This window comes from Lactuca virosa, chromosome 5, assembly GCF_052849685.1.
Source record: "Lactuca virosa cultivar CGN04683 chromosome 5, Lactuca_virosa_CGN04683_v6, whole genome shotgun sequence".
NCBI classification, from domain to species: Eukaryota; Viridiplantae; Streptophyta; class Magnoliopsida; order Asterales; family Asteraceae; genus Lactuca; species Lactuca virosa.
The window spans coordinates 446,382,524-446,454,612 of record NC_136430.1 but is presented as its reverse complement, the minus strand read 5'-3'; the positions used below and the strand labels follow the sequence as shown (position 1 = coordinate 446,454,612).

Sequence of the window (72,089 nt, the reverse complement as noted above, 5' to 3'; positions counted from 1 at the left end):
AATAATGCGTTTTATAACATCAAGTTACTGATGCGTTTTCGCATTATCAATGTATAATCAACTAGCAAACAATAACCATATCTCTAGGTTTAAAGATTATATGATATTATCATCTTGCGGTCACTTGTGATAACATTCATGAAGTGATACCAACAAGTGTGGGTCTATTCCAATGCTCAATACAAATTTCATAAGCACTCATAAACTTTGCAGCAAACCTTTGCTATGTCTAAAACTTTTCAGACAATCTACAAACAAATTTATGACAATCTTCCTTCATATCTACTTCCAACATATGAACGATTGTGGACTGTTCGAATAATCTTATTATTCAGGAAGTCAAAACATGCAAAATTGAAACAATAGATAAATAATCAACACAAGATAGAAACTTTCTTATAAATAACACACCTTTATTTAATCATCAAATGTTGAATACATGATCATCCATTACAAGTTTCCTACCTATCTAATCTAAACTAATATCGTCCTTCAGCCCTACGCTCCTAGCGTGCTGCAAATGCTTAACCCTACTCAGTCCCTTCGTGAGGGGATCTGCTGGGTTATCTTCTGACGATACCCTCTTCACAACGAGGAGTCCCTCTTCTACTCGATGTCTAATAAAATGATATTTCCTGTCGATATGTCGAGATCTGCCATGATCCCTTGGTTCCTTGGTTAAGGCAACCGCTCTTTCATTATCACGGAAAATTTCCATGGGCTCTTTTATGGATGGCACAACTCCAAGGTCTCCAATGAAGTTCTTCAACCATATAGCCTCCTTTGACGCCTCGCTCGCCGCAATGTACTCTGATTCGCACGTTGAATCAGCTACGGTTTCTTGCTTGGAACTTTTCCAAGTCATTGCTCCTCCATTCAGGGTAAAGACCCAGCCCGACTGTGATCGGTAATTATCCCGATCTGTCTGGAAACTAGCGTCACTGTACCCTCGCACCCTTAAGTCATCACTCCCACCGAGGACTAGAAACCATTCCTTGGTCCTTCGTAGGTACTTAAGAATATTCTTGACAGCAATCCAATGTGCCCTACCAGGGTTCCCTTGATATCTGCTGACCATGCTCAAAGCGAAAGCCACATCAGGGCGAGTACAAGTCATAGCGTACATAATCGAGCCAACTGCGGAAGCGTAAGGTACTCGGCTCATATCAGCTATCTCTGCCTCTGTACTCGGGCTCTGAGTCTTACTCAGTTTGGTATTGCATTGGATTGGTAACTCCCCTTTCTTGGAATTTTCCATACTAAAACGTTTTAGTACCTTCTCCAAGTATGTATCCTGACTGAGTCCTATCAGTCTCTTGCTTCTGTCTCTTACTATCCTTATTCCCAGAATATATGCAGCCTCTCCGAGGTCCTTCATAGCGAAACACTTCCCAAGCCAGGACTTGACCTCCTGCAATGTTGGGATGTCGTTTCCTATGAGTAGTATGTCATCGACATACAATACGAGGAAGCTTACTATACTCCCACTGGCCTTGACATATACACATGACTCATCTTCATTTCGCAGAAAACCAAACTCTTTGACCTTCTCGTCAAAACAAAGATTCCACCTGTGAGATGCTTGCTTTAATCCATAAATGGATTTCTCAAGCTTGCACACTCTATTTGGATGCTTCGCATTAACAAAACCCTCTGGCTGATTCATGTAAACATCCTCAGCCAGCTTCCCATTTAGGAAAGCGGTTTTTACGTCCATCTGCCAGATTTCATAATCATGAAACGCAGCTATTGCAAGCATTACCCTAATAGACTTTATTTTCGCAACTGGTGAGAAGGTCTCATCATAGTCAACTCCAGGAGTTTGAGTAAAGCCCTTCGCGACCAATCGTGCTTTATAAGTGTGCACTTTCCCATCCATGTCTGTCTTCTTCTTGAAGATCCACTTGCACCCGACTGTCTTACGACCTGGTACATTATCAACCAAATTCCAAACTTGGTTGTCATACATGGACTGAATCTCGCTGTCCATTGCCTCTTTCCATTTAGCAGACTCTGGGCCTGCCATGGCTTCCTTGTAGCTGTTAGGTTCGTCCAGATTTACTAGTGTACTATCACTAATAAACGTATCCCCGTCAGTGGTAATATGGAAACCATAAAACTGGGGTGGAACAATAACTCTACTTGAACGTCTAAGAGGTAAGGACTGGTGAATTGGTTCAACAGGAGTTTCCTCCTCATCTTGAACGCCAGTGTCAGAGGTTCCTTCTTCTCCTGACTCTTGAAGCTCTTCAAGGTCAATCTGACTCCCACTGTCTCCTTGGCTTATGAGTTCTCTTTCTCTGAAAACCCCTCTCCTAGCAACAAAGACAACATTGTCATTTGGTCTATAGAAGAGATAACCAAAAGACTTATGTGGATAGCCAATGAAGTAACACTTCTCACTACGAGGTTCTAGCTTGTCGTGAGTCTCTCGTCTTACGAAAGCTTCACAACCCCAAACCTTGACATGTGCTAACGAGGGAGCTTTCCCTGTCCACATCTCGTGAGGTGTTTTGGTAACCTTCTTGGTGGGAACTAAGTTAAGGATATGGGCGGCAGTCTCCAAGGCATACCCCCAGAATGAGATTGGTAACGAAGCACGACTCATCATAGAGCGAACCATGTCCAGCAAGGTTCGATTACGTCTCTCAGCCACACCATTCAATTGTGGCGTTCTAGGAGGCGTCAATTGTGAAACTATTCCACACTCTTTCAGATAGTCGTGAAACTCAAGACTTAGGTACTCTCCCCCTCGATCAGATCGAAGCATCTTGATTTTCCTACCCAACTGATTCTCTACTTCATTCTTGAACTCTTTGAACATTTCAAAGGTTTCTGACTTCTGCTTGATTAAGTAGATATATCCATATCTGCTATAATCATCTGTAAAAGTCACGTAGAAGCGACAAGCGTCCCTTGTGGTGGATCTAAAGGGTCCACATACATCTGTATGTATGAGATCCAATACACCCTCACCCCTTTCACATGTGCCAGTAAAGGGTGACTTGGTCATCTTCCCAAGCAAACAAGACTCACACACGTCATCGTCCCTAAGGTCGAATGACTCCAATACTCCATCCTTTTGGAGTTGGGCTATGCGTTTCTTGTTAACATGGCCAAGGCGACAATGCCACAAGCATGCTTTGTCCAAACTTGTGGACGAATCAATATTCAAAACATCATTTCCTAAATTGTCAATAACTAACACAGATTCATAAATCCCATTACAAGGTAATGCATTGAAATAAAAGACACCATTCAAATAAGCATTAATAGAACCATTACTATTATCAAATGAATATCTGAAACCTTGTCTAAACAAACCATGAAAAGAAATGATATTCCTTGCCATATCTGGCGAATAGCAACAATTATTTAAATCTAGTCCTAACCCATTACTCAACACTAAGGAATAAACTCCGATCTTGGTTACTGGTGAAGACTTCTTGTTTCCCATGATCAAGCTTATCCTTCCATGCTCCACTTCCCTACTTCTTTTTAGGCCCTGCATATCAGAACAAATGTGGTAACCACACCCTGTATCAAGAACCCATGAAGTAGCAAATGATGAGTTATTAGATTTAATTAAATACATACCTGCAAAGGTGGGCTTTATCTTCCCATCCTTAATATCTTGCAGATATTTAGGGCAGCTTCGTTTCCAGTGGCCCTTCCGGTGGCAATAGAAGCACTCTGCTTCCTTGGGGTCAGAAGAGGGCTTAATAGAACCTGCTTTGGTTCCACTAGAAGAGGAACCATCTTGGGTCTTACCCTTATGGTGGCTCTTGGAAGGAGCCTTCCTCTTCTTTCCCTTTCCTTGGCCAATTGCCAACACAGGAGCAGTTACAGTAGAGGATGATGCAATAGATTTGTCCTTGAGGTTGCTCTCAGCTGTCCTCAGGAGCCCTTGAAGCTTACTTAGGGTGACCTCTTCCTTATTCATGTGGTAGGTCATTCTGAACTGGCTGTAGCAGGAAGGCAAGGAGTGGAGGATGATGTCGATAGCCAAATCCTCATCAAACTTAACATTAAGTTTGAGAAGACGATCAACATATCTTTGCATTCTTTGCAAATGAGCAGTTAGGGATTCTCCACTCCCCATATTAGCGGTGATCATGTTGGTGATGATCTCATAGCGCTCTTGCCTCGCGCTCTGGTGGTACCTGTCCAGCAAATCTTGGTGCATCTCATATGGATACATGTCCTCATAGGACTTTTGGAGTTCGAGGTTCATGGTGGCCAACATGATGCAATGAACTTTCGTTGCATCACGCTCGTAGGCCTCAAAGGCGGCCATCTCTTCAGGAGTAGCCTCTTCTGGGTTGATCCTTTCAAGTTTCTCGTCTAGGACATATTCTTTGTCCTCATAACGAGTTATCATGCGAATGTATCTCATCCACTCGTTGAAGTTCGAGCCATCAAATGTCACTTTTTGACACAGGTTCATCAACGAGAATGACCCAGAAGTGTTGTTGTTTGCGTTTGCGTTTGACATCTGAAATAGAAAGGAACAAAGTTTGATTAGAATGAATCCCTAATTAAACACCCACATGAGAAATTAGGGCTAGGATCCAACAACATTATTTACAACTTAGAAAAGGGATGTCGTAATCTAAAAGTAAATAATTTGAAGGTAAGTGAATGACGATTCACTAATTTTCACCATGAAAAACGAAAGAGGTTAAGTTTTAAATGTATTCGAAAATTCCTAGATTTCTTTTGAGATTCATTGAACATTTCAATGGCATGTTTAAATCTCGATATGCACTTCAAATTTGCGACTGGGATGCCGAGGATCGCAAACAAGTTTGTGAATAACCATGCGAATCATCATGGTGCACTCAATGTCTTCATCACCTAATCAATGTGCTGGTTAGCCACGCACGCTCCATTGATCTATGATAAGACATCGAGCCACCCTTTGTCACCAATGTCAATCCCAAATTAGTGTGCTGGTTAACCACGCACGCTCCACTAACGTTTGACAGGGGTACAAAGTGTAATTCCATGGAATAGCATCATTTTCACATTTTACCCTAAAGTAACTAAGAGTGGGAATTTGTAAAACAATGTAGTTACTTTAATATTTCCATTATACTTATAATGAGGAATTAAGTGCCATATCCTATCCGTTCGGCTAACGACCCTCCACCAGTCAAGCAAGCGGTAGATGTGAGTGTACATCCATTAAACGTCATTTTATAGGCAGCAACCTTATACCCACCTTATAGACTGGCTTCGTGAATGAGGCCTACTAGCGATAAGACTAGCTTATTCTTATACATATATATAATAATTTATCTTATAATATCATAAGTGTATAAGGGTGTATTTTAAAACATTTTAAAATACTAGTGTCTCTGTTGCATTTAAAATTTTCGAAAATTAGACAATTTAATTTAAAATTTTAAACACCAAAAATCTTTGATTTATCCTAATCCTTTTTACCCCCTAGATTTCGAAATTTATGGAAAGGATAATTCAAGATCTTCAATTATCTAGTTTAAACAATTAAGTTGATAATCACAAAGATGGCATTATCCAAATCCCTAAAATTTTGGGATCTTGTCTTGGGGGGCAAGGGATTTTCGAAATCCCTAGGGTTTCATAACCCTAATTTCGAAATTTGGAGGCTAGGCAAAAAGGGTTTAAGAACCCTACAAAAAATCGCCAACTAGGGTTTCTTAACCCTATTTTCGAAAAACACCAAGCCTTAGGGTTTACTTGCCATAAACCCTAATTTGTCAAATTCATAATATGTATCAAATCAAATTGAAAACAAAAACCAAAGGCTCTGATACCACTGATAGGTTTTATACAAACAATCATGTGTGTGCATGCAACCCTAATTGGATCTATGTTTTCACTATAAGACATACAACTATATGAACACAAAATAAACCCTAGCATGCTTCTATAATTTTCGAAAATCATATAGAAGTGTAGAAGACATACCTTTGTTGTTATATTGCAATAACAACTAGTTTCCTTGATCTCTTGAACTCTTGAAAGCAAGCACCACAATTGTAGTGCCTCTAATGGCTCACAAACACCTTGAAGCAAGAAGGCAATTAAGAGAGAGAGGGGAAGGATGCTAATTTCGGCCCTAGGGTTTCCCTTGAAATCAAGTGGCCTAAAATTGAAGCATAGGGCATCTATTTATACTGTAGGGTGCTAGGGTTTCAGTCTAAACCCTAATGGATAGCTTAGCCACCAAGCAGCCCAAGGAACCTTCTGGAATGAGGCCCTTGGACGAAAATATGATGATCCCTCATCATAATTTCGTTCCCCCTTAGTCCATTAGGTTTCCCAGCCCAAAACTCAACTATCACACATTTGACAGTTTATACCCCTTTATTTAATTAATCTCTTTTAGTCACCAAATTAATTCCTAATTAATTTATGACTAATACTAGTTAAATAAATATGATTTCTCCTTTAATATATTATTCTTATAATATATTAATAAAACATAATATCTTCTCTCTCATATCAAATTACCTTGTCAAGTTGCTTTGGTGAAGGCAACCCAAAAGGACTATGCACACTCGGGTCAAGTACATACCAAATATAGTTACGGACTTAGTCTCTATTAGTGTGTTGGTTAACCACACAAGCTCCACTAACGACTCATCAAGCGTAATGTCAAATTTCATGGGTTAACATAAATTCACATTTTTCTAAAGTAACTAAGATTGAGATTTTTAATAAAAAAAGGTTTAGTTACTTTTAATAGCATTATACTTTTAATGAGAATTAATTGTCATGTCAAACCCGTTCGGTTAATGACTCTCCACTGATCAAGGAAGTGGTGGGTGAGAGTGGACACCCATTCAACTACCGTTTTATAGGCAGTTTCCTTATACCTTCCTTATAGACTAGCTTCGTGAATGAGGCGTACTAGCGATTCGACTGACTTAGTCTTATACATATAGTAATTATTAAACTTTTAATTTTACATATAGTATAAGGTGTATTTTAAAACTTTTCAAAAATAATTGGTTTATAATTAAATTTCAAAAATTAAATAATTAATTTAAATTTAAAAATAAACCAAATGATTTAATAATTATCTATTAACATTTAATTAATTATATTAAATCAAATAAGGATTATCTAATTAAATCAATGAAATAATTTAATCTTAATCCTTACCCTCTAAATTTTCGAAAAATTGGTATAGGATTTATCCAATTTCATAATTATTCCTTTTAATCAGATAAACTAATAATTATCAAAAATTAGGAAACCCTAACCACATATGCAATTTTCGAAACTTGGGGAGGAGGGTTAGGGTCTCAAAATCCTAACCCTAATTTTGAAACTTAGGGGGCAAGAAACCCTAATCCATTTTCGAAATTTGAGGCCTTTTAGGGTTTAATTTCCATAAACCCTAATTTGATCAAATTCAACAATTATAGCAAATTCAATTGAAAACAAACCAAACGCTCTGATACCACTGTTAGGTTTTAGGCATAACAAAACAAACATAAAACTCTTAAGTGTGCATGCAACCTAAAACAAGACTATGTTTTCACTATTAAACCTATAACTATCAACATCAAAATAAGAACCCTAGAAACCTTAGGTAATTTTCGAAATTACTAAAGTGAAGGATTAGGGTTACATAGGGATGTGCATTTGGACCGAACACCCGAACCGCAACCGAAACCCGGACCGGACCGACCGAATTAGGACCGAATAAGTTATTTGGGTCGGTTCTCGGGTATTTATTTTTTCCCAATTCGGGTTTCAGGTTTCCAGTTTCCATTGTTCCCTAGTCGATCATTGTTTCACCCTTGTTGTCATCGATCGTTCCCAGTTTCCACTAACTCTTTGATTCGTTGGCTTTGTTGTCATCGATCATTCCCAGTTTCCACCCAGTTACACCTTCGATCGTTTACCGTCATCGATCACCAAAAAAAAGCAAGTCAAGCATTCAAGAAATCGACCTACACTCTACTATCAAGAAATCGAATTCCAATCTTCATCTCCAAGGAATCATTCTAAATCATGGACAATTGGGTTCCAAGTCAACAAACTCAAGTAAGCATCATTATTTTAATCTACTATTATTCTTTTAATTGTTATGATGTTATTCTTTCAAAGTGTTATCATTGCTATTATATCATATTAAATACAATATGCTATGTTAAAATTGTTAATCTATTTCAATGTACTATGTGATTGTAAATCATTGTCTTATTGTAATTTAGATTAATGATTGTATTTCAATGTTAAAGAACATATTTTGCTATTTTATGATATTAAATCATTTTGTTATTGTGTTTTAGATTGATGATGAAGATGTTTTGGTTGATAACACTCAAATTGACAACAAAGACGGAAAAGGTCAAACAACAAAGAAGAACAAAAAATATGCCAAAAGAGCGGCTTGTTGGGCCGATTATGATGAACTTGAGGTTAACAACGTTCAACATAGCAAATGAAAATGGTGTGACACGTTGCTCAAAACTGAGTCCGGCGAAAATGGTACATCTAGTATGATTAGACATACAAAAAGATGTAAACAGAACCCAAAAAATTTAGAAGAAAATTTTAAAAAGCAAACCACTTTAAATTTCAAAAAAAAATGAAAACGGGGAGAATAGTATTGGCACTTGGAAGCATGATGAGAAAAGAATAAAAAAAGCTTCGTTAAACTTATTTGTAGTTGGAGAATTACCGTTCAAGTTTGTAGAGAATAAAGCATTTATTGAGTATACTAATGCATTGAACGGGAAAGTGATTTTGCCATGTAGAACCACAGTTTCAAAAAGAGTTGCCGATTACTCTGTTGAAGAAAAGGCAAAGTTGAATAAGTTCATTAGTAATCCCCTAACGAATGTGCATTTGACCACCAATTGTTGGACAAGTTCATGTCAACGATTGAGCTATATGGTGGTCACGGTCCACTTTATTGATAAAGAATGGGTCATGCACAAAAGAGTTATCAACTTTAAATCTTTAGATAGTCATAGGGGAGAAGACATTGGGCGCACGTTGTTGACTTGTCTTGAAGAGTGGGGTATCAATAATGTAATGACCATAACCGTAGACAATGCTATTTTAAATGATAAAGCAATTGAATTTCTAATGAAAAAACTACCAAACTTATATGATGGGGGGAAACAATTACACGTAAGGTGTATGGTCCACATCCTAAACCTTATTCTTAAGGATGGGTCTAATGAAAACCAATCTAGTATTACGTGCATGCAAAAGGCCGTTAGATATATTAGGAATTCCACTCAACGGATTCAAAGGTTCAAATAATGCATGAAAGAGTTAAATGTGGAATCCAAGAAGTTTTTGTGCAATGATTCCCCAACCCGATGGAACTCCACATACGAGTTATTGAAGATTGCGGTGGATTTGGAGAAGTTTTTTGGAAAGTTTGAAGTTAAAGGTAATTCTATATTCCATTCCATTCCATTGTTTTTTGTTTTTCAAAAAAATCAGCATGTTTGTAGATTTTTATGTCCACTTTGAACTGTCATATCTTCTTCATTATCTGTCCAATTTGCCTGATTTTTTTTCCAGCATGTAGATCACAATTTAACATTCAGTTTACACTATTTTTATGCTATTTTTGGTTGTATATTCAATGAGATATAAGCCCTTAAACATGGGGTATTGAAGCTGTTTTTTCTGATTCAGCATGTTTGTAAATTTTTATGTCCACTTTGAACTGTCATATCTTCTTCATCATCTGTCCAATATGCCTGATTTTTTTCTAGCATGTAGATCACAATTTAACATTTAGTTTACACTATTTTTATGTTATTTTTGGTTGTATATTCAATGAGATATAGGCCCTTAAACTAGGGATGAGCATGGGACGGAACCGGTAACGACCCGTACCGTTCCTGATTTCCCGAAAACCGAATTTGATCGAAAGTCAATCCCGAGTACCGAACCGAATTAACATCACTGGTACCGGTACCGGGAATGGTACCGGTTTTCGATACTAGTACCGGTACCGGTGGTACCGAATCCCCAATTTCAAATATTTGGAGTACCAAGTATCGTCCCATATTTTTAAATTCGGTATGGTTCGGTACCGGTTCCGGTACGGTACCGGTTCCGGTACGGTACCGGTACGTGTTGAGAGAAAAAACTTGAGAAACACACTTGAACAAACGTTAGAACAAGTTTATATTGCGGAAATTAGAGTTAATCTCAAAGGATCATAAAGCTCAACAATAATATAAGTTAGAGTTAGATAGTTAGATGATTAGTTGCAGAAATATAAGGAAATATAAAAGACAACAAGTAATATATCAAGTATACACTTAAGTTGATTCTTAACAAGGACTGCAATCAGACCAAGTTAGTAAGTGAGATCAAACTTAGTGATTAAGTCTAGAAAGACTTGCTCCGAAGAGAGATTACAAGGAGTTATGATTATATTTGGGTGATAAGATAGTAGAGAGAAAGATGAGTGATAAGATTCAAGATGTGTAAGAGAGGTGTATTCATTGAGAAGTGGAGAGCTTTATTCATAGAGTCTCGAAGATTACATACAGTCTAATCTGTTTAAGAGTTGCCACGCAGGGCACTTTAGATAAAAGAAAGTTTTTATACAAAAGACAGACAAAAGACTGAATCTAAGAACTGATGACGATGACTGCGGTTGCTGATCTTAACTGCGGGGAGAGAATGATTGCGGTTGCTGAAGCAACTTCGAATCTCTTTTAAGTTTAAGAGGATCACTTTAATGTTTCAACAGTACGGGATCGGCATTTGGGACAAACTGTTCATCCCTACCTTACACAGGGGGTATTGAAGCTGTTTTTTCTGATTCAGCATGTTTGTAGATTTTTATGTCCACTTTGAACTATCATATCTTCTTCATTACCTGTCCAATTTGCCTGATTTTTTTTCCAGAATGTAGATCACAATTTAACATTCAGTTTACACTATTTTTATGTTATTTATGGTTGTATATTCAATGAGATATAGGCCCTTAAACAGGGGATATTAAAGTTGTGTTTTTTTTAACTAACACTTATTTTATTTTAATAGATCCTGCATATGCTCGAGATGTTGAAGAAGATTTCAAAATTTGTAGAGCTATGGTTGGATTTCTCGAGAAATCCAAGGTAAAAACCGACATAATATCGACATCAACAAAACTTATGGCACATCGTTTTTTTGCAGAAATATGCGATGTGTACAAGCGCATTAGAGATTGGGTGTCAACTCCCTAATTTTGCTTGAAAGGGAAGGATATGATTGACAAATATGAAAAGTATTGGGGCGACCTTGAAAAATTAAATGACTTTTTGTACTTTGCGATCGTATTAGATCCACGGTTGAAGTTTGAGTTTCTTCAACAAGCCTTTGAGAAGTTGATTAAGTTGAAGAATACCGGGGAACCTTCCATATTAAACTCGGAGGTCACTTTGAAGGCTAAGGCCTTAATAGACTGAGGACCGGGAGTCGGTCCAGTCATACTGATGGCTCATTATGCATGTTGTATCTGTTTGCTTATGTGTTACGATTATGACTGTATGGCATTGGTATTTTGGGGGTAGCTCACTAAGCCTTCGAGCTTACATTTATCGATTATTGTTTCAGGTACTTCTGATGATCGCGGGAAGGCAAAGGCGTGATCGTACCGCTCCTCACATTTTATGTTTTATGATTTGATCCTGGGATACTCTGATAATATACTATTTTGAAAAATAAGTTTGTAATGATCATGTGGTTTGAAACGTTTTAAAAAGTTTTAAATTTGCTCAAATTTTGTGGATGTTACAAGTTGGTATCAGAGCCTTGGTTTGAGTGAATTGGAGGAAACACTCATGTGTCTCCAGTCTCAAACTGAGGACAAGGTTGTAAAACAATTTTCTTAAAATGTTTTCAAAATGATAAAAGGAGGATGCAAGTGTACGATCAGCCGGAGCTCGCGGATAGACCCCAAAATACCTTACGGGTTAATTGAGTTATGAGATATGAGTAAAACAGCATGTTAGTACTAGGCTAGGGATCTTCAGGAATTGCATGATAGAATTGCCTGATTATATGATGTCTGATAGCCTAGGGTTTTCCTTATATGAAATTGACATCATTACTGTAGTTGCTTAGTGTATGCATCACGACTGTACATAATTAAGATCTTATAGCCTGAGAATGTTTGGTTTGGCTTTTTTTCCTGTTCCTTGTCTGGTTGTGGGCTTAGAGTAGGACCGAGTATTCGGAAGTCTATAGGGTCCAGCGTTATGTATGGTTAGCATACACGAGTGTTGCGGGGTTGGTGGAAGTTTCATGGATGGGTTGGTTGTTTGGGATGAGTCCGCCGATTATGAGATATTTAGCCTTCGTCTAAGAGTGAGGCTTGAGTACTAGCTATGATTATATATTGTTGGGATGTTGTGATGATACTTGAGACAAATATGGGTAGGTGTGGAAGGTAGTATGGGCCCGTACTACTGAAAGCACAGGACCCATACGCGTAGCGAGGAAGTCACAACTCCTAGGTTTTGTCGGGAGTTGGTTCCCAATTCTTTGTATGGATTATATAATACCTTGTGTTATGTTTTAGAATGGTGATGACCAGGCGCTTTGTGACTGGATCCGGTTCGAGATCAGGATCAGGAGAGAGAGAGAGGACGGACAGGGGGCGCCGACAGCGCCCGAGACTATCGGCCAAATGAGGCCAGATGGGATGGATGACAGGATCCGTGAGATCCTGTATGATGAGGTTGCTGCTCTGTTTCGGGCCGAGTTGCCGGAGATGTTCGGGTCTATTAAGACCGCTATGGTGGAGTATTTCGATGATCGTTATGCAGCCCTCACTGAGGCGGCTGCCGCGGCAGCTACAGCAGCTGTATCGGCGGCAAGGTTGGGAGCCGACCGGGTTTTCCAGTATCGGGACTTTGACAACACGAAGCCCCCTACTTTTGATGGGACTCAGGACCCCATCAAAGCCATGAGGTGTCTGTCTGACGTGGAGGGATGTTTCTTCACATGCTTATGTCCTACAGACCAGAAGGTCAGATGTGCCCTGAACTTGCTGAGGTCCGGGGCGAAGGACTGGTGGAGATTGATGATTGGGTCGTATTCAGACGAGAAGAGAGCTGCTATTACAAGGGAGCAGTTCAGGGATATGTTTCGCACTCGCTACATCCCTCGAGTTGAGCGGGAACGGTTAGCTCAGGAGTTTTTGGAGTTGAGACAGGATCGGGAGACGGTGACGGAGATCACCTGTATGTTCACTGAAAGGGCGATGTTCTGCCCGGAGTTTGCTTCTGAGCAAGCTCAGATGACTCGTTATCTAAGCATGCTCAAGATGGACATTCGACAGTTTGTGGCGACTCAGCGTTGTGATACGCTTCTGGAGTTACATGAGGCCGCCAGGCGGCGGGAGCTTGAGATTGAGATACAACTGAGAGAGCAGGGTCGGGCCCCGGCACAGGCGCAGCCAGCGCCAAAGAGGTCTAAGACCGCTGATTCCAGGACAGGGGGACATCAGGGCCGCACTTGTGGCAAGTGCGGAAAAGGGCACACGGGGGCTTGTAGGTCTGGTAGCGGGTGCCGCAAATGCGGCCAGGAGGAGCATTATACAAGGGATTGTCGTCAGATGGCCCCAGTTCAGGATATGAGGATCTGCTACCACTGTCATCAGGTTGGTCACGTGAAGACCAACTGTCCGCAGCTCCCAGCCAGGCCGGCACAAGCTCCAGCGCCGGCTACATTGAGGATTACTGACGGGAGTTAGGGTCAAACAGTGCCCCCGAGAGCCCAGGGACGTGCTTTCCAGTTTACAGCGGAGGAGGCCAGGGCAGCACCAGATGTGGTTGTTGGTACGTTTCTAGTGAACTCCTTACCTGCACTGGTTTTATTTGAGTCGGGAGCGAGTCGGTCGTTTGTATCTCAGACATTTAGTAGGGAGTTCAGAGTGCCGGTAGGCGAGCTAGAGTGTCCGTTGCGAGTTTCTATCGCCAACGAACACGGGGTTTCTGCTTCTTCGATCTACCGAGAGTGCGAGATGGAGATCTTCGGGGTACCTTTCCCGATAGACTTGATTCCGATCCCCATGGGGGACGTATGCGTGATTGTGGGGATGGGCTGGCTTAGTCATTTCGGTGCCATGATTGATTGCGAGGGTCAGCGGGTAGTGGTTCGAACCCCAAGTGGGGGAGAGTTGATTATATATGGCGAGGGCACCAGATCGAGGTCAGGGTTTTGTTCAGCCGCCAGGGCTCGGCAGTATATTCAGCACGGGGGTGTGGGTTACCTAGCGTATGTATTAGATACGCGAGCCAAGGATCAGATTTCGGTTTCCGATGTTCCGGTGGTCAGGGAGTTTGCAGAAGTATTTCCGGAGGAGTTGCCAGGGATACCTCCGGAGAGGCAGGTCGAGTTCAGGATCGACCTGGTGCCAGGTGTGGCCCCTATCGCTAAGGCGTCGTACCGATCGGCACCGCCAGAGATGCAGGAGCTGTCATCACAGCTACAGGAACTGCTGGGCAAGCAGTTCATTCGACCTAGTAGTTCTCCATGGGGAGCACCGATTCTTTTTGTCTGGAATAAGGACGGTTCGCACCGGATGCGCATTGATTACCGGGAGTTGAATAAGTTAACGGTGAAGAACCGTTACCCACTCCCGAGGATAGACGATCTCTTCGATCAGCTGCAGGGCGCATCTTGGTTTTCCAAGATAGACTTGAGGTCTGGGTATCATCAGGTCAGGGTCAGAGAGGAGGACGTGGAGAAGACCACGTTCCGAACTCGTTATGGACATTACGAGTTCGCGGTGATGCCGTTTGGGCTCACCAACGCGCCAGCAGTGTTCATTGACCTGATGAATCGGGTCTGCAGACCGATGCTCGACCGCTCGGTCATAGTGTTTATAGACGATATCTTGGTGTATTCCAAGACCCGAGAGCAGCATGAGGAGCATCTACGGGAGTTATTGGGAGTTCTGAGACGAGAACGGATGTACGCCAAGTTCTCGAAGTGTGAGTTTTGGCTACGAGAGGTCCAGTTCCTCGGACACCTCGTTAACCAGGAGGGGATTTTGGTCGATCCGGCCAAAATCGAGGTGGTTATGCAGTGAGAGGTTCTGAAATCTCCCTCAGACATCAGGAGCTTTTTGGGATTGGCAGGGTACTACCGGAGATTTATACAGGACTTCTCCAAGATTGCGGTACCCCTCACTCGTCTGACGAGGAAGGGGGTGGTTTTCCAGTGGGGCCCTGAGCAGCAGAGGGCGTTTGAGACCCTCTGACAGCGGTTGTACGAGGCCCCAGTCTTGATACTCCCGGAGGGAGTTGAGGATTTTGTGGTGTTCTGTGATGCATCCATCACAGGTTTAGGGGAGGTCCTCATGCAGAGAGGGCGAGTGATAGCTTATGCGTCGCGGCAGTTGAAGCCGCATGAGACGAGATACCCTACGCATGACTTGGAGCTGGGGGCGGTGGTGTTCGCCCTCAAGATATGGAGACATTACCTTTATGGGGTCCGTTGTACCATTTACACGGATCACAAGAGCTTGAGACATATCATGGATCAGCCGAACCTGAACATGAGGCAGCGCAGGTGGCTGGATGTAGTCAAGGACTACAATTGCGAGATCCTTTACCACCCTGGTAAAGCGAATGTGGTTGCGGATGCTTTGAGCCGCAAGTCAGCTGGGTCTTCCACCCCAGCGGTATGTATGAGGATAGCAGTGGATTCTCCGCTTGTGAATTTGATCAGAGATGCCCAAGTTGAGGGCATGCGACCGGAGAATTGGAAGCTGGAGAGGATCAAGGGTGAGAATACCCAGTTTGTGCAGGATAGTCGGGGATTATTGACCCGACGCGGTCGGGTTTGGGTTCCGATGTCTGGTGGGGTCAGACAGATGGTCATGGGGGAGGCTCATAAGTCTCATTTTTTTATTCACCCGGGGGCCACCAAGATGTATAGAGACTTGAGTTTGAGTTACTGGTGGCCATGTATGAAGCGAGAAATCGCTTTGTATGTTGAGAGGTGCTTGACCTGCAGGATGGTCAAGGCCGAACATCAGAGGCCGCATGGTAAGTTGCAGCCTCTAGAGATTCCCATGTGGAAATGGGAACATATCACGATGAATTTCATTACCAAGTTGCCGAGGACGGCGAAGGGATTTGATTCTATATAGGACATCGTGGATTGGTTGACCAAGAGTGCCCATTTCTTGGCTATTCGGGAGAGTTTGTCGGCCGAGAAGTTGGCCGACATGTACGTTCGCGAGATCGTGTCTCGCCATGGGGTTCCCGTCTCCATTGTCTCCGACCGAGATGTTAGGTTTACCTCCCGTTTCTGGCAGAAGTTCCACGAAGAACTGGGCAAGCGGTTTCACTTTAGCACAGCATTCCATCCGCAGACTGACGGTCAGAGCGAGCGGACCATTCAGACCCTCGAGGATATGTTGAGGGCGTGTGTCATTGATTTCGGTGGGAGCTGGGATTCCCACCTACCGCTTGCAGAGTTCGCCTACAACAACAACTATCATTCCAGCATTGGCGCCCCGCCTTTCGAGCTGTTGTATGGACGGAGATGTCGCACCCCGATTTGTTGGGGTGAAGTGGGACACAGGGTGATGGGGCGGACGGAAGTAGTCTTGCAGACTACTGAGAAGATTCAACAGATTAGGCAACGATTGCAGACCGTTCAGAGTCGGCAGAAGAGTTACGCTGACAGGCGTCGGTCTGAGTTAGAGTTCCAAGTGGGTGACATGGTACTCCTAAAGGTCTCACCCTGGAAGGGTGTGATCCGCTTCAGGAAGAAGGGGAAATTGGGTCCCCGTTACATTGGGCCGTTCAAGATCATTGCCAGGGTTGGTAAGGTGGCTTACAGGCTAGAGCTACCGTAGGAGTTTAGCCGAATTCTTAGCACTTTCCACGTTTCGCAATTGCGAAAGTGTGTTTTGGATCAGGAGGCAGTAGTGTCGTTGGGTGATATTTAGGTCAATGAGCGCCTGAATTATGTGGAGACGCCTGTGGCCATTCTGGAGAGGAAGATGAAAGTTCTGCGGAACAAGGAGATACCTTTGGTGAAGGTACAGTGGGAGCATCGGAGGGGATCCGAGTGGACGTAGGAGCCGGAGGCTGAGATGCGAGAGCATTACCCAGCGTTGTTTACCCCAGCAGACTTCGAGGACGCAGTCTAGTTCAAGTGGGGGAGAATTGTAACGCCCCGATTCTCAGGTATCGATTTTATATAAGAATTTTCTTGATTTCAAGGTCTACTCGACGAGTCGGTTGCCCTACTCGTCGAGTAGCAGCGGGTTTGTTCGCGTGTTTTAGTGACCTACTCGTCGAGTCCAAAAAGGAACTCGACGAGTAGGAGCTGGAGGATGAAGCCCTAACTTCCGGGGTTTTTCACCCTATTTAAAGGATCATTGGCCTCCCCTTTACTGCTTCTTGTCCCTCTCAGACCCTAAATCGAGTGTGTGTGTTCTTTTGGTGTGTTCAAGCTTGGAGGAGGAATTTTGGAGGAGAAAACACTTTGGGAAAGCAAGGAAATCAAGGCTAGGAACTCGTGGGGAGCTAAGAGATTCATCAGTTGTCACTCTCTGGAAGGTATTAAGTTGTTTCTTTGGCTCATTTCTCTTTTAACCTCTTTTGCATGAGTTTTAAGAAAGGTTTCTTGTGCTTAAGCCAAGATTTGAAGTTGTAACTTCAGATCTAGACTCCCCTTGACCTCTAGATTCATAAAGTCATCAGCTTTGCCTAGTATGAGCCTTCCCTCAAGGGTGTAACTTCATTGCAAGCTTAGTTTTGTTATTTTAGGGTCTTAAAAGCCTTGCATGCACGTAAAGTTTGCAACTTTACGTGATAAGCATGCCTAAGTAAGTTGGATCTGCAATTTGGAGCCTTGGCATGGCTTAAAAAGTGTCTGTATGGTTGAAGGACTGAAGGGACTCGGCGAGTCGCATGGTCGACTCGGCGAGTCATATGAAGATGGGCATGGACCCGACGAGTTGGGTAAACAACTCGGCGAGCCCGTTGAAGATTGTCGTAGACTCGACGAGTTGGATGAACAACTCTGCGAGTCAGTTAGGGTTTCCCAATTAATGGATGCGTGTGGACTCCTCGAGTGCAAGAAGGAAACCCGATGAGTGCCGTGGAGCTTCGACCACGAGCCTTAGGAACTCGACGAGTCACTCTGGTGACTCGGCGAGCGGACAAGTATTGCAAGAAACTCGGCGAGTAGCTGAGGGTACTCGACGAGTTGAGGTCAACATGGACTGTTGACCTTGACAGTTGACTTTGACTTTGACCAAGGGTTGACCAGTTGACTTCTGGGGTATTCAGGAATTTATAAACCTTATGATGTGTTGGGTATAGGTGGTGGGGTTCGTGGCGGTGATTCAAGAGTTGAGCTTTCTAGTTTCAAATGACAGTTGCGATGTGAGTTCTCCTCACTATATCAACAGGGTCTACGGCACCAAGGCCGACCCTTTATGATTTACATCATGGGTTAGGATGGTCGTTATGTTATTACTATGTTAGATTACATCCTGGTATAGGGTGATTGCTATGTTATTGCTATGCTAGATTTCATCCTGGTTTAGGATGGTTGCTATGTTAGATTTCATCCTGGTTTCGGATGGTTGCTATGCTAGAGATCGGTTAGATCGGTATCCTGGTTATAGGATGGTTGCCATGTTAGTGATCTGTTAGATCTGCATGTTTACTTCTTCATATGTATGTGCACATGTTTGTTGATCTGGGGAAAGGGTTGAGGCAGATCCTGTTGTGTGCAGCAGGCCAAGACACCCTGGGCGGACCGGGTAGACTGCAGGCCCGGGCCGGGCAAACCTAGTCAGGCCGAAGGCCCAGCGAGCGGTCCGGATAGGCTGAAGGCGCCGAGGAGGGCGGTCCAGACGTACCGAGGGCTCGGAGAGCGGTCCAGATAGACTGAGGACCGGAAGTCGGTCCAGTCAGACTGATGGCTCATTATGCATGATGTATCTGTTTGCTTATGTGTTACGATTATGACTGTATGGCGTTGGTATTTTGGGGGTAACTCACTAAGCCTTCGAGCTTACATTTATCGATTATTGTTTCATGTACTTCTGATGATCGCGGGAAGGCAAAGGCGTGATCGTACCGCTCCTCACATTTTATGTTTTATGATTTGATTATGGGATACTCTGACAATATACTATTTTGAAAAATAAGTTTGTAATGATCATGTGGTTTGAAACGTTTTAAAAAGTTTTATATTTGCTCAAATTTTGTGGATGTTACAAACGGAGTTGACACGATACCTAAACGAGCGGTCACTTAAATACAATAAAGATTTTGACATTCTACTTTGGTGGAAACAAAATGCATCTCTTTATCCTATTCTAGCTCGTATGGAGAAAGGTATAGCAAACAACTAGAAATCCTCTTGTTGATCTTTTGGAAGTAAACAACACAAACGTCGTGCATCTAATGGTTCACACCCAACACAAGCAAGAAGGAGATAATGGAGAGAGGAGGAATGAGAGTATAATTTCGGCTATCCTTAGGAAGATATGATCGCCGAAATATGAAGGGCTATAGGTCCTTATATAGTGCAACTAGGAAACCCTAGATAAGCCCAAAACCAACATAATAATATTATTTTTAATTGGTATTTATCCAGCTTCCCAGTTATCTTCTAAGGATAATTCCATAAAACTAAAAACCTCTAGAAACCGTCCACCCCATGTGTGGAAGGTTCTGGAGCCTTTTGCTCAACTATTAAACAACTGCACTTTAGTCCCTGCACTTTTAGTTAATTCCATTAATCTCGAAATTAATTCCAAATAATTTCTGATTAATTATTAATTAAATATTACTATTTCTAATTAATATATTATTCTCATAATATATTAATAAATTATTTATTTTAATTTATTAATCAAATAATAAATCAATCTTTCTCTCCAAAAATCATCATGTCCAATTACTAGGTTTGAGGACAACCCAAAAGGACTGTGCTACTATCAATTCAAGTTTATATCAATTATAATTATGGGCTTAGACACCTAATCCAACAAGATCCTAAACAGATGTATGTGTTTGGTGTCATTTGTGCTTAATCATTTCTAGGTTCATTAGAGTATATGTGTACTATAAATCAGATTCATGTTTGTATTCTTATATATAAGATTTATGGGCTTTTAATGTGCTCTTGTATGTTCGATTTTTGACTTTTGTATATGTGTTCATCTGGAGAGAGAGAGAGAGAGAGAGAGAGAGAGAGAGAGAGAGAGAGAGAGAGAGAGTTGTGTATATATTTGGAGTTTTCGGAGCTATGTAAATTTTCTGATGACTGAAGTTTCCAACGATTAAGGTTACAAAGGAAGCATAAGTGTCGACGGCAGTGGTGGCCAGTGTTGGTGGTGGCAGTGATGTTGACCGGTGATGGTGGTCTTTTGCATTATAAGAAAGAAAGCGAGAGAGAGAGAGAGAGAGAGAGAGAGGGAGGGAAGCTGAGGTAAGGGTAATATTTTCTTTTAATCATAGAAGTACTTAAATGAAAAAAAACTTAAAAAGCAAAAAGTAAGCACAAAATCGTCATTATAAAAAAGTTCAAAGAAAATTAGACCAAAATCTCAACAAATTAAAAAAATTTAGACTTCTGGTGCTAGTACAAACTTGTTTGGACCAAAGTGTCAGTTTTAAGCTAACCACAATGACCATTCTTTCAATTTTGTGTAAATAAAACAAATAATGGATGTCATGTGTTCGATTTGAGGATCGTTGTGCTTCTTTTTTTAAACTGTATTTTCCGTTTCCGTTCTATATTGATAAAACATTAGATGACCGTAAAATGTATTAGGCTTAACGGAGTCGACCTCGGTGAAGCTCGACATGTTCAAGCTAGCCTCGATAAACACCGCGCCATCCTCTCAGCATGTCAAGTTCGGTGACCAAACTCGATGGGACGGTACCGATGAGAGAAAAAGAGTATAATTTTAAATTTAATATATTATCGTTTTTTAAAAAATTTATACCTTTTTTTTAATTTCAAATTTTTACCTACTTTTCAACCAATATAAATATCAATCACTACCTTATTTTATACCACATTACAATCTCCCATTTTTCACTCAAAAATTCATTATTTTTGTGAAAAAAAAAATGGTTTCCCCTTCCAACCCAAAAACTCCCAAAACTAACAAAAAAAATACCCCCAAAAAAAATCCAATCTCACCTTTATCACCTACCTTCATCCAAAATCATAGTAATCGTCATATTTATTCACCTCTTAGTTACGATTATCCCGATGCATACTACCCATATCCTATCCAAACTCAACCACAATTTCAATCTCAATCTCAGTCTCGGCCCCAATTTCAATTTCAATCTCAAGTATCCCAAATGAAAAATGAGTTGAACCCATTTGACCACCTTCCCGACTCACAATACCAATTTCAATCTCAAACCCAAACCCAAACCCAATTTGAAACTCACTCACAACCCGATGTCGTACCCAAAACGGTTTCCGGGCCGGAAGAAATTTGACGTCAATCGGAACCCAAAAAAATGGTAAACTTTTGAAACAGTGTGACAAATCCTACAGAACGCCTACGTTGCATTTGATGTGGGAAGTATTACACCGCTTTCTCTAGTTTTATTAATCACCTAGATTCTACAATGATTGAAACGTAGAAGTTCAAGTGTTTGAATATCACCTACCTCCGATTTTTATCTTTTTTTTTTTAAATAAGTTGACATGTCTTTCCATGTTTTTATAGAACCAAAAAAAAGTGTTTTATGGCATTAACCACTTATACCACTTCTAAAAATGTAAATTCAGCATAATTTGTTATCTGTTTTAAACATATTTTACATGTCAAAACTAGGAATAACTTTTCCTTTTCTATACTTTTAACAGTATACAAGCACCATTTTATTTTCAAAAGCTAGTAAACATGTGTCAAAAACTAGTAAAAATACCTTCGCAAATGGTTCCCACGTTTTCCTCTTCCCCTTCAAACTCTCCATTGCTTTCTTTCTCTCTCGTCTCTTTCCCCAGAAACCATGCCTTTGACACACTTTTTTAATCAAATTCCCCAATCGTGAATTCAATTCAGGTGTAATCCAATTGCAATTGTTAAGATATGTGGAGTTGTTGATTTCTTTCAAACTCCATATATCTCTCAGAAGATTTGATTCATTTTTAGAATAATTTTAAACCCGTGGGTGTAATACGATTGAATGATTTGATGATCCTTGAACAAGTTGATGTTAAAAGTTTGCATCTCTTTTTTTGAGAATTGATGGGAGGGTTAAGGGATTTTGGTAGCGTGATGCATTATTCTGATTTTGGGTTTTGAAAGGACCGAAAGCATGGGGTGTTTTTCATCAAAAGAAAAAAGAAGCTCAAGGAGACACGGAGCTGGAGGTCAAAGAGGGAGAGGCCCGATTGTACCCAGTTCACCTCCTCGTGTACCTCAGCCTGCGTCAGGTAAGCCTCACTTTTTTGGGAAATTTATAGCTTCCATCAATATTTCATTCACAATATCACATTGGTGTTCGATCTTCATAGATTTACTGTATTTTTCTTATAAGCAGGATCATGATAAAGCATCAAATGCGATTTACGTTTTGTCACAAAAATTTGAATTTCGAAAAGCAACAAATAACATTTTGATCATGGTCACTAAATTATGGGCAAAGATCGATTTTATGATGTCAAATTTATATGTTAAAGACTTGTCAAAATGGTTCCGGGTTTTGAACACGGTTTTGTCGTTTGATAAATTCTTATATTTTTATAAGAATTTCACATGTTAGATATGATCACGAAAATTCTTATAAAAAGTAATGATCTATATCTTTTGTTTAAATCAAATTAGGGCGTGTTCGGTACGGAGCTTTTGGGAGCGTTTGAGAGCTTCTAGCTTCTAGCGTTTGACAAAACGCTCCGTTTTGAACAGAAAGCTTTGTTTGACACTATAAGCTTCTAGCGTTTAATTTAAACAAAACGCTCCAAATCCAAATGCTACTTCATGTAGCGTTTAACAAAATGCTACAAGCTACAAGCCACCCGCTACAAGCTACCCACTATCAGCTAATTTTGCCGACCACGCCCTTAAGCTATACAGAGTGGGCTCGACATGAGCTGAGTCAACTCGGCAAACACCACGTCCTCATCTCAGCATTGCAAGCTTGGTAATCCAACTAAGTAACAACTTGTCATGTCTCTCTCCTCTCATGCCACACTATCTCTTCTCCATCTCTTCTTCTGTAACCCTACAAAACTCACTATTTTCTTGCTAGAGCTGAGGTGGAGTCGATCATGTCCGGCACCACTCCTCTCAACTTAGGCTATATTTTTTGTGTAACGGAAAAAAATTGTGAAGCTATAAAATTTTAATAAAAAAATAAAGCGGGTCAAATATGTCTAAAGTCCCCAAACCTGTTTCCCAATGCTTAGAATTTCTTAATCGTTTTATTAAAAAATAAAGTGATATTTAAATAATCTATAATTTATAATCATATATTAAGTTTTCCTTTATCACAACTTATACAATAAATTGGTTTCTAGACAAAAATACAACCACACTTAACTATATAACACGATCAGTTCTCACGTTTTTACCAATTTATAACAACTAAATCTGAACCGATTAAGAACGATACAAATAAAAGGTCCCAAAATGGAACTTTTTGGCATATTTCGTTTAAAACACTAGTTCTTTGCATAATTACGAAAAAGCCAAAACTTTCATACTTAAAAGTGCATATTTAAAACCCCATAAAAAAAAGAGTGCTGTCGAGTCGATCCAACCCAACCCACTCATTTATGTGCCTTTGGATGACTTTAAAATTATTTGTTTCTTTTTGAGCTAAACTTTTTAGTTTATCCATTTAACTCGTTTTATTTTCACATATATTGATTAAAGTTGGCAAGTTTTGTCGTATTGTCCAATGAAAAATGTCATTATTGAATACTTTTTGTGCAGTGAACCAACGAAGGGTTCAAGCAGAAGCCAAGCCTGTTTCTCCCTCAAAGAGAACACGCAATGAAGTAGTTAACAACCAACCTCCGACCAAACCAGCAGCCGGAAATAATAATATTGCAGCTCAAACTTTCACTTTCCGGGAGCTGGCTGCTGTCACCAAGAACTTCCGGCAAGACTCCCTCATTGGTGAAGGTGGATTTGGCCGAGTTTACAAGGGAAAACTCGCTAAAACAGGCCAGGTAACTTCAGTTTAAAACAAAACAGGTTGAGTTGACTGTCAACTTTTCATAATTAATTAACATATCAAATATGATGGAAAATAGGCTTTCATTTCGTTATTTTTTAATTCATAATGGAATTAATTATATATATTCTTTTTCGGTGGGTTAGGAAGTCGCTGTGAAGCAATTGGATCGCAACGGTTTGCAAGGAAACCGTGAATTTCTAGTGGAGGTTTTGATGTTGAGCCTTCTTCATCATCCGAATTTGGTGAATTTAATAGGATATTGTGCAGACGGCGATCAAAGACTTCTTGTCTACGAATATATGTCTGCGGGATCGCTGGAAGATCATCTACTCGGTAATATTTGTTTATGTAAAATAACAATAACACCCTTTTTATCAAGAAATTCACATTCGCATTGTTTCTAATTGATGCTGGATTGAAATTGTTTCAAAATTTCAGATCTTCCGCGAGGGAAAGCGCCGCTTCCTTGGTACACGAGGATGAAAATCGCATTAGACGCTGCAAAAGGTCTAGAATATTTGCACGATAAGGCTAACCCGCCCGTTATCTACCGTGACTTGAAGTCTTCCAACATCTTACTTGATCAAGATTTCAATGCCAAGCTCTCAGATTTTGGGCTAGCAAAACTTGGTCCCGTTGGGGATAAAACACATGTGTCATCACGAGTGATGGGAACTTATGGATATTGTGCGCCTGAGTATCAACGAACGGGTCAATTAACTGTTAAATCTGATGTTTATAGCTTTGGAGTTGTTCTGTTGGAACTCATCACCGGAAAGAGAGCCATCGATCCCACGAGGAAAAACGAACAACAAAATCTTGTTTGTTGGGTAATTAACTGATTTTACTAATAAAAATCTAACGCTCCTTTACTTTACCCAAAAAAAAAAAAAACATAATTACTAATATAGCCCTCACGTGGAAACCGTAGAGCTGATTTTTTTTCCTTTTTTGTGTTAAATTTGCTGTTGAACAATTATGAACAGGCGGAGCCAATTTTCACGGACCCACGGAGGCTAAAGGAACTGGCGGATCCATTACTGAAAGGAAACCATCCGGCGAAAGGTTTCAACCAAGCAGTAGCCGTCGCAGGCATGTGTGTCAACAACGACGCGTCGGTCCGCCCTTTGATCAGTGATGTCGTCACTGCTCTTACTTTTCTCGGAGAGGGAAACGAAGACAACAAAGTAGAACTAATCGATTCTCCAAGTCCAACCGAAGCATCTCGACCTTCATCTCTTAAAATAAAAGCATCCGCTAGTGATCGAGAAAAAGCAGTAGCGGAAGCCATGGAATGGGGTACGAGTTCAAGACCAGGTGGTGGAAAGAAACCGAGGGCTTCAAGATCAATGCGTTAGATCTTCAAACATAAATTCCAGTTGTTTGAGTCGGTTTTTGATTGTGAATATGTATACTGATTTATTAACCAAAAAGGGAAGCATACTTTCAATCAATTTTGTTAAATTAAAAACGACCACGAAATATTCAAAACGTACATTTTATTTGTGAAGAATTGGGGAAACCTGAGTTTCAGCTCTGTGCAGCATTCATATTGATGTGCCCATATTTTTGCATGACCTTCTTAGTTGCAAGAGCTGCAGCCTCACTTGCACGAAATGTTCCAGTCACCATGATTGCAGCAAACTCCATCCCGATTTCTTCCTGCAACTTGCTTCTAGCATCTCCAAGAGGATCCACATTTGGCTTTGCATCTTCATCTTTCCCACTAGTTTGCTCCTTTGAGGCTTGAATTTTACTACTTTCTGTTTCTGTTGACCAGTTGAGTTGGTTTGTTACTGGAGATTGCCTGAACTGGGGAGCTTGGGGGACTGCACCCGCCCTCAATGTGGTCTCTAGATTTTGTATCATGGGCACTGCAAAACACATCCACTTGTTAACAACTTTTGTTTTTTTATATCAAGGTTAAATGCAAGAAATAGCAATGTACTTTCTTTGATTTGTTTATTATAGAATTCTAACAACATTGTACTTTGGAAAATATTCTTAATTAAAGCAATTTCTAATGCTATAATGTCATAATAAGAAAGTTTGAAGTATGAGTATATCTGGGTAGATTTTCTAAAATAAGAAAAAGTTTATTATAAGTACAATGCTGTAATGGAAAGAAATTAAGGTAGGATGCTATAATACAAAAATAAATAAAGTATGTTGTTATTTCTTACATGTAACCCATCTATATAAGGTGTTACAACAGACAAAAAAAATTAATTTTAGGTCACCACACAAAAAGAACCAGAATGAGGACAATAAAATGAAGAGTAAAGGTGATAGCATATCAGAATAGCAAAGTTAACTTTCTTGCTTTAGTTTATAACCAGTCAAATTTTGACTTTAGAACTCAACTTGGTCCTTTGTAATTCTGGAATTTGATATGGATTTCTACTCAAATTTCACTACCTTCATACTAAAAACAGATGTTTAAATGCTTTTTATAAACAAAATAAAGAAGACTTTTGGACCACAATCAAAGCAATTAATTTCAAGTACTGATACCTAGTGAGAATAAAACTAAATTAAGATTAAAACTTACCAAAGAATAAAGGACAAACTACAGAAAAAACACATGTACTTTCATATGGATTCGGCCACTTGACTATTTTCTATAGTAATTATCCCATTATATTTTTTTGAACTGTTACAAGAAACATTTGCTGAAAAAACATCTTTTGTATTTCCAAATTCAAGATTGTCTCATAAGATTACTTTCTTCATATCAAAGTAATGATAGCATAAATGGGAAAGATGGGAAACTTACTAATAAGAGCACCCATTGGACTGCTTGTGACTTCATTGGGGAGGTTAAGAATGTAGTCTGGAATGTTGTTGCCTACCAAAAATTGTGTGATTTCACTACTGAAGTTATTACAATTATGTGCCAATAAACTGTAACTTTCTGCTGTGTATCGAGGGGTTATCTCCTGTAAATACATCTCAAAAACATCTTTTGGGATATGAGTGATACCAAGATCCACCACTCTCATTGGAGTCCCATATGGAGCTGTTCCAGCCACAACCTCTTGTATTCCCCTTCCATAATAATACTCTCTACCATATACCACTACTCCTGTGTGCCTGATATAAAACAAATCTCAGTTCACTTAAACTAATGATCTGATGATGAAAAAATAGAAAACGAGATTATTTACCATATTGCCTCGATAGTTTTTCCCAAAAATGACATGGAAAGCTGACGAGCTAGCCCATGGCTTAGGTCATACACATGCAAACTCACCTTGTGACCCTCCTATAGATGAAGTTTACAAATGGTTAACAATGAAAAAGAACTAATCAAAGCATGATATGGCATAAGATTCTTGAGTGAGTACTTAGAGATTCATACCTCTGCCATTTTTCACAATCAAACAGAAACTCAAGTTTCAAAAGCTACAGTGCCTAGTCTGCAGGGTCTCTGTTAAGCTGAACAAATGGACAACTCTACAAGAAAAAAAGCAGCAATCAGCAAAGATAAAAAGAAACATAAAATAAACATGTTGCCAAAACCGTTTGTAAAACAAATCTAATAATGAATAACTAAAGCAAATCTGCTTTCTTTTCCTGTCTTTTTGTAAAAAGAAAAAAAAAAATCTAGCCTCGAAGCTTATCAGAATGTTAAATGTGCTAACTCAATCTATGCCTTTCCATCAAAAAGCCTCTCTCCCCCGAGAGATCACCATGAATTCAAAAATCAAAACACACTAAATCTAACCTTATTCAACTCCACAACAAATTGCAAATATATTTTGAATAGTTAAACACCGAAAAAAAAACAACAAAACATAGAAGAATCGCATGCATCAGATATATCATAATATACATAAAATATGTTACATGTCAATCACAATTGAAGTACATAGCATTGAAGATAACTCAAAATACGATGCCATTGCGGTGATATTAGGATAATAATAAGGAAATTCGGTATATTGTTCGCGAGAAGAAGATGAATTAGTATAAAGACATAAAGCTCTTACCTGAAACGTGATGAGCGTAGAGAGAATCAGAGAAATAACAAAACTTGGGGAAGAATTTATGAGACAGACACACAACTGCATTCGTCGTATTTAGCCGTGAACTTTCTAGAATCCACCCATGTAGAAAAACGTTGACCGGTTGATTTTCTTTAAGTTTGTTGATCAAATTACGTGTTTTACTTTTAGCATAGTTTTTCTTTAGAATCCGAAGTATATATTTTTATGAGAAAATATATTTTTAATTTAAATTATTTAGAACAAATCCGAAATAGATCCGGTCATTCTCCAGTTGGCTCAAAATTTGTTATACAAATTTGTTCCAAAATTTACATTTTTAGACCAGATTTTAAATTTTGTTACAAATTTGGTCCAAACTTTACTTTTTTGGCTCAAATTTTAGAATTTTATTATGAATTCATCCTAACTTTAATTTTTTTTTACAACTTTTTTCCTCAAAGAATTGTTTCTAATATGTTTTTTTCTTTATAAAATCATATTTATAAAAAAAAAGTATTTTCACATAAAAATCTTATATTTTCTATATAAATTTTTTTTTAAAAAATTTTTGTATATGAAATATTTAGTTATAAAAATAGGTATTTATTAAGTATATAAATATATATAAATCCGTTTTTATAAAAAAAATGTATACAAAAACGTATTTCACAAAAAAAAAATGTATACACACACCTATTTTATCTATATTTTTTTTTATAAAATCGTGTTTGTTTACATTTTTTTTTATAAAAACGTGTTTGAATAATTTTTTATATAATACGTGTTTGTATAAATTTTATAAAATGTATACAAACACAGTTTTATAAAATATATACAAACACGCATTATATAAAAAATTATTCAAACACGTTTTTATAAAATCTATACAAACACGATTTTATAAAATGTATACAAACACGATTTTATAAAATATATACAAACACACATTATATAAAAAATTATTCAAACACGTTTTTTATAAAATGTATACAAACACGATTTTATAAAATGTATACAAACACGTATTATATAAAAAAATTATTCAAACACGTTTTTATAAAAAAAAAATATAAATAAACAAGATTTTATAAAAAAAAATATAGATACACACACCTATATATATATATATATATATATATATATATATATATATATATATATATATATATATATATATATATATATATAAAGGTGATAGGTGTTTGTATATATATTTTTTGTAAAATATGTTTTTGTATACATTTTTTTTATAAAAAATGTAACAACGTAAATTTTCAAAACAATTTTTCATTTTTAAAACATAATGTCATTCATAAGATATCATAAGAATCCATTGTGTCACATGTCATCATAATAAAACAAATCCCAAGATCTCCAATACATAAATCCCATCAGTGTGGCCTCTTTCCCAAAAATAAATCCCATCAGTGTGTACAGATCATGCCGGCGCCTTCTCGCGATCCTCACTGGTACCTGAAACACATCACACAAACACTGTAAGCATAAATGCTTAATGAGTTTCCCAAAATACCACATACGCACATACGCCACTCAAGGCTATAGCTCTACAAGACCTTCCGGTCCATGTGTCTCAGGGGACTTCCGTCCCACAATCCTGGTTGACCTTCCGGTCCATATCATAATGACCTTCCGGTCCATAACATACTACCCATAACATAACATAACACATACATGTTAAATAATAACATACATCACATACTCCTCTTAGCACATAAGACCTTCCGATCACACATATTACCACTCTAGGTAAAGTATAGTGAGAAGACTCACCTCGTACGATGTCGGATAACCTCTCGTGCTCGATAACCCGACCTAGCCTTCTCCTATCAACATAATAACATCTCTAATCAATACTTTCTCTTGTCCTCATTTCTAAGGAATGGGTAGAAGACCATTCTACCCCTCCCAGATCTTTCTCTAGAACTAGCTTGACCAGAACCCTAAGGTCAACTGAAGTCAACTCAAGTCAATGGTCAAACTTTGACCAGACTCGTCGAGTACACTTGTGTGACTCGGCGAGTCCGGTGTCTTCCGAATCCTCATAGATCCTCACTCGACTCGTCGAGTTAACCTTTCACTCGACGGGTTACCACCGGTCATGAATCGCGGGGCAACCCGACTCGAATCGTCGAGTCCCCTTATGGACTCGGCGAGTTCCTTCCATGGCAACACTCAAATGACCTTCTGAGGTCATATCTGTTTCTCTAACCTATAGATCTGACCTTACCATACTCAATAATCACGTAAAGGTCCGACCTTTACACTCATGCAACGTTCAATATGCTTCTTTTGGTGAAATAGCCTCTAAAATGGCAACCTAGGCTCATATCTCTAAGGAAGTAGCATAAAGCAGGGAGGTTGGGGCTCTCTGGACCTCTCAAGGTCCAGATCCAGAGTTTAACACTCAAAAGGGACATCATAAGCATCATATCCAAGCCAATAAAGGATAAAGAAAACCCTAGATTCAAGGGTTCTTCACCAAAACAGAAAAGGGTTCGATTTAATACCTCAAAGATGGAGTTTCCTTGCTTGAAATCACAGAATAGCAACCCCCTTGACCTTCTTTTGCTGGAATCTCCTTCTTCTTTGCAAAAACCACACCAACAAGGATTAAAATAGCCTTTCTCCTCACACCACACACTCAAGCTCACTAGGGTTTCTCTCTCTGGACTGGTAGCCGCAAATGAGGGCCATAAGGTTCCTTAAATAGGGCACATGCCCGAGGATTTAGGGTTTCCACCCACAGCGCCTACTCGGCGAGTCTACTCATGGACTCGTTGAGTAGTTCATTAAACTTATGTGGCCACCTCGCTTCTACTCGACGAGTTATAGCACCAACTCGTCGAGTAGGTCAATGATTCACAAAAATAAATAATTAAAATAATATACCTGGAAATCCGGGTGTTACAAAAACGGATTTGTGTATATATATATATATATATATATATATATATATATATATATATATATATATATATATATATATATACTTAATAAATACATATTTTTATAACTAGATATTTCATATACAAAAAACTTTTTTAAAAAAGTTTTTATATATAAAATATAAGATTTTTATGTGAAAATACGTTTTTTGTATAAATATGATTTTATAAGGAAAAAACATATTAGAAACAATTTTTTAAGAAAAAAAATTGTAAAAAAACTAAAGTTATGATGAATTCATAATAAAATTCTAAAATTTGGGCAAAAAGGGTAAAGTTTGGACCAAATTTGTAACAAAATTTAAATTTTGGGCCAAAAGTGTAAATTTTAGACCAAATTTGTAATAAATTTTGAAATCTGGGCCAAAAATGTAATTTTTGAAAGTTGGATGACCTATTGACCGGGTCAAAGGGTTAAATTGAATACGATTACCGGTATTTGGGACTTAATTGAATAAAAAAAATATAGGGACTAAATCGATTATGATGTCAATATGTAGGGACTTTATTGCAGTTTTCCCATCATTTTATTGCGATACGTGATTACTTTTCGCACAAGACTTACGTCTAGCAAAAGGTACAAATATATACATCAAAATGGGTTGCGGGGTGCTAAGAAAATCATAGCAATTCACTTATGATTTTCCCAACATGTGTCGGTCATTGGACGTGTCTGGCAAAACTAGCGGGTAGTTGGCATGGAGGAGTTGAAGGGGGGCAAAGTAGGTAGTTGCACATGGCTCAATTTTTTTATTATATATTATACATACATTTATTTAAAAATAAAAAACTTATAATAGCGATAGGTGTCATTTTTTCTCTGAGTCGTCCCGGGCATTTTAGGATATTTACATCCTCAGGATCAACCATGGTAGTTGGTAACATTTTGTTAAATACTACATGAGATAGCTTTTTAGGTTTTGGCGTTTTATTTAAATTAAACGCAAAAACTTGTATTGTCAAACGAAATTTTTTGTTCAAAATGGTTTTGTCAAACGCTAGAAGTTAGAAGCTCTCAAACGCTCCATGTCAAACATATACATTATTCAATTTAAAATTTCAATTTTTTTTTACCACCACTTAACGCCTCTAAACACATATACAAAAAGACCCACCAATCACGTTAGTTACTTGTAATTCTGTAATATCATGTTTGTTTTAAGGTATAATTAAAATTTTGGTTAAATAATTAAAGACTGATTTTTGAGTGAGTACGTAGACCATCATACCTCTTCCATTTTTCATAATCAAATAGAAATTCAAGTTTCAAGAGTTATAATGCCTCGTTTTGCAGTGTCTCTCGTAAGTTGAACAATGAAAAACTCTTGAAAAAAAAAGAATAAAGAGAACACATAAAATAAAAATGTTGCCAAATCAATTCATGATTATATATATCAATATTGATTAAAAGATTTTAATTTTGCTTCCCTAAATCGTTTGCAGATCGTAAGTAATCCCTATACTGTTTTGCAAAATAAGTCTAATAAAGAATAACTAATTGTGATTGACATAGGAACTAAATGCGTAGGAGATGGGATTTGCGTAGGAATTAAATGCGTAAGAGATGAGATTGGCGTAGGAAACTGGTCAATTAAATACGATATTATATTTGTTATGTAATGTCAAACTTGAAGATTGGGTTGATTTTTGGATTTAAGAATTTAATAGTGACGGAAACTTTAATGTTAAAGATATGAGAAAAACAATTTGAAAATATTGTGTTGTTGGATAATGAAAGGAATACTTCATGAAACAAAGAAAATTAATATGTTTTTGGCGTTTATCACTAGATAGGTTACCAAGTCGAAGTTAGTTGTCTTATAAAGGTGTTGGCATTCATACTACTTTTGTTATCTTTGTTATGTAATGTCAAACTTGAAGATGCAGTTGATTTTTAGATGTAAGAATTAGTATTGATGGAAACTTTAATCTTAAAGATACGGGAAAAACAAATTGAAGATATTATGTTGTTGGATAATGAAAAATGAAAGGGAGACTTCATGAAACAAAGAAAATTAATATTTTTTGGCGTTTATCACTAGGTAGGTTATTGACTCGAAGATGGTTTGCTTATAGAGGTGTTGGCATTCCTACTACTTTGTGTCCCTTGTGTAACATGCAACCGTAGACGGCGTCTCGTGTGTTTTATTGATTGTTGTATTGTTTTGAAGATGTGGGTGACTTTTGTCTCGGTGGTTAAATATGGATATTACGTGGGGAATTGGAAATTTTGTACTTAATTATGTGGGTTGATTCACATCTCCTCTTGAAGGTTCCTACGCATAACAAAGCTACTTCATTTTCCTGTCTTCTTGTAAAATTTATTTTTCTAGCCCATAGGCTTATCAAAATGTTACATGTTCTAACTAAATCTATTTATTTCCATCAAAAAGTCTCTTTCCCTGAGAGATGAGAGATCACCATGCGTTCAAAACATACTAAATCTAACCTTCTTCCAGTTCACAACAAAATGTATATATACATTTTTAATAGTTTATATATAATAATATAGATAAAATTTCTTACATATAAATCACAATTGAAGTGCATAATGACGAATCGAAGATAACTCAAAATTCGATGTCATGCATGTATTGTTCACGAGAAGATATGGATTAGGATAAAGTCATGAAGCTCTTACCTAAAATGTGACCAGCATAAAGAGCATTAACAAACATTTGGGAAGAAATTATAAATAGTGATATAGATGAATTTCGAGATTGTCACTTCTCTTAAGAATGATAGATAAAGAGAGACTACTTGAGAAAGTTTTCTGATTAATTTTCATTAATGATGCAATACATGAATTTATAATGCAAGTTACTAACAACTATTAACAAGAATCATGGGAACATGATAACAAAACATGATGCACTAATTTCGAGAAAATGAGGAAACGTGGTCTAGTGCCAAAATGCATGCATAATGGAAAAAAAACAAAATAATGGAATTATCGAGCATGTGTTACGCTCGGTACCCGACAATATATGTTTTCCTGCATTGAACATATGTTGCCACATGTGCACCAAACATAAATTGAAGAAGGTTACAACCCTATATAGTTTTTCAAAAACCAAACATATGTTGTCAGTGAACGGCTTTTCACACATAAAATATATTTCGTGAGGCGGAGTTACAAATGGTGGAGTACAATCATTAATGTAATTAGCTCCTCACATCATTTAATGAATATTAACGCTTTCCATGTTGTTTACTCACATTTATTTTGTATAAACCTTACTGTACTTTGAAAAAATTAAGCTTATTTAAGATTAGGGTAAATTACACGAATGGTCCTTATGGTTTAGGGTAATCTGCGTGTTTGGTCCCTAAACTCTTTTTTTAACTCGGACAGTTCTTATTATATATTTTTGTTACGTGTTTGGTCCATGTTCAAGGTAAAAATACTATATTACCCTTATTAAATATTTTTTACTTTTCTTTTACTCGTTTTATATTATTAATATATTAAAAACAACAAATATATATTAAAAAATGCCCTGAAATTGCCGGTTCCAAAAAAAATCGTCGTATGACTCTGTCCCTTCTTCTTCGCTCTGTCTCTTCTTCCACCTGCATCGCGTCTACTACCTGCATCTCCTCCCACCTGCCGGAAACATCTCTATAGTCACCATCGACTGCCAATTTTACCCCAGCATCCCCGTATCCTTCCCCTTCTTGCTATATATCTCTAACATTGAAGAACAACCCATAACCCTTTCCCTTTCTTGCCTTTTATCTATCGCCATCTCCTACGCCGCCGCCGCCACCCTCCCTTCCTCACGCCTTTTCACAGTCGCTTATATCTCCCCCTTGGTCGATTGCATATTGAATTGTGGTTTTCTGTGAGCCTCAATTACTATCTCTTTGCTTCCATGGATTTGTTTCAGAGGTATTCTTGGAACTCCTCATCGGAATTTATGAAGTATCCAATCGCCATAGAGTGCTTTCGTTAAAGCCCTTGCTCGAAACTTCCCTCAAGAAAAAAAACAATTCACAGGTGGGTTTTGATTTGCTGCTGCTTTTTTCTTTAAATCGACCCCTCTTTCTTTCTCAAAATTCGTTCGACACCAAATATCTCAACTCCTCTCTAAGTCGATCGCAGGTTTCACCTTCTTTTTCTCCACCACTCAAATTGATATTGTTTTCCCTCTTTTTTTTCTCACATTCAATCGACACTTTTGTATCTTCTTGAATCGATAGCAGGTCTCCTTCCCCTTTCTACTTTTCTGTTCTGAATCGAAACTCCAGGTCAGTAATAACACAAGAATAAGGGATCGATATGAAAGGGACAATGGTGGTGACAGGGTGAAAGATAGTGGAAAGGAAGGTGGTGTAGAGTCTTCAATGATGGCTGTGCAGTGGGTTTTATTTTGGCTAGATTCAATAAACGAAGGTAGTGTTAAGGTGGATGAAGGATGATTAGGGAGGTGGGAATAAAGATGGAGAAAGGTTGTATTGGGTGGTTAGTGGTAGTAGACGGTGGCTGACGAAGGTGATTATTGAGTGGAAGAAGGGTGAAGATGATGGTGTTTTGGGGTGGTGAAGATGGTGGGTTCTCGGTGGGAATGGTGAAGGTATAAGGTGGGAGAATGATTGTACACGGTGGATGTTTAAGAAAAGACTAGTTGGAAGAGACAAGGGGTAAGGTGGGCCCCTTTTGCATTATTTTTTATAAAAAAAATAAAACAAGAAAAAGTAAAGTAAAAATAAAATCAGAAGGGTAAAATTGTCTTTCTATATCGACCAGGGACCAGACGCGTAATAAAAGCAAACAAGAAGGACCGTCCGAGTTAAAAAATTCTTCTTAAGGACCAACTACGCAAATTACCCCAAACCACAGGGACCATTCGTGTAATTTACCCTTAAGATTAAGACAAATAATCATTTGAAGAATATTCATAAACACAAGAAAACATAAGATCATATTAAGCATTAGTTGGTCTGACTATAAATAGTAAACATAATATAATCTACTAGATTATATATAATAGAAGTGCAAGTTTGATACCATAATAAATAACATATAAATTAAAAGTCAATTAAACAACTTATTTATAATATCAATATCTTCGACCCCGTGTTACGTAGGTATATCCCCTAGATTTATCATAACATCCGGTTACATGTTTATTCTTAGAGTTTCTCACTAAAACAATTATTTTAATGTCTTTATATTACGCACAAACCATATTTTTTAAATATAAGCAAATGTCTATCAAACATGCGAATCGTGAATTCGTGACAAGAAATATACTTTATTCGACAAACATAACTAATGAGTTATGTATGTGCTATTATTTTTACCAACTACCATAATTGTATACTTATAAGTGATACTTGTGAAATTATTTAATGTTTATGCATTAGAAATACATAAAGATGTTATATGTGTTTAATAATTTCTTTATAATTATTCTCTCTTTCTATTTAAAAAGTTTTCATTTCAAGTGTTGTTCCTCGTAAAATTGTCTGTTATGCTATCCAAGATAACCAAGAAAGAGAAATGGTTTGCAAGCTTCATCAATACCATCATAGGCGATTACTGTTGTGAAGACGCATAATGTCAACCCAAATCATTCACACTTCTATTATGATGGGGCCATATCAACCTAATATATATATATATATATATATATATATATATATATATATATATATATATATATATATATATAGAGAGAGAGAGAGAGAGAGAGAGAGAGAGACGACATGGGTAATTAATGAATGTACAGACGTTTTTTGCATTAGAGATAAAAAATGGATTATTGATTTCAAGAAATAAATAAAAATTATGGAAAAATGGATTTCTGATGTCGATATAGACAACTTTGAACTTATCGAATAGTAGACTTGTCTTGTAAATAATATTAAAATTTGACAAGGGTTTAACATTGTATTCGTTATCGTTCCAGAACTAAAATATAATATCGTTATACTAATAAAAGAATAGTTTTAATCTCATTTTGTCATGTTTCACTCTAATACACATCCTAATTAATATTATGTCATGTGTCACTTTATTGTTTCTCAATTTTAAATTTGCCCCTAATAAATCAAAAATAAATGTGGCTCAAGAAATCATGATATAATCTCATAAAATCAGCATTCCGTTTTCAAAATGTTATAAATAAACAACTATCAAAAACCTAATCAAGTTAGATACTTTAAGTGATTAGATGTAAAAATTATGTAAAAAAAATATTTTTTTGCATGATTAATGATTGTTATTATTGTAGTATTTATGTTGTTTTATTAATGTCAACTAACAGTGTAATACACAGCTTAGTTCTTTTATAGTTTATTGTTAATTAATGTAACATCTATTACGAAATCAAAATGGGTTGAGAGGTGCCTAGAAAATAGTTGTGAGTTACTTACAATTCTCCCAATATGTGGCCGTTATCATCCCATTTAAAATATTAATTTTTTGCCACTATTTAGCGTCTTTAAAAATATACAAAAAAGACACAGCCAATTTAAAGAAATTATCAGATTCATTTTGATGGGTTCTCGTCCAATCTTTACCCAATAATTTATTGACTTTAAATAGTATTTGAAATATGCTTCCAAAGGTTTTGAATCTTATTTGGTTGCCTCGTTACGTCATTTTGAATCATGTTAATACAAATATTCAAATACCAAAAGGCTTCTAGCCCAACAATATCCGGTGTTGTCGTCCTCTTTGAGGTTGAAGGTTCAAGTTTCTTTAGGAACATAGGTAGTGAATCTATGAGTAATTTAAAAATAGATTAGATTTACCATTAAAAAAATATTTGATGTCAAATGGAGTGGTTATCTAATTATTATTACATTTACATTATTATAGTTAAATAAAAAACAATACTTTTCCGGAATTAATATAAATGTAAATGAAATCAGTTACTTTAGTTTATTTCATCATTCGCGAAGGAGGCTATAGATCGGATCCTAAAATGGTGTGGATTACAATACATACAATTCACCGGTGTGAATGCCTTTCTCAACTTCGCTGCTTCATGGGGCAGTTATCCAAGAAAAAAGGAGAAGGTCATGGGGGCGTTTTATACTCTTCTTTGGTTCATATGGAAGGCTAGAAACAACAAGATAATTAAAGGGTTAAATACCAATTCGGCTAAGATTACGGACGAGGTTATCACTCATATATATTTGTGGTTTAAGCATAGAACCTCAAAGGTGGGGTGGAGTATGATTGATTGGAGTATCTCTCCTTTTAGCTAGTTCTATGTATTCGCTTTGTTTTTTCAGTTGTTGTATTCTGTCCGTGATTTAGTCACTTGCTAATCTCGTGGCTTTTTAATGATATTTGCCGATTCCAAAGAAACATTTATACCGGACTTGTTATTTTTCAACAATCGAAAGAATTTTGGATACATGATTTTTAATTTAGGTTAAAAAAGAAAATTGTTAGATATTTAATTTTTACCTTTAAAACCCTACTCTGATTGTCATAGGGTGGAACCAACGGTACATAAATTAAATTCAGAAACAAATCAATTTATTATTTAATGCCTTTTTAAGTGATGATGACAGCTCACACTCGTTAAACATCGAACAGCTTCGTCATCCCCACCTCATATTCCACAAACGCCTCTCCCCCGTCTTTCCTCCGGTCACCCTGGCCCACTATTTACCACAAGCTGTTCGACCTTTATTCAAACCTAACTCCGAACCAAAACCCAAACCTATTTTACTTAATTTTACAATAACCCCGACCCTGGTTTTCGCTTTCCGAACCTCCCCCGTCAGGTTTCGTCGTTCTTGGGATTTTAATGTTCTTGACATTTTCTTTCTTCTCTCATCACGTCACGTGGATGTTCTGTTGTTTTAGTTCATATTAATTGGAAGCGAAAATTTCAGTTTGTGATTTGTTTGATTTGAGGTTAAATTTAAGAAGTGGATCTTGATCATTCGGCGTGTTCTCAATTTCGGTTGAGTACAGTCAAGGAGTCCCGATTTAAGTGAATTTCGAGTTCAATTGCGTTCAGAAGTCAAAGTCGGTCTTAACCGGTGAAGGAAATTGAGTTGAATATAGAGGTTGTCATCTCAACTTTGAAGCTTTTAGTGTTGTTTATATTGAACTTTTGATTTAGTATTGTGTTTGTATTATAATTTTACTACCAGCAATTCATTTATGTTGAATTCCGCTAATTCTGATTGGTAATTATGAATCAAGATTTTGAATCGCGCGTGTGGATCTTTTTGTTCTGAATTTTTGTTGATTACAAGTACCGATTGAAATTAAATTTCGCTTCAATTGCGTTCCGAACTCAGGCGTGTCCGATAAGGTTTGGAGAAAATTGATTGAAAATAGAGGCTGCTATCGCTTATCTGAAGTCTTAACTACGGTCAGTTCGTTTTTAGTTTCGAATTTTACTACCAGAAATTCGTTTTGAATTCGACTAATATTTGTTTTTGTTGTTACTTGTGAATCAAGGTTTTGAGTTAAATTGGATTCGTTTTCGCTCGATCGAAATGCTGGATTTAATCTGATGGCCTTCTGGTATGATGCATTTAGTGAATTTGTTGTTATGACTATTCGATTTTGTTATTCAATATTCCTTAATTGATTTTTAACCTTTGGTTTTCTTTTTCTAATGTGTAGAAGAGATTGCAGAGAAGAATTATTATTGACCTTAGTTTCAATCGGTGGTTCTGAACAAGATGGCGCAAAGTAGTTGGGAAGCTGATAAAATGTAAGCACCGTTCGTCTTTTTTGTTCCAGCTGTTTTTCATATACAGAGTTTTATAACACACGCTGGAAGTTTTAACTGTGAATTGATCTATGTTGACAAAATTTCAAACTGATTTGCTTGATGAGGCCATTTTTTTCTTCTTTTCGCAAGAACATTAATTGTTCATGTAATTGATCAAAAGTTGCACTAAATTTGAAACGGATGGATATTAGTTTTTGTTCATTTGTATTGTGGTCATTCTTAGATGATTTTATTCTAATTTTGGAATTGCCCTTTTTTGCTAGGTTGGATGTTTACATCCATGACTATTTGTTGAAACGGAAGTTGCATGCATCTGCAAAAGCTTTCATGACTGAAGGGAAAGTTGCTACAGATCCTGTAGGTATGTTGTCACGTGTTCCCTTATTGTTGATAAATTGATGACAGGTGCTCCGAATTTGATTCCCTGTTTGTTAATATTGGAGTATGAGTCAGTTGGAGAGTTAGGTTTATGTACGTGATTAAAGGGATTCATAATCAATCCATAAATGATGCATGCAGTTAACATAGTATATTAATTTGATTAAGGGCAAATTGTGAGGATTAACAACATAATTTACTCTTGTTATGTCCGATTGATTTGCAGCTATTGATGCTCCGGGTGGATTTCTTTTTGAATGGTGGTCTGTCTTCTGGGACATTTTTATTGCACGGACTAACGAAAAACATTCTGAGGCAGCTGTAGCTTACATTGAGGTCCTTGTTATATATTTATTTATTTTCACGGTTGTTTATGTTTCCTTTTCTATAATGTTTTTCCCATTGTTTTATGCTTTTCATTCCTTTTTTTTTTGTTTTTATAAACAAATACCAGACACAGCAAATGAAAGCAAAGGAACACCAGCAACAGCTTCAAATGCAACAAATGCATTTTTTACAACAACGAAATGCTCAAATGCAAAGGAGAGATCCTAATCATCCTCCCCTTGGTGCTCATGTTAATGCCATGAACAATGATGGAATGATGGGTAAGCCATCACCCAGTACACTCGGTGGTATGAAAATCTATGAGGAATCCATTAAGCCTTCTCATTCTATGGATTCGGAAACCTCTCCAGCTCTTCTTGATGCTAGCAGAATGGCCCTTCTCAAATCAGCCACTAATCATCAAGGGTATGCATATCAGTTAGTTCTCTACTATTATTTCCCCTTTTGTTTTCTTCCCTTGTATTATCATCTTACCATGTTCTTTTGGTCTTTGTTCATCCAGACAACTGATGCAAGGAAATTCTGCAAATATGTCTGCAAGTTTGCAGCAAATTCAAGGAAGATCTCAGATGAATACGGTATATTCCTATAAAATTATCTTTTTACATTTCTTTCTTTTGTTCGTGCTTGGACTCATGAAATTTTTATAAATCTTAGGAAATTAAACAAGAAGTTAACATGGGTAATACACAGAAATCGTTGCCCACAGATCCTTCATCAATTTATGGGCAAGCCATTTTGCAGTCAAAGTCTGGTATGGGCAATACAGGTAATCTTCTAACAATGTGGATGCTCAAAACCATCTACTTCCAAATTAGATTTTGCTTTATTTATTTTTTAAAATCTTTTCAGGGTTTAATCAAGGTGTAACTGGTCTTCCATTGAAGGGTTGGCCTCTAACTGTAAGTTTCCTATAGAAGTTTCTTTCAGTAATATATAAAATTTCATAGTTGACATTTGGTGTTGACTGTTGACATGCAGGGAATTGACCAACTACGGCCTGGTATAGGTCTTCAAGTCCATAAACCCAATTTACAGAACCCAAATCAGTTTTATTTGGCGTCACAACAACAACAACAACAACAGCAACAGCAACAGCAGGTATTAGCACATGCCCAGGCACAAGGCAACCTGGGTGCATCACCAAATTATGGATTTTCTGGATTATCAAGAGGCAATATAATCATGAAAGATGGTCAACCCACAAGAAACGAAGGATCTATAGGCTCCCCTGGACAAATGAGTTCACCCAAGGTTGTTAAACTCATATTCATTTGCAATTTAAAGATTAAATAAAATAAAATTAATATATATTTTAACAGATGAAGATGCCTCAAATGCAACAATCGTCTTCACAACAACAGGATCAGTTACAGCAGCACCAGCTGCAACAACAACAACAGGTAGTGTTTATGGATGGATGATTCTTGGAGAATTGAATAATTATTGAAGTTTTTGGTTCATTTAATTTACTCTTTTTTTTTTTGTGTGTGTGTGTTTAAATTTTGGAGCAGAACAATAGAAAAAGAAAACAACATTCTTCATCAGGACCAGCTAACAGTTCAGGTACAGGGAATACAGCAGGCCCTTCACCAAGCTCTCCAGCATCAACTCATACACCTGGTGATGGTGCTAGCAGTCTGCAGCATGTCAACAATGTGCAAAAAAGCATGATGATGTATGGTGGAGATGGCACGGGTGGGCTTGCTTCATCAACAACTCAGCTGGTAAGCCTGTTTGTTACATATATCATATATGTATATATTATAGCATCCTAGTTTCATTTCTACCTATTACAGCATTGTGATTATAGCAGTGAAAAGTGATATATAATTGGAAGAAGGATGGTAGGTGAAATTCTCCATGATGCTCAACCTTTTTCTACATAGTGCAGGATGACCTAGATCAGTTTGGGGATGTTGGTGCTCTGGATGATAATGTGGAATCTTTTCTACAACATGATGCAGGAGATTATGGTACCCTAAAGCAGACAGTGACAGAGCACAAGAGTGGGTCCTCCTCCTCCAATTCCAAAGGTACTCTCAAGTCTCAACTAAATCAATGATGATATAACACTTTGTGTAAAAGTTAAAAAAAGTCTTGTCATAATTGAACTCTGTCTCTATCCCCACACACAGGTTTTTCATTTGGGGAAGTTGGATGTATACGGACAAGAAATAAGGTGACATGCTGTCACTTCTCTTCAGATGGGAAGTTGCTAGCTAGTGCTGGACATGACAAAAAGGTGAGACCACTACTGTACTATTATTATTATTATTATTATTATCATTATCATTACAAAGCAAAACATATACCTTTTGTAGTGCTTCATGGTTTTTATTTTGGAGAATGTGTCATAATCCATTAAGTGGATATATGTAATAATTTTATTTTATTTTTTCAGGCGGTTTTGTGGAACATGGATACCTTAAAAACTGAGAGCACCCCTGAAGAACATCAGTACTTAATTACCGATATACGGTTTAGACCAAATTCAACTCAGTTTGCAACTGCTTCTTTTGATAAGTCTGTACGGCTATGGGATGCAGCCAATGTAAGATTTTTTGTTTCAATTCATCTATCACGCACACAAACACACATTGATGAGGAGGGCAATCACGTCTTTTTCAGAAAAGATATATTTTGCATTTTTTGTTCGGCCAAAGTAGAACCTGTTGTGTTTACAGTTTAAATAAATAAATAAATATATACATGATGTTGCAGCCAAGCTATTGTTTAAATGCATACACGGGGCATTCCGGGCATGTTATGTCCCTGGATTTTCATCCAAAGAAGAGCGACCTTTTCTGCTTCTGTGATAGTATGAACGAAATCCGCTATTGGAATGTTAGCCCATTCCAATGTGCTCGCATCTCAAAGGTTTTTTATGTTTTTTTTTTTTTAATTTGTATATTCCCAAATTTTATTTTTTGTATCAAACTAAAGTATTGTTATTATTGGATTGGCAGCAAAGAGGCGTTGAACAAGTGCGATTCCAGCCGGTAACTGGGCATTTACTGGCAGCAGCATCTGATAAAATAATCTCCATCTTTGATGTGGAAACCGATAGACAAACACATTCTTTTCAGGTATGTTGTGAAAGCATGTTTCAGTAATGGCATATGGAATCACAATTACATATTGAGTGAGTTGATTTGGTTTTTTAATTTACTTAAGGGACATGCGGGAGTATTGAACTACTTGTGCTGGGATTTGAACGGGGAGTATCTGGCTTCTGTTAGTGAGGAATGTGTGAAAGTGTGGTCGTTAGCTTCTGGGGAGTGCATTCATGAGCTCACCTCAAATGAAAACCAATTCCATTCTTGTGTTTTCCATCCAAGTTATTCTACTCTTTTGGTTATTGGTGGAAGTCGTGTAAGTTGCTCTTTTTTCTTTTTCTTTTTCTTTTTTTCTTATATCAACCACCTTGCTGTTATTAACTTACAAAATTGTAATGGATGATTTTTGGTATTCAAAGGGCTAATTGCAATAGGTAGCAACACACTTTCTTTGATTTGTAATATATCTACCCAATGAAACAATGTCATCCAAAAAAAGCAATTTTCACTACTTACTATTATGATTGGGTAGATATTTCAAAGTAAAATGTTGTAATAGAGAAAAAAAACGAAAGTTAGTACACAAATAAAAGAAAAAACTGAAAGTAGATTGTTATGTCTTGCATCTATCTTATTCCCTTTTTATGTTTTTTTTTTTAAATATTGTACAGTCGTTGGAGCTGTGGAACATGGCGGAGAACAAGCGGATGATAGTTCCAGCTCATGACAACATAATATCTGCTTTGGCACAGTCACCTGTTACTGGAATGGTTGCCTCTGGGAGTCATGACAACTCTCTTAAGCTGTGGAAATAAGTCAAAAAAAATTAAAATAATAATACATCAACCAACCTCTATAACTATACATGCCCATGCTCATGCCCCTTAAATCAAGGTGCTAAAATTTGGTCTCAGTGTACTTTTCAGCCTTCCTTCCTTATATAAGAGTTTTAGTGTTAAATGATTGATTTGTGGATATTCCCCAGTTAGGAGTAAGCTCAAGTTGAGTATCGGTATGTATGTATAATAATTTTATCATTCCAGTTTCTGGGTCTTTTTACTAGTCAAGTTTCATGTTATTTTCATCTGTTACTCGGTTTTTTATTTTTTATTTTGGGTTTTGTTTGTCGCATATATGGATCCAAAGCTTTCCGATGTGAGAATCTCAATTCTCAATCTCCTGAAACAACACTAGCAAGAACCACGTGTCACGTGTACAATCTATTGATATGTACACCTTTCATAAGCTTGCATTGCATTTATTTATTATTATTTTTTTTAAATCAACCCCACAAGCTTATATCAAAGATACACTATCTAAATGATTTAAAAGAGACTCGTTGATTGCTATTATCACAGTATTTATTCTAAATATCCAACTGAATATTTAATAATCCTTCAACCTGAATCCATGTCAAAATAGTAAGGGTAGGTTTGGAGAGTCTAGTGAATACATCAAAAATTAGACTTTTGAATGGAATCGGATAACGGCAAGAATCCAATCCTAAAGTTAAACTCCCATAAATGTTTTCAAAACCGTTTTGTATATAAAGGATATAAGGGCTAAGAAGAATTAGTGATAAGCAATACAAAACAAGTTTTAATGCAATGCACATACACATGCTTCTAAATCCCAACTCGAGTTCTCTACTCTCAAAACAAAGTCTCTTCCATTCTAGGGTCCCAATGGTCCAATGACATAAACAAAATAGTAGCATCATACTCAAAACCAACTTTGAGTCCCGAACACTAAGTTCAACATTTTGGAGTTATGTGTCCATCCATATCCACAAGTATGATGCTTAAACAAGTTTTCAACCAACATTTGCATTTTTAAATGAAGACATTTCCAAAATGCACAAACATACCAAAAAGGTCAAATAGAAAGCAAAGGTACTTGTTATATAAGTTTATACCAAAATATTTAGCAAATATCGTGATAGGAACATGTACTCAACATTCACTCACCTCAAGTGTTTGTTATGCTTCATTACTCCTTCCGAAGACAAAAGACTTCTTAATTACCACCTAAAGAATACCATTAATGGATAACAAACTACCGAAATATCCTTGCAAAGTTGGTTAACTAAATTTTTGGTTTAAAAATACGAATTTCAAGGTTATATGAAAAATGCGAAAGGAGCTAGAGGTCAAACGGACAAGCCAAACTTGAGTTATGATTAACGTTTTTATGAAACAGACATAGCTCAAATCCGACCGAGCTCATTTACACTAGCCTTGGGTCTGCCCGGGTTCAGCCCATTATGCACAAATGGTGATTTTTACTCATTTGGCTATTGTACTTTAGTCCTTATGCATCTAAACATTTCATAACTCTTAGAAATGACTCTAATGGATGTAATAAGACTAAGAAATTTATTTGATACTAAATTACATCTCATTTACATAATGACTTAGTGACTAAACTTATATGTACTTTAGTCCTTATTACATCCCATTGTACTTTAGTCCTTTTCCGGTTAAATTTCGGGGTTTTTGGTTCGATTTTGTTTTTTTTTTTGGTTTTTTTTTTGTTTCAATTTCGAGTTTTTTAGTTAACAAATGTGCGATTAACACCAAAATTATATATTAAGATTTAGTAAAACAATACACTAAAAATTAATAAAAGAAAGGAGGAAAGAAGATGGGTAATATGTGATTAACAAATGTATAACTAACACAAAAATTATATGTATACAAACTTTGGCTTTGTTGTTTAGACCAGTCTCGGATGAGTCAAAAAACCATTACCTATCTTTTCTTCGTTTTTGGATCTAACCACCATTACTTGGCTTTCAATAATATGATTCAAGTTTCTTATAAAACCATGGCTCACATAACGCGCAATCTTCAAAACAAAAGCTCGACCCGTATATAGAGATAATTCTTCTAAATACATTGTTGCTCCCAGTGATACACCTAGAAATCGAAAGATTCAATCATAATTTTACAGAGGAAAACATGAAGGAGAATTACCACACGACACTTCCTAATAATTAGAAAAAAAAAAACGATACTGATGCTAAAGTTGAAAACACAAAGTTGGAGCTTGATGTTAACGAGAACACAGAAAGATACACAAGATTAACCGGACTACGTGCTACACCTAGCCCTAACCCTAGCATTGATGAGAATAACTCCAGATTAGGAAGAGAGAATTATACATGATATTGATGCATCGCCAACGATTAACACAGATGAATATAGAAGAACTGTAAGCATGAATATGAAGTGCTCGTGGTTCCACCAACAGCCTCACCTCAACCTAAAACTCAAAAGAATAATCGAAGATTCAGGGGGTGTTGTTAATTATAACTACCTGATCTCTCGATGCGACCCATGATGCCAAGCAAAAAGTCTGACAAACAATCAATGTCCTCTTGTCTCTTCATTTCACATAATTTTAGCATTTGAATTTATGAAATTGCCAAAAGGTCAGTTGGATCTCCTCATAAAATCCATCATAACCATCCTAAACATAAATACACCATTATACTTTTATTGGTGATGAATTGTTAAAATCTAAAATATTGGTGTGTTGGAATATTGGTGTGTTGAACGAAGATTCAGTATATTGGCAATAAAAGGTTAGAGTATTCTTGATGGCTTCTTTGGGTGAGTTAATTATAACTACCAATTCATTGGAACATCAACCCATGGATAGTTAGGCCATTAGATATACTCCACAAAGTGTTTATCGCCACATAGCTTCACTACATCCTTACTTACCTTTAAAAAAATTAAAAAATTTAAAAAAAAAAAAAAAAAAAAAACATTCCACATCACCGTTTTTATATAAAAATAAAATCTAACCCAGAAAGAAATAAGAAAAATAGAGAGCTTGTGAAGCTCCATGGAGCTACACACTTCACGCCACCATTAAAAGGTTCTTACTCTTGTTTGGGATGGTGTTCAAATAAGTCTCACTTAACATACATATTGTATAGACTTATGGTGTTGTCTCTATCATCTTTTCAAATGTTTAACTACTTGTAAAATGAACCAAACCATATGGACCATTTTTGTAATTAACTCTATCCTTTATTATGTTATTACATTTTTAAATATTTATTAGTAGGGTCATTACTTTTACAAGTGAATTAGATAAGGTTTTTAATTACAAGTTAAATAATGTAACTATAGGTCAAAAGCTCTGACAACAACGAACTAAGACATGAAATTCTGGTCTGATGGACCCATGTTATTTGGTACACATACTCGATTCTAAGGTTACGATTTTGCACATATGCTACCATACACTATATGTTCCATAAAACAAGAGGGAATTAGAAAAATCATTTCATGCTGTTGATTGACCTTCATTATTCCTTTTAGTTGTTACTCAGATTACGATTTTAGTTGCAGATGCTTTTCCGTCTTTCTTCTCGCCAATTCCAGCTGCATGCACAACAAACAAACAGTAAGACCAAAACACACAACATCCCATATGGAATTAGATGCGTTCGCTTATGAATATATGTAGGTAATTAGGATGTTTTTTAATCTGGATATGGAGAATTTGCAAAATTTAAACAATCTATTTTCTCCTTTTCCATTAACATGGTTCACTTTTATAGTCAAAGTTTGCAATTTTGCAAGGTGGGTGGAAGGGCATTTATGTCTTTTGCAAGCTTTCTAGGAATATTTTTGATGATGGTGATGAAGGGCATTCACGTCTTCTCTACACGAGGAGAAATAGAAAACGAGTCCATGTTGTTTTGTCCCATTAACATCAATCGGTCTCAATCCAATGCATGTCACACGCAGTCCTTCCTACATATACATTTCTTACAAACAAAATGTGTTTGCTTTCATAGCAAACTGAAAGCTTTGGAATCTTCTGAAATGCGGAAAATTTGGAATCTGAAAAATCAAATAAATTAAGCCAAATGTGGAAGATTTGGAATCTTCTGAAATGTGGATAACTAGGCTTCGAATTGAGATCGAACAAGAATGCATTTAGGATGTGAATCAAAAGCACAAATCAAAACAATATACTGACATAAGGATCATTGGCAACAAGAAAACTAAGACATATGAGATATGAGCAATTCAATGAACTGACCAGATTGGGGGAGTGTGGGGACTTCGCCATAAATCGACTTGAGTTTTGAGAGTGGAACAATTGGTTTTTTATCAGCCTCAGCCTCGGTATAGAGCTTTTGCTTCCAATCCCAAATGGTTTGTCGCATTGATTTGTTGGATTTCACAAGCGAATCCCTTTGAGATTCTAGGGATTCGATCTGTCTTTGTTGGTTCAATGATCTAACTGCCAATCCTCCGAACGCGCCCACAAGGAATATGTTGATTACTGTGTTGTTGCTCGCTGCTCTGTTCGCAAATTCCATAGCCTTCGTAGCCAATTCCATCTCTCTACAACACACACATACACAGAAAATTGAACTCTACAACAGATAGCCAATTCCATCACATCTACTTGCATTTACATAATATTCACAGATTGTTTGGATAAATAGTTTTTAGCTTAATTTGTTTAAAATGTGTTTGGATTAGCTTATTGCGGTAGGAATAAGCAATAAGCAATAAGCATTTTAAGTGTTTGTCAAACAAAACAGTTTATATGAGTAAAATGACCAATAGGCAATAAACATTCCCCTTATTAAAATCAGCTTATTTGGCCGCAATAAACTGATTTTTAAAGACTTGCGGTGGGATTAAGCAATAATCATTGCGGTGGGATTAAGCAATAATCAATAAGCAGCCTATTTTTCTCTATCCAAACACCCCCAAGTAACAAAGAGCAAAGTCAAAAGAAGCAATCACAAATTCAGTAGCAAAGTCAAGCAGCAATCACAAATTCAGTAAAGAAGTCGTCGATCAGCAAGAAGAGGAGGGAGAGGGAAGACTCAAGAACCTTAAAAGGAATAAGATGCTTACCTACTTAGCTCTTCGTGGCTTAATTTGATGGTGGGGGTCGATCGGTAGATCAGCAAGAACAGGAGGGATAGGGAAGTCGCATACTCGCAAGCAAGAAAAAAAAAAACGTTGAAAGTCGGTAGTTCCGAGTTTCGATTAGGTTAGATCGGGAAAGAATGTCCATATATCGGGCTAATAATAGTGGGCTGGCCCAAAAGAAAAATGTAAAAGTCAGACCCAGACACTCGCGTGCTCTGAGCCTCCGACTTTCTTTTCATCTGAAGAATATTCAGAATAAAATAAGCTGAAGAAAACTTGAAATCACAAACCGAAAGAATCAATCAGCCATGGAAGAATGCAATGAATCGGAGCAGGTTTCTGATCATTTTATATGCGCCGTTTGCTTGTAATATTCCCAAACTTCGTTATAACTTTGCTGTTATACAATTTCGCACAATTAAATTTGTTTTTTCTGCTTAATTTTAGGGTTTTGAATTATATTTGTTGTTTCTCTAGTGGCTCAATTACGATTCGTATTTATATTCATGTATGAAGTAGGAATCGAGTAAGATTCGACGTTAATTTTTATAGTTCTATTGGTTTCTACTAGAATTTAGACTTTTTTTTATTTTGTTATAAGATGTAGTCCTTCTAAATTCGAGATTATAAATAGCATGGATTTGAAGCTTGGTATAACACTGTTTCTGCGCTAACAATTTTGATTATTATAAGGTATAAGTTTCATATTGTAGTGATGTGTACTAATATGAATTTGAAGGTTGGTATATCATTTTCTGGGCTTATAGTTTGATGATTATAATCTACTATGTTCTATATACATGCTATTTCTGTTAATTTTTCGCAAGCTTTTGTTTTCTTCACTAATGTTGCTTTTTTGTTTCAGAGACATTCTGTACAAACCCATTGTTTTAGGTAGGAAAATTCAAATGCTTGAGAAAACTGGATTATGCTACTGATGTTATTTTTGGTATTATGTTACTAATTTACTACTTGCATTGTTCTTGATATTTTTGCAGTTTGTGGCCATGTCACCTGCTTCTGGTGTTGCCACCACTCCATGGATATGAGAGGTCAATCTCATTGTCCATTATGTAGGCACCCATATCGTCATTTTCCAGCCATCTGTCAGATACTAGACATCTTTCTCAAGAAGATGTATCCAATCTCTTATGACAGAAGGAAAACACAAACACTTGGTAATTTCTACATTACTCTACAACTGATTTATGCATTTATATTAGATAACAGTTTGAAACTACGCCTTTAATGACTTTTTTTATGGAGTTTTGACCTAATTTTCTATGTTTCCATGGTATAGAGGATGAGCGACAAGGCTTGTTAGGCTTTGCTACAGATATAGACTCTGTTGTTACTGGTGAAAAATTAGATCAGCCTTCCAAATCCAGTTCTGAAGATAATTTGTTGATAAATCCTTCTACTGAAGAAAAGAAATCTGTTGATGGAAGTTCTGCGGGAAACTGTAAGCAAGTAACAGTTGCTGATATGCTTTGTTCTGCATGCAAGCAGCTGCTATTTCGACCTGTTGCTCTTAATTGTGGTCATGGTATGCTTACTCTCTCTTTTTCTATTAGCTTTTATTTAGTTTCTTTTTGGTGTTTTCTCATCCAAAATGTGAAAATTATTATTTACGTTTTTTTCTTCTTAAATTGATGTTTAGTTTACTGTGAGGCCTGCATCAGTGTCCCAGAGGATAAAGTAATTAAATGTCAAGTTTGTGAATGTCATCATCCGAGTGGATTTCCAAAAGTCTCCAAGGAGCTTGATTATTTCCTAGAGGAACATTTTTCTTCAGAGTATGCACATAGAAAAAGCAGTATGCAGCTCCACAAAGAGCAAACTCAAAATGGAAATTCATTGACAAGTGAGTTTTGATGATGTTATTATATAGCTACACATGTCTCATATGTTGCCATTATATATTTACTTTCTGTATGTCTTTGAACTTTCAAAATTAGGTTCATCAGCAGCTGATGCTGAAGCTTCCAAGTTTCCATATCCAACAGAAGAGAATTTCCTTCAATGGTGGACTGCTCATGGCTCAAAATTTCATCCTGGGGTTGGTTGTGACAGGTGTGGGGTAAGTTCCTTTTTCTTTTTATGCTTTTGTAGCATCACCATAATAGCATTTCTATATTGTTTAACATGTGTGTATTGAAATTTTCATTTGTTAACACACAGATGTGTCCAATAATTGGGGAAAGATATCGATGTAAAGACTGCAAGGAAAAAAGTGGTTATGATTTGTGTGGAGATTGCCACAAAACAGACTCAAAGCTTCCAGGCAGGTTCAACCAGAAGCATACCCCTGAACACCAGCTTGAGTTAGTTAAACCAGCCATCAACCGAGATGTCATCTACAGATTGTTAAGTGGACAGCTGGCAGTTGTTTCTGCTGCTTCTCGGAATCGCTCAAACCCACCTCTTAATCAAGCCTTAGAATCTGCATCTTCTTCTCTTGATGAAAATAATAATGTTAATGATGATGATGATGATGATGACGGCTCAAGAGAAGGTCAGAGTCACAATGAAACACCTTTATGAAAAGTGAGTATGCTCAACTCTTCATAACTATTGTGGGAAATGGCAACCTACTTTACTCTTGTTACACATAGGGCAATGTACTTTATGTTTTTCTTACTCATAATAGCAGTGTACTTACATTTTGCTAGCAATGTGGGTAATGTACTTTGTTTCTTACATATTGTTGTTAACACTTAACAATAAAGAAATGTAAGTAGATTGCTATTATGGGTAAGGAAGTGTAAATCTTGCTATTTTTCCACCCATAATAGCAATGTTACTTATATTTTGTCACCAATAATAGCAAAGTACTTACATTTCATTACCAATATCGGTAATGTACTTTATTCGTTGCGTATTGCTATTAATGGTAGAGAAATATAAGTATGTTGCTGTTATGGGTGAGGAATTGTAAGTAGGTTGCTATTTATGCGTAAAGAAATGTATATATGTTGCTATTATGGAGTACATATTCATATTATTGGTAAAAAATTGGAAGTACATTGTTATAATGCATAAAAAGTGAAGTACATTGCCCATATTGGTAACAGGAGTGAAGTACCCTGCTATTTCTTGCAGTTTGTTGTATACTTGAACTTCGGTCATCCGATCACAACTAAACTAGCCGTTGTCTTGCCACACCATTAACCACATTCTTTGGTGTTCAAATGAAAATTCTTACCTTGGATTTTTGTAATTATTTGGATATAGAGTCGTTTGTGCATTACTATAAACATTCTGAAAATTAGGTAGTGCTTGGTATGATGGAATTGGAGCTTGTTTCTTTTTTTTTTTTTTTTGTGATAAAATACTAAAGGAATATCAACGGATTGGATTCCTTAGCAAGAGGACAACTATTTTCTCATCCCAACATGGATGGTTAACCTAACCGAAATTGTAATTCGGAAGGTTAATCAATACTATCGGTTGGTTAATTTCTTGAAACTAAATTTAAACCGAAAAACTGGTTAACAGGTTTTTTATTTAGTTAAAATAGATAATTCAACATTGAATAAATTCTAGATACAAATGAAAATTAATAACATTCATGGAAACATGTTCAAACTAAAACATTAATACAACCATAGATAAATTCAAGTGTTAATGTAATAACCACATTAATACAAACATAGATACAAATATTAATCCTATATTCCTACGAATAATACTTAATACATTTAAAAATATATATAATTTTTTTTATTAAAATTCTAAATGGGTTGGTAGGTCAATCCGTATCTTTTTTGACAAACCCATATATGACCTAAATATGATCTGTTTATTAAGGTTGACGGGTTGAAAAACTCAACCAAAACCCATTTATTTCGTGTCGTGTCGCAGGTCGTGTCGAGATTTGCTATAGTTTATGGGCGTGTTCGGCACACAATTTTTGGGAGCTTTTAGCTTTTAAGAAAAAACTTGAAATAAAAAAAAATTCCTTCAGCAGCAACAAAAGCTTGTAGCTTTTGGGTTAAACAAAAAATTTTAAATCCAAAAGTTCTTTCAACTAACGTTTAACAAAAGATTCTTTTAGATTTTAACAAATTGACTAAAATAATCTTTAAAATATATAAATCATATCAATACTTTTAGTATTTAAATTATATTGTAAATATAAATATATTAAAACAATTATGAATTCTTTATTGGAAAGAACGTGTGTATATATATATATATATATATATATATATATATATATATATATATATATATATATATGGAGTGGTTCAAATGAGATACCAAAAAGGTTAAGAACCATAAAAACCATTTTTTAAATGTTTTTATTAAAGACATTTTAGACTAATCCAACATTTATATTGTATTAAGAAAACTTTTTCATTCCTTAGTATACAAACCTTGCCACTTGTCTTCGGTCCACCGTCAGATCATCGTCGGACCACCGTTGGACTGCTTAATATATAAAATTCATAATTTAATAAAATACATTCATAACTCATTTACAAGTATAATTTCATATTTCATTGTATTAAACAACTACTTTACTGTTTAATAGATACATAAATTATCTAATATTTTATAAGTAAACATCAAAATAAAAACATATACATGAATCATAAAAGATGATAACTTATCTGGAATCAACAAAGAAGATGAGTGAGAAATAGAACATATCATTACTCTACCACCACCATCATTATCAACACCACCGACTACCATCAACCATCGCCACCACCAACCATCGGTGCCAACACCTCCAACATCTTCCTCAAAAATCAGATCTGGATAAAAAAAATATACATTGACAACTTAATAACTTACATATTCACAAATTAATAAATAAAAAACACATATTCACAGCTTAATGACTTACCAAATTTCGTTGAGGCATTTCATCAAACACTTTGTGTGCACCACATACATCAAATGCATAATCACCATAAAACATCAGATCTGACTAGATATATAAGAGTCTTATCATCGCTGAAGTCACGTGACGTTGTTTGGTTCACCGACGAGGTTTGACGACAAGAACAGATCCAGAGCTTGAGAGAAAAAACAACAAACAACTTTCAGAGAGATCTGAGATGAAGAAAACAAAACCAGATGTTCAACTTGAAGAAGACGACACCAGATCTCGTCGACGCTCGCAGATCTGGATTTCTGTTATGGAGAAAATCATAGATCAGGACCGGAGGTCACAAATCTTAACATTGGTGGTGCTAGAAATCGTAGATCTGGAACGAAGCTTGCAAATCTGAAGATCTTGTGGTTTTCGACGATGATGTGTCATAGGTTCATGGTGGTGGTGTTGGAAAGTCGTCGGAGATTTCAGATTTGAGTGGAAGAAGATCCAGATCTGATGCATTCGAGATCTACCGTATCTAAGTGAAAATTTGGTGGTTTTAGTGGCTCTCTAGAGCAGATCTGAAGAAAAAGTGATGGCTCGTCGGAGCAGATATGTCGTGGAAAGCGGACATGACGACGACGGTGGCGGTTCATCATAACAGTGGTTCCAGATTTGAAACTTCGAAGACGGATGTAAGTGTTATCGCCGGTGGTCGGAGGCTGCGACGTAGAGGTGTCGTCGGCGGCGGTGTTACCAGTGGTGGGTGAGGCGGTCGTCGACGATGGTGGATGTTGTGGTGTTCATTAGAAATGGTTGAAGGAGGTGAGATGATATTTGTTTTGTTTTTGAAAAATAATAAAGAAATGGTATCAGATCTACATATGTAATATGTTTTTTCTCAAAAAGACCATTATGTCCTTATTGTATTTTTTTTATCATTTATAATAACTTTAAAAAAAAGTCAAAATACTAGGAAATACACAAATAACCTTAATTATTAATTAAAATGAATGATTCTTAGGGTTATTAATCTTTAATGGTTCTCATTTGAACTCTCTCTCTCTCTCTCTCTCTCTCTCTCTATATATATATATATATATATATATATATATATATATATATATATATATGGTCCGGTTCTGATGATAACTATTTTTTCGGTGAGGATTCGTTAGGACACCTTAAAAAATTGAAAAAAAATAAAATAAAAATATCAATCATAAAATCGAACATAGTACTATATCGGAGAGAAAAAAAATTTGAAAAAAAAATTTAGATCATTAAAATTGAATCATGGATCATAAAAATGATCAATGCTTCAATTTTAACGATCCAACAATTATTTTCTAATTTTTTTCTCTCCGATATACTACTATGCTCGATTTTATGATTTGTATTTTTTTTCAATTTTTTTAAGGTGTCCTCACCCAAAAAAAATTACAAATAGAATTAAATATTGCGTTTATTTAAAATACAATATAATAAAAAATTTGTAAAGATTTTATCGTAATCAAAGTGGGTCCTCTAGAGGGAACCAAATGACAAATAGAAGTTTTTCAACAAGTACTTGTGGGGTATTGATTACATAAAATAATCTTTTTAATTATTATTTTCTTGAACAAAGATTGTATTTGTATTAAAAAGACGATCAACTATATCGACAGTGGTATAGAGGTGCACAAACTGCTTTATTTTTCAAACCGAACCGGTTCAGTTCGCTACCTAGCAAGCAAAACCGGTTCAGCCATAAACTGGTTCGGTTCTTTAAACCGGTTTGGTTCACTACCTAGCCAAGCAAAACCGGTTCGGTTCACTCAAAAAATTAGTTGAACCTATTACATTGGTTCTAAACCGGTTCGGATCGGTTCTATACCGGTTCATCGTGAACCGGTTTACCGGTTCGGATCTTGAACCGGTTTTTTTGTGCACCTCTACAATGGTAGATGAAATAATTATAGATCTATTTGGTTTTTTAGATATACACGTCTGAACTTGGTAGTATAACATGAATATAACAACTAAATATACATTCATTGGTTTCTAGGATTTTGTTAAAATAATATGAGTTTTTTTCCATTTACAAAATTGCAAAAATGGTCCCTGTGGTATGCATTTTTTGGGGTTTTAGTCCAAACCATGACTTTTTGGATTGGTGGTACTTTTGAGTTAGTTTCGTTGCGTTTTTGGTCCCTCGGTAAACTGAAATGTCTGTAATGTCTTTCTGATATTTTTTTATGTTTTTTCTATTTAATTTAAATGAAAAAGAAAATAAATAATTAAATTGGATCCATATTATTCTCTCTCTCTCTCTCTCTAGACAAACACACACACGATCCCCTCCCCCATTCTTCCCCAGCCGAACCATTCACCTTCATCGCTCCTTGCTTCGCCCCACACCTTCGTCTTCTTCTCTGATTTACCTTCGCCTCATCGTCGGTCTTTGTTATCGCCTGAAGTCAGCTATCCACAGGAAAAGGGAACGATAACCCTAAATTATCCCCATCTAATCATCCATCGATTGACTGTTGTTGAACCAAACCTCCCATTCAGGAGCAAAACGAAGAATTGTAAGATCATATAAATCTGGGCAAAACGAAATCGTATGATCCTCATTCAGGAGCATAAATTTTGGAATTCAGATGTATGTAAAGAAAACTATGAAATCGGACCTATATATCTCCAAAACCCAAAATCTGATAGAAACAAGTTAGTCTTTCTCTCTCTAAAACTCTTACAGTTGACGAGCTTATAAAGATCTTATATGAGGTTTGATTCATGCTCTATCTAGCTGGCTTGAAGGTTTGTCATTTCTCTGCACTTTTGATGAAACATTTTAGGTTGTTTTCTAACCCTTCTGAATCGATTATCCATAACAGAGCATCCCTCTCCTCTCAAGCATGTATAAAACAAAACAATATATGCCCTCGCGAAGAAGAACATGTCTGATCTTGAAATCTGATTCACAACAGGTGTGGTGGGATGACTGATGTGGTTGGTGTTAGTATGGTCCAGAAACAAAATCGAAAATGATTTGTCGAGGTGTTTTGTTTTTTCCAGTTTTTGCATAATTGATTTTCAGAGTATGTATATGTGTATGTATGAGTTACAATGTAGAAGACGATGGGTTTAGTTACTATGTAGAAGACGATGAGAGGGAGAGAGATAGAGAGAGAGAGGTGGGCCCCTCTTTTTTAAATTATTAAAATAACTATTAGATTTAGAAATTTGAAAGAAAATTAAAAAAATAAATACCCGAAGGGTATTGCGGTCATTTCACTATTCAGAGGACTAAAAACGCAACGAAACTAGCTCAAAATGACCATGAAACCAAAAAAGTCGTTGTTTGGACTAAAACCCCAAAAAATACATACCACAGGGACCATTTTTGCAATTTTGTCTTTTCGAAATAACCTAGAGTAAATATTTGATTCAAGTTTTGTTATTTAAGAATTATGGATATAAAAGTTGATTGTATTATACAAAAAATAAATAACCAATTATGATAAACATGCTTACATGTTAAGTTCTATTTCGGCTTTGTAAAATATTTCTCAAATTCACTTACTAAAAAATTGATTAGGAAATTCACTTACTAAAATTTGATTAGGTCATTGAGAATGGTTGCTGAAGGGCATTCGTAAAATTTGAACATCATTTTCGGACCTCTATAGGTGTGGTGTGGTGTGGTTAGCGTTACGCTCCATCACCGAAGAAAGAGAATATCAAACAGTTTTGGTCCCTGTGGTTTGGTCATATTCACACTTTCAGTCCAAAACTTTGAAAATTTGAAAAGATACATCCCTGTGGTTTAAAGATATTGTACTGCACATCCTTAGTTCATTTAAAAAGACCATTTTACCCTTACTTTTATATTTTTGTTTTTCTTTTATATATATATATATATATATATATATATATATATATATATATATATATATATATATATATATATATATATAATCGTTTAAGTTTTTTATATTTTTCCGCTTACATTTTATTTTATTTATTTATATTTTTTTGAAACTTTATTCGAAAATATTTTTAATGTTTTTTTTATATTTTGTTAGTTTACATATTTTTGACGTTTTTTTGAATAATTTTTTTAGTTTTTTTTAATGTTTTGTTCGAATATATTTTTTAATGTTTTTTTGATCTTTTTTTATATTTTTGTAAAGCTTTTTATTAAAAAAATTATATAAAAAATATAAAAAAGTTTGTTAAATGTGAATATGATTAACACATATTAGGTATAAAATTATTTATTTTAATAGGGTTATTGTATAAGCTAACCAGAATTCGAAATGAATGTCAATGGCTTCGAGTCAATTTTTTTGGTTTTACAAATTTTTTAACATTTTGTTCCGAATGACAAATGCTAATCAGACCTCCTATAACTCAAACACATGTCTCAATTTTTCGAGTTTATTTTTTTATTTTTAGAAATTTTGTTCGTTTTTGAGTTATATGGTTTCCAATTAGCCATTATATAATTTGAAACCCGTTTTCGAATTTCGTTTAGCCTATCTATTAATCTTATTAAAAAATAATTTTATATCTAATCTATGTTAATAATATTCACGTTTAACGAACTTTTTTATATTTTTTACAAAAAATATTTTAAAAAATATAAACAAATACAACGTCAAAAAAAATATTAAAATGTATTCAAACAACACGTCAAAAAAACTAGAAAAAACTATTCCAAAAAAACATCAAAAAAATATAAATGAAAAAATGTAAAAAAAAACATTAAACAATATATTCGAAAAAAATGTCAAATAAAATCTAAATAATAAAAAAATATGTATAAATAAATTAAAATGTAAGCGAAAAAATATAAAAAAAAATTAAACATTAATATATATATATATATATATATATATATATATATATATATATATAAAAGTAAGGGTAAAATGGTATTTTTAAATGGAATAAGGATGTGCAGTGCGATTTTTTTAATCTACAGGGATGCATCTTGTCAAATTTTTAAAGGTTGGACTGAAAGTACGAATTTGACCAAACTACAGGGACCAAAACTGTAATTTACTCCATTTTATATTCATTTTTCACACTACAAATATCACACATTCTTTGCAAAACTTTGAACACATTCTACAAGAATACAATTAAAACATGAATAATTTTTCATCTTTTATCTTCATAGAATGATAATGATATGTTTTTTCACTTATTTCTGGAAACGAAATCTCTTTCTGTTACTTATTTTTTCTCCACCCATATTATTGTAAAAAGAAAGAATACTTTCACAATTAGTTTTAAGTCTTATTTCTTTTTTGGAGATGATAACTAATTCACAAGATGGCGACACACTCATCTACATATGTGGTTTACGAGCCCATACTAGTAACGTAATTCCAAACTTAACTGAACTTAGCATCCCAATTAAACCTTATTTTATTACCATGTAAGACTATAATGCTTATAATGGATTTCCATACCATTTTCCTGTTTATAGCATACTATCGCAATACAGTATGCATCTATTCTTTTATCCAACTTAACTGGATCTATATATTCTTTATATGTAATAGTTTTAAACTTTGACAAGATTATAATAATTGTAATCAACTTCCAGTACTAACTCTGTTTAGACAACACTATCCTAATTTATGGTATACTAGTTTATAACCCGTGTGAACACGGTTATAAAATTAATTAAACTTTTATAATAAAAATTTATAATTATTAATCAGTTATTTTAAATAAGTCATTTTAAATAAATTATTAATTAAGAGATATATCAAAATTTTAAAGTTATTATAACTTCAAATTTAACATATAATTAGAAAATATAAATTTGAATTTTGAAATGAGTTGCCTAATATAATATATGTACATGACACATGGCATAATATTAATGATGAGTTGTATTAGAATGACACTTAACAAAAGGATATTAAAACTATTCATTTATTAGAATAGAGATTTTTAACAACGAGTGTCAGACATTTAATATACATTAATTTTTTTAAGCAATAATACTTATTTTTAAGATTATAATGTAATAATATCATATAAACAATTTAACACAAAATTAACCATATCTGGTTCACACAATATATGTTATCAAATATACATTTAACAAATATTTCAGATAATAAGCAACTAATTCGCAAATAAACTTTTAACGGATAATAAATATTATGTATTAAAATCATGTTCAGGAAAGTAACTATGCACTCACTTGATATATGTGGAGACTCGTGGGAAAGTCGGATCTTTGATTGACACTTCAGATTCCCTTATAACGACCTAAACACAAATATTACTAAGCCTTATTATTCGTTCGTATTTATAAAGTTTACTTGTTATAAAGTTTCTATCAGATTTATCAATAACCTCAAAAGAACATTGACGTATAACCGATAAGAAACAACCAGGTAAGATCGTATCAGATGTAGGATCCATTTGGTATATAAAGATATACTGTTTGGAAAATCCACTTGAAACATATCACTGATCTAGCCTTGTCATCATTCTCGTAAGTAGATTGGTCAGTATACTGACTGGTGTTACAGATAAATCTTATTTATAAGTTCATAATAACGTTTATGAACTAAAGTATAAGTTATACATAAAGCACGGTAAACATAACTCAACTTATAGGTTATTTGACGAAAAACCAGACAGTACGCGGGCAGAACTTCGAAAATGAAAGCTCAATTTATCGGGGTTCTTTGACGCACCAGAGCTTCGCTAATAATACCTAATAACTACTAGAGTCGGGCCTCGAGGCCTTGGAAAAGTTTGGGAGTGTTTGGAAAGGAATTGAACAAGAATTAAGAAAGAAAATGAGCAAATATAGAGGGGAAATCAGAGGGTGCGTCGCGTCTTCGACACGTGTCGCCATCTAGTTGATTTTCTTGGGGAGGAAGGGTGGAAGGAGATGTTGCCACTTGCCGGCCATCTGTGGTGCCACATGGAGAAATAAATTCGGCCCAATTTTAATATTTTTCTAAAATTCATAACTTTCGCATACGAACTCCGTATTCTATGGTTTTTATATCCACACGTAGCTATTAGACTTTCATTTATACTTCGTTGCCTAATTTTCATTTTAATTTTCGTTTTACGGTCCGAGAAGGCTTAGATTGTAAATAATGTTGCGAAATTCATAACTTTTTTATACGAACTCCGTTTTCAATGTTCTTTATATCGTCGATTTCATATTGAAGAGTACTAAAACATTCACTTAGATTGTTTTAGATAACAATCAACCGATTTTTTATTTTGATTTTTGTGTCGCACATTGACGTATTGTGTCGCACTCAAAACTTTTAAAAATCATAACTTCCTCAAAACTTATAAAGGAAGACGATAGGCATGTGTGTGTCGTAACCTTACGACGCGCATTTACGACACGCAATGCGTATCATTAAATCTCATGTCATAAATGAATCTGACACGCATTTGTGTGTCATAAACTTCAGCAACCAAATAATGATACACATTTATGATACGCATTTACAACGTGCATTTACGCATAATACATAAACAAATATTATACCAAACATTCAATTTCATCTAAATGTCAAACAAGTTATCAAAAAAATGTATGTATACTACATGTCAAAAGAGGTTGCTACCTAACATTTCACATGTATAGTTCACAAAAACATTGTAAACCACATGTCAAAAGACGATGTTACCTAACATTTCACTGTTTGTGGATATAAAATATCACCGATAAATGAAGCCTATAACAAAAGTCGCCCATTCTTCACAGATTTCATCAATATCATCATTTGTATAAAGCACTTTGCTACCCCCTACATTAAACTCAAGAAGAGAAATGTAATGGGAAGTTGTTTTGCCTCAAATCTATCAGATCCAAGCTATAATCAATCGTCTCCAACTTCAAGCTCCAAAGTGTGTTCTTGGCCTTCAAAAGACGACAATAGCTCCAACAAAAGTTCTTTTTCGGAGGATTATCTCTCTTATTTACATTTTTCTTGAAGTCGGCCCACCACGTCGTGGTAATGTCACCACAACGTGGTCTTCTAGTTTATCACGTAATCCGCAAGTATTCGAGGTTCGATGGGAAACTTCAAAACACCACGTCGTGGTAATGTCGCCACATCGTGGGAATGGGTCTTTTCATCATTTTTAACTTGATCCAAGTTCCTAGCTTCCAGCTTCTTTTTTGCTCCGAGCATGTCTTTTACCACTACAATACAACATACAATAGATTAAGTATCTTTTGTTCTATAATGGGCATAAAAATTGCTAAAAATATTAAGATATGATGTAAAATATATGTATTGATATGCACATATCAGATATACTCAAGTTTAAATAACAATGAATAAAAAAACTAAGCAAAAGACTAAACAGAAAATGAAAGAATACAACTAATCACAAAGATGCTATAACTAAGAAAGAATGTTCTCAGAAAGAGAACGAAGGTCACAAAAACTTACATTAGGGTTTCACCCTAATGTTGAATATATACGATTAAAATAACTAAAATCCCACTAATTAAGGGATGCATACCTATCTAAGTAAAGGTCTGATCCTAATCACCAAGATTACAGATCATATATATATATATATATATATATATATATATATATATATATATATATATATATATATATATATACATAATATACAAAAGATCACCAAGATCATTGGTTCACACTGATGCTGATAAGACTGTGTGTTGGCGTTGGCGCTGGCGGTCAGCGTGTAAAGTGTTTGACTCATCAGATCATAAGGTGTGACCTTACAATCTCCCCTTATTTGATGATGTCAAAACTAATCTTTAACAGGTTCTTTAGCTTTAAATAATGCTCCCCCTGCGTCTTATAACATCTGACAACGTTGATATGCTCCCTTTTAAATTTATAACATCTGACATTTGCCCCCCCCCCCCCCTCTGAAGATGAGAACTTCCTTTCTTGAATCTGATAGCATAGTCTATTCATAGATGAAGATATATTGAAGACATCATATGGAAGTCCATGTGTCATGTATCGAAATGTCTCCATTGAAGAGTATTGGTATCTCCCTAAAAATATGAATATGTTGTGAAGATATCTCTCCCCCTTTTTTACATCAGCAGTATTATGGTTATGTCGGAATCGATCAGCATATCTGAATTACTGCATTAGTGGATCGAGAATGCAACTGAAAATTAAGTGAGATTGTGATGTCTCCTGATAGTATGGGTTTGAACTATCAATCACTGACATAGTATTAGGGATAAAAGAATTTAACACATAAAATGCATGGAAATAAAATTTGATTTTAAATGAAAATTTTCAAATTTTTCATTTTACTTTTTTAATTAAATCAATTAAAAAGTGGACAAAAATATTTTTCCTAATAAATGAATAATATTACATTAAATAATTTTTTATAAAATGTGGCACAAAAAATATAAGACAATATTATAATTTTTTCATATCTATATAAACATCTCAAATGACCATTATTGTAATTAAATCTTCATTTATAAATTTGTCACAAAGGTCATGATTGTGTCGTCGAACCTTTTTTATTTAAGTATTGTAACTTTTTTTTATTAAAAAATGTTTATTATATATAAAGTTGGAATAAATCTAATTTTAAAAAAAGATATATATGTTTTTTTATTCTAGAAGAGGTTTGAAGACTCTGGTCTACATCTGCATCAAAAACAGGACGCGCATACTTTTTTTGGTATGTAGTCTTCACAAAAACAAACAGTCTGCGAAGCCTAATGTTTGCATGTGACCTGCGCAACATAGATAGAAGAGACCAAGAAGACATGCAGACAAAAAAACAATAGTGTCTTCCTTAATTCCTAATTATGTTGATTTCGACCGTTTATATTCATGCAAATAAGTTTTTTGTTTTTTTCAAATTAAGTATGTTAGGTGGACAATATTAAAAGTAGTGTTAGACATTAGTGGAAGCCTGAGGTAATCCGTGTTACCTTTCAAAGTTTTTGGTGCAGTGAAAATTTTTTTGAAAAATTTTCCGACATAGTTTATTTTTTCCAACATACTACCCCTAAAATTAAGTATGCTATCCCTAACACTTTTTTATGAGTCCAGACACTAGTTAAAAGATTATTAATATTATACTGATATGATGTATAATACAAAGTTAAAAGATTATTAATATTATATTGATATGATGTATAATTACAAAAGCTCGTACAACAAGTTTGAAAGACATAACAAATTATCCTAAAACTTCTCCTCTAAACCTACACGTCGAGCTTTGCTCAGCTAACGGTCTGCTCTGATTCTTCTCTTCAATCACCTTTCATTGATATGCATAATATATACACATATAGAAGATAAAGGGCCATATACAAGCCAAATACAATAGGCTGGACTCTATCACAAATACAAATACATGACAATTAAGAACTTTACTCAGCTAATGGTCTTCTCTGATTCTTCTCTTCAATCACCTTTCATTGATATGCATAATATATACACGTATAGAGGATAAAGGGCCATATACAAGCCAAATACAATAGGCTGGACTCTATCACAAATACAAATACATGACAATTAATTATATTAATACGCTAACAGTATTTTGATTTTTGATATTAAAATTATATTTAAATAACGTATTACTACTTAATTGATTCTTCTCCAAATAAAAATACTTTGATATCAATTTAAATTTTATACTATATTATAAAACATATTAGTCATATCTTGAATTTTAAGATGTATAAGTTACAAAACTTTTTGTACATATCAATTATGTATAAATAATTCATTAATATTTGCCAAAAGTTTGAAGATTTTAATTAAGTAAAGTAAATAAAAAATTCAATTTGGAGCAAAATTAAAAATTTTAAATATTAAATTCATGTATATAAACTAATTTATATTTCTTAAACTAAACATCAATAATAATTAATTTACATCAATAATATAAACATGCAATATAAACATATGCATATAAACATAAGGTATAAAATTAATTATTTTATTTAAAAGTGGAAATTTTTTATTACACAATAACTAATAATAAAATCTAATAATTATTTCCTCGTAAGAAAATATTTGTCAAAAATGATATTTATCGTCGCCGCTTTAAACGGGTACTAATCTAGTATTAAAAAAATATTAAAAAAAATTGTTACCAGGAATTAACAAATGCCAATTTAATAGAAAACAACCGAACCCCGTTATTTCAACTAAAAATGTTGAACTTCACATCCTCACTAAAATCGATTGAACCATGAAAACCTCATTTTACTTTCTTCCTTGGGAACCTCATCAACTCACCCTCAAAGCCTCGTTTCTTTATAAAAAAGGCAAAAGCTTATTGGTTCTAATTAATATATCCCCTAATAGTTTATAGTATTATTTAATAAAGAAACATGTTATTGTAATATTCTATAATGGTAATTTGGTAAACTCCAATTTACTTGCTATATTTGAGTATTAAACATTTTAAGTTAATTGATTTAAATGTACATAATTATTTATTTTGATTAAATAACTTTACAAATAGAAAAAAAAAACAAATATTATTATTATTATTTATAGTAACTATATTTAGTTTTTGCTTATAAAATTAAATTAAGTTTATATATAAATATACCATTATGGCAATGAAATTTACATTTTGTTACAAATTTCACCTCTAATTTAGGGCATTGCCGAGTTGTTTTTTTCGTGGCTTAAGTATGCAATATAATGCAATTCTCTTTGATCCATGTTACTTTTCATTATATAATCAACTTTTATTTACATGAAAAACTAACTAGCAGTAAATGAACGGCTTTAATTAATTACTAATTTTTTGTTTCACTGATGGAACAATTATAAAATAATAACGTATAGACCTTAAATCAAAATATGACCTCCAAAATGATATTGACATGAAAATATTACATCTTATTGTTATTTAACATTTTATTATATTAAAAAGATTGGTATATTATATGTAATGTATAATTTAGTCTCCCACAAACATATTTAACATTGAATCTTTTAAGGTTTCTTTTTGTATTCGTGTGAAATTTGACTGATCCATCCTTTATCACACAAGCTTTTTACATAAACGAAGGTGAACATATGATTGAAAAAGTTAAAAGTGATTTACTTATACATAAAATAAATAAATATATTTATTATTTGATAGCGACAGTGGCGGGACGGTTTGATTGGTAGGGGTAGGGGCATCTCCTTGATTCCCGATGCCTACTCCAAAGGATACCGTTCCTTTTCCCGCTAAAATCATTTCTTTTTTGCATTATTTTATTACCTCTTTCTAAAATACGTGGAATAATATATAATAAAAGAAATTATACGACCAAATGGTCAATGGTCTAGCGGTAAGGAGTCGTCTTTTCATACGAGAGATTATGAATTTAAGTGTCGATGGAGACATAGATGGTTATTTAGGAGTAGGTTAGTTATTTGTCGTTTCAAAAAAAAATTATAGGAAAAAAAAAACTATTTTTTTTAGCATTTAAATGGTTAATCTCATAAAATACCTTGTATTTTCTGTTTTTTCTAGAATAAACCTCAAATTTCTTTTTTTTTTGCTTGAAAAAGACGTATTTTTTTCATTTTTTCCAAGGTTCTAAAAATCTCGTCATGACTCCAAGATTTGTAATTGACGCCAAACTTTAACAACATGCCGTCTTAAATTATATATGTATATAAAAATGAATCACAGTAGAAAATATATATAAAATCATTAACTATATACAAAGTTGTCACCTTAAGTTACGTCTTAGAAACGACGTGATTCACCACAGCTCGTAAAACCTTAAGACTTGACATTGACGTCTTACATTATATAGAACCATGATTTTTTATGATCTGTCCCTTTTAGTCATTTTTTTTCCAAAAAAAAATATAAAATATGAAGGTTTTTTCGAGAAAAAAACTAAAAAGTTGAGTGTTTATGTAACACCGCAAAAATCATTCTAAATTTTTTGCATTTTTAAAAAGGAATAAACCATTTTTCCATAAAACATAAGTCATCAAAGTATTGTTTCACAACCATATTGTAAAATCAGTGTATCAAAGCATAGTGTCTCTCTCGACAAATCAATCACTGGATGAAGTGTACAGTCAAACATTCATCTTCCCCCGATCCTCTAAAATACCTGAAACATTTAAATCCACAATTGTAAACCAAAGCTTAGTAAGTTCCCACAATACCCCACACAACAATACACATACAATGCATGCACACATATGCCTTTAATCTAAATGGATCGCCTCATAAGGCCTACAGTACACCTAGACCGCTCTGCTAAGCCCACAACATATAACAAGACTGAAACAACCATAAAAAACATGACCCAAAAATTTCATTTTTAATTTAAGTAAAAACGGTATTCCAAAACATTGTTTATACAACCCAATAGAATAAGTATGTCAAACATCATAAAAATCAGAGTATGTCCCATAAACAGAATCCATATGGTGTGTGCGATGCAGTCATCCCGAGCCCTTCCCCTTGGAACCGAAAGTACCTGAAACACAAACTAAAAATCGTAAGCACAAAGTTTAGTGAGTTCCCCAAAATACCACATATCATACATACAATAAACATATAATAGGCCCCGCTCTGTCTTTGGACCCCGTCCGGCATTGGGCCCCGCCCGTCATCGAGCCCCGCTTGGTAATAGATCGGGCCCCACCCAGCATACATATAACATATATCAAATAATCACATACACATGCAATAATCACAAATACACATAGCATACATATGGTCACCGCGCCCCGCCCGACATCGGTCCCTAGCCCGGTAAGCATATAAACACATAACACATGCAAGAGTCACGTATACAGCTAGCATACTAACATAGCATAAACATGGGCCGGCATTGGTGCCTTCGACCCGCCAAACCCAGTGACGAAAACTCACCTCGAAATGCTGAATGAAACGAATAATCCCTGACTATTGGTCCTACAACTCCCCAAGCTATCAATTGCCAAATAAAACCAATTAACATTTGAGATCTACATCAAACCCAAAAATCTCTACTTGGGGTAAAAAGACCATTTTACCCCTAACCTATCATGGTCCAAGAATAAAGCCCATAACCACACTCCAATGGGCCTAAAAGTTAAACAATCCAACAATGCCCAAAATATGGCCTAATTTCCAATTAGGCCCAATCCCTTCACATGGGCCTTATCCCAAGACCCAATAATGTTCCTGGCCCAAACACTCCCAAAATCAGATGGCCCAACTAAACCCTAACCTTCTAAGCCCAAAACGAGGCCCAAACTTAAGTCCCAACATCGAAATGCCATCAAACTGAGTACGCTGGGCGTACTCAGCTGGTACGCCAAGCGTACTGGATCGAAGGCTTGTACGTTGCGCGTACAGGCTTGTACGCCCAGCGTACTCTTCCAATTCAGTCAACTTCGAGATTCAGCTCCTAACCCAATAAGACTTTGTTCCAGAATGCAGATCTGAGCTATTAAAGCTGAAATATCACGTAAAGTTGCTAACTTTACATCCATGCATGACCATAAGAAGCTCTAAAGCTCAACAAGGACTTAATGAATGCATGAGGCCCCTAAACTTCATAAAGTTGGCACCTTTATGCCAAAGGAGCCCATGAAGACCTTAGATCTGAAAGATTAAGCCTTTGGGACGTCCTAATCCCATCATCCATCCAAACCATTGCTCAAAACATAACAATTTAACCCAAAAAAGATCTAAGCATCTAGCAATCAAGATGGGAACTTGATACCTCAAAAGCTTGGCAAACAAGGTGGTGATTCTGGATCCAAGACCTCCTCTTCAGGCTAAGCAACTTCTAGCTTCTTCAACTCCTTCAAAATGCACAAAAATAAACACCAAAAGCTCTCCAAAGGCTCACACACTCAACAATGCAAGCTAAGACTTGATTTTAGGGTTTCTGGACAGTAGATTCTGATAGGGAGACTAACAATTGGGACTTAATGACATTATATAGGGGTTGAACACTAAAAATTAGGGTTTTGGGTCTGAACACGTACGATGCACGTCCATCCTTGTACGTAGCACGTACGTGCATGCCTCCGCGGTCCACTTAGACCAACTACGCCCCGCGTACACCAGGCTTACGCCCAATGTACGACCTCGACTAGCCCACACATAAAAGGCCCAATCCACTAAGCCCAATGCAACATAGCTGATTTAAACAAACAAATAAATAAATAAATAAATAATACCTTAGAACCATCGGGTGTTACAATCCTCCCCCACTTTAGTCAGACTTCGTCCTTGAAGTCCGCTGCCCCGAACAACTCTGGATTGTGCTCCCTCATCTCCTCCTCGGGCTTCCAAGTCCACTCTGACCCCTTGCAATGCTGCCACTGCACCTTCACCAGCCCGACTACCTTGTTCCTCAAGGTCTTCGTTCTTTGATCCAAAATCGCCACCGGTATTTCAATATAATTCAGGCTGTCATCCACCTGAATATCCTCCAATGGTACCACTGCGGAATCATCCACTAAACACTTCCGCAGCTGAGAGACATGAAATGTGCTATGAATCTGACTGAGCTCGGCTGGAAGATCAAGACGATATGCAACCCGGCCTACCCGAGCCAAAACCCTGAAGGTACCAATATACCTGGGGCCTAGCTTGCCTCGCTTCTTGAATCGGATGACACCTTTCCAAGGTGACACCTTTAGGAGAACCATATCTCCCACCTGGAACTCCAAGTCTGACAGGCGTCTGTCAGCATAACTTTTTTGCTGACTCTGAGCTGTCTGAAGCCTGCTCCTAACCTGCTGAATCAGCTTAGTGGTCATGAGTACCACTTCAGTACTCCCCATGACTCGCTGACCGATCTCACCCCAACAAATCGGGGTCCTGCATTTCCTCTTGTAGAGCATCTCAAAAGGACGTTGATCAATGCTAGCGTGATAACTGTTGTTATACGAAAATTCCGCTAACGGAAGATACGTATCCCAACTCCCACCAAAATCCAACATGCACACACGCAGCATATCCTCAAGAGTCCGAATAGTCCGCTCACTCCGACCATCGGTCTGCGGATAAAATGTTGTACTGGAATGGAGATGAGTGCCCTGCTTCTAAAATCTGGAAGTATAACGAACATCCCTGTTTGAAACCACTGATACCAGCACCCCATGACATGCCACCACCTCCCAGACATAAATCTCGGCCAACTTCTCTGCATAATTACTCTCCTGGATCATAATGAAATACGCGCTCTTGGTCAAACAATCCATGATGACCCAGATGGAATCCACTCCGCGCACAGTCCTTGGAAGCTTCGTGATAAAATCTATAGTGATGTCTTCCCATTTCCATACGGGAATCTCCAACGGCTGCATCTTGCCATGAGGTCGCTGATGCTCGGCCTTGACTTTCCTGCAAGTCAAGCACCGATCCACGTACCATGCCACATCATGCTTTATGTAGGGCCACTACTAATCAGGACGGAGATCTCTATACATCTTCGTCGCCCTAGGATGAATGCAGAATCTCAACTTGTGAGCCTCCTCCATCAAAAATTGTCGCACACCGCCCCGATACGGAACCCAGACTCTCCACTGCAGAGTCAACAATCTACGGCTATCATAATCTAAGGAAGCCGCCTGACCCACAATACGCTCGCTCTTCTGGTGCTCTTCCTTCATAGCCTCAACATGTGCCTCACTAATCCGTTCCAACAACGGAGTAATCATGGTCATCCTCAAACATAGGTCTCTAATCGGAGTCGCGACCGCCTTGCGGCTGAGAGCATCGGCCACCACATTGGCCTTCCCCGGGTGGTAAAGGATCTCACAATCATAATCCTTCACCACATCCAACCATCGACGCTGCCTTTTAGTTCATAAATTATGGTTTATACTTCGCTTTTCATAAGCTATTAGATTTCTCGGTTTAGAACCGAAAACACCATGTTTTGGTGTTGTTTGGACCGAAATCACATGTGATTTCGGTTAGGCTTAATATTGTTTTGTTTGGGTTTTGGGTTGGGCCTTGGTTATTAGGTCTAGGTATATATAGTGTTATTTTAGCTTTTTAAAGTGAGAGGGACGTTCTTGGGGTGCTCCATAAGCCAAGAACACATTAAAGATAGAAACAGAGAGAACACCAAGTGTAATTATGAATCTTATGTACCCGACTATTCATCTATAATAGTGTGCATTGAAGATTAATCATCTTGTTCTTATTCAATATTACATCTTGCATCATTCACTAGATTGGGATTTCGCACCATCATAGTGAATCCGATTGATACATAGCGATTTGGGGTTTTACAATTGGTATCAGAGCTAAGGATTAGTTTAATCGGGTCATTGCAAACGGTTTTTCTTGGAGTTTCTTGGTGTTTTTGATTTATATTTTACGAAGTTTTTTCCATTGTTCTTCGTGTTCTTGAATATTTTAGGGAGTTTGATCGATTTTGGCATTAAAAAGTTGAAAATTTTGTGTTTTTGGCAAGTTTTGGGGAGTTTTACGTCAAAATCTGCGAGATCTCGGCGGCCAGCCTCGTACTCTGTCACACCCCCAAACCGAGATGGCGGAAACATTCGGGGGCGGAGGACGTCATGTACAGTATCATAACAATGCATAATAGTAAAACAAGCAACAACATACATTGGATTAAATAGTATAGTTAATACATGTGTGTTCTGTGAGTAGTTGTAAGACACCAAAAATATATCAAAATAAAAGACGAGTCTTGAACATGCTCCGTCTTCTCAAAATCTGGTCTAGTGTACCTGTCTAC

General features: G+C 36.0%; 5 protein-coding genes across 6 annotated transcripts; 3 read left to right on the top strand and 2 right to left on the bottom strand.

The window, feature by feature from the left end:
• The first annotated feature begins 21,878 nt into the window (after positions 1–21,878).
• LOC145114240 (putative serine/threonine-protein kinase PBL26) lies at positions 21,879–26,130 on the top strand. Its single transcript, XM_079050244.1, has 5 exons — positions 21,879–22,425; positions 23,927–24,165; positions 24,317–24,506; positions 24,612–25,003; positions 25,160–26,130. The coding sequence occupies exons 1-5, from the start codon at positions 22,308–22,310 to the stop codon at positions 25,529–25,531; spliced, it is 1,311 nt and encodes a 436-aa protein (XP_078906370.1). The 5' UTR covers positions 21,879–22,307; the 3' UTR covers positions 25,532–26,130.
• Positions 25,615–28,273, bottom strand: LOC145114241 (uncharacterized). Its single transcript, XM_079050245.1, has 5 exons — positions 28,166–28,273; positions 27,535–27,629; positions 27,341–27,438; positions 26,950–27,266; positions 25,615–26,047 (listed from the first exon to the last, which is right to left on the bottom strand). Exons 2-5 carry the CDS (start codon positions 27,541–27,543, stop codon positions 25,704–25,706), a joined length of 768 nt encoding a protein of 255 aa, XP_078906371.1. The 5' UTR covers positions 27,544–27,629; positions 28,166–28,273; the 3' UTR covers positions 25,615–25,703.
• A 10,472-nt stretch (positions 28,274–38,745) lies between these two features.
• LUH (LEUNIG-like protein) lies at positions 38,746–44,714 on the top strand. Its single transcript, XM_079050240.1, has 20 exons — positions 38,746–39,165; positions 39,403–39,476; positions 39,566–39,631; positions 39,734–39,824; positions 40,109–40,206; positions 40,450–40,559; positions 40,678–40,976; positions 41,074–41,149; positions 41,229–41,340; positions 41,424–41,473; positions 41,553–41,825; positions 41,894–41,974; positions 42,086–42,298; positions 42,466–42,607; positions 42,710–42,816; positions 42,976–43,125; positions 43,296–43,451; positions 43,541–43,660; positions 43,749–43,946; positions 44,302–44,714. The coding sequence occupies exons 4-20, from the start codon at positions 39,793–39,795 to the stop codon at positions 44,443–44,445; spliced, it is 2,361 nt and encodes a 786-aa protein (XP_078906366.1). The 5' UTR covers positions 38,746–39,165; positions 39,403–39,476; positions 39,566–39,631; positions 39,734–39,792; the 3' UTR covers positions 44,446–44,714.
• A 3,069-nt stretch (positions 44,715–47,783) lies between these two features.
• On the bottom strand, positions 47,784–49,661 carry LOC145114234 (uncharacterized). Its single transcript, XM_079050239.1, has 3 exons — positions 49,528–49,661; positions 48,695–49,002; positions 47,784–48,027 (listed from the first exon to the last, which is right to left on the bottom strand). The coding sequence occupies exons 2-3, from the start codon at positions 48,996–48,998 to the stop codon at positions 47,972–47,974; spliced, it is 360 nt and encodes a 119-aa protein (XP_078906365.1). The 5' UTR covers positions 48,999–49,002; positions 49,528–49,661; the 3' UTR covers positions 47,784–47,971.
• Position 49,662: 1 nt separating this feature from the next.
• Positions 49,663–52,861, top strand: LOC145114233 (E3 ubiquitin-protein ligase PRT1-like). 2 transcript variants are annotated; one of them, XM_079050237.1, is made up of 8 exons: positions 49,663–49,912; positions 50,411–50,439; positions 50,544–50,723; positions 50,846–51,091; positions 51,206–51,409; positions 51,504–51,625; positions 51,727–52,092; positions 52,620–52,861. In XM_079050237.1, the coding sequence occupies exons 1-7, from the start codon at positions 49,854–49,856 to the stop codon at positions 52,087–52,089; spliced, it is 1,203 nt and encodes a 400-aa protein (XP_078906363.1). In that variant the 5' UTR covers positions 49,663–49,853; the 3' UTR covers positions 52,090–52,092; positions 52,620–52,861. The 2 variants fall into 2 exon arrangements, with proteins under 2 accessions (XP_078906363.1, XP_078906364.1); XM_079050238.1 differs by having other exon boundaries at positions 49,672–49,912; positions 52,648–52,861.
• Positions 52,862–72,089: the final 19,228 nt, after the last annotated feature.

Coding starts and splice junctions, on each gene's coding strand:
- LOC145114240 (XM_079050244.1), top strand. CDS start 22,308: ATGGGGTGTTTTTCATCAAAAGAAAAAAGAAGCTCAAGGAGACACGGA. Junction 22,426..23,926: donor TGTACCTCAGCCTGCGTCAG/GTAAGCCTCACT, acceptor CTTTTTGTGCAG/TGAACCAACGAAGGGTTCAA. Junction 25,004..25,159: donor AACAAAATCTTGTTTGTTGG/GTAATTAACTGA, acceptor AATTATGAACAG/GCGGAGCCAATTTTCACGGA.
- LOC145114241 (XM_079050245.1), bottom strand. Junction 27,267..27,340: donor AAAACTATCGAGGCAATATG/GTAAATAATCTC, acceptor GTTTTATATCAG/GCACACAGGAGTAGTGGTAT. Junction 26,048..26,949: donor TCCAATGGGTGCTCTTATTA/GTAAGTTTCCCA, acceptor TGTGTTTTGCAG/TGCCCATGATACAAAATCTA.
- LUH (XM_079050240.1), top strand. CDS start 39,793: ATGGCGCAAAGTAGTTGGGAAGCTGATAAAAT. Junction 41,826..41,893: donor GACAAATGAGTTCACCCAAG/GTTGTTAAACTC, acceptor ATATTTTAACAG/ATGAAGATGCCTCAAATGCA. Junction 42,299..42,465: donor CTTCATCAACAACTCAGCTG/GTAAGCCTGTTT, acceptor TACATAGTGCAG/GATGACCTAGATCAGTTTGG.
- LOC145114234 (XM_079050239.1), bottom strand. CDS start 48,998: ATGGAATTGGCTACGAAGGCTATGGAATTTGCGAACAGAGCAGCGAGC. Junction 48,028..48,694: donor CCCCACACTCCCCCAATCTG/GTCAGTTCATTG, acceptor TTGTGCATGCAG/CTGGAATTGGCGAGAAGAAA.
- LOC145114233 (XM_079050237.1), top strand. CDS start 49,854: ATGGAAGAATGCAATGAATCGGAGCAGGTTTCTGATCATTTTATATGC. Junction 49,913..50,410: donor TTTATATGCGCCGTTTGCTT/GTAATATTCCCA, acceptor TTTTTGTTTCAG/AGACATTCTGTACAAACCCA. Junction 50,440..50,543: donor GTACAAACCCATTGTTTTAG/GTAGGAAAATTC, acceptor ATATTTTTGCAG/TTTGTGGCCATGTCACCTGC.